Consider the following 71901-nt stretch of genomic DNA (forward strand, 5'->3'; position numbering starts at 1 on the left):
AGAAAAAAACGCAGGGTAGGATGAGAGAAGAGTAATAACACCCATCATATTAGTTTTTGATTGAATATTTTTTAAAAGACAATTGTTAAAATAGTAAACGCAAAGAAAGCCAGTTGTAGTCAAACTGATCCTGGTCTAGTAGAAATAATGGTTATATGACTCCATCTTTGAACAGTCTGTCCATTCAAAACAAGTACAAGAATGAAAGAATTAGTAAGTGTGGTTACTAGGACATACATTAAATACTGGATATCATTCCATAGCTGATTGTTTGTTCGCATGTTTTGTTTATTTATGTTTGGTTATTTTATTCATTGTTTCATGTTGCATGATTAGGACACCAACTTAAAATCTTATTTATTATTATTTAATCTTAATATTTGTATCTATCAAAAACTTATTATGTTCTATAAGATTTTACAAGGTCTATGTCCAAATTATTTTACCGGGTATTTTGAGTATGTTCGGGACTCTCATGGCCTGAATAGGAGGGCTAGTGTATCTAACCTGAAACAACCCAATCTAAAAAGCAAAAGCAGGGAGAAGTACATTTCTCTACAGGGGGGGGAGGAGTGGAATAAAATCCCAAACGAAATTAAATCTGCCCATTCTCTGAATAGTTTTAAAAAACAACTGACAAAATGGATGCTGAGTAAGTTAGTATAGTGAAACATCTTTTCTAGGACAGCTTGGACTGGTTTCTGAACTTGTGTTTTTTTTTTTAAATTATTTTCATGATTGTATAATAGTGATGTTTTTATTAGGTGTTTTAGTGTAAAAATAGGAAATTAGTAGCATATACATGTCACTCCCTTTTCCTGCCTGCCTCCTAGCCTAGACCTTAGGATTGCAATGGAAATAAGTCATGTGACTATATTGCGATATCCTGCTGAATTTTAGTACTGTGTGTACATTTGTATATTGACTTACTGACTGACTGATTGACTGACTTTATTCGATAAATTAAAATACAAATCAATCAATCAATCTATTGCATTTCCATTTATATTCCATCACTGCTGCAAAGACCCAGTTTCCCCTTAAGGATCAGGACAGACCACCTCACCTTCAGTACTATACAAATATCCACATTGGAAACCACCTACCACACTTTTCCTCATCCGACCCGTCGGCGCAGTCCCTCTCCCCGTCACACAGGAAGGTGTGTGGGATGCAGCGGCTGTTGTTGTCACAGCGGTGCTGGCAGCCTTCGCTCAGCCTGGAGCAGTCCGCCTCATCAGACCGGTCCTGGCAGTCGTCCCGCCCGTCACACACCTGCTCCGCCGGGATGCACCGCTTCCCGTGGGAACACTGGAACTCAGCTGGGGTGGGGGGGGGGAAGCCAAACCTTAAAGTGATCATCTGCAACATTTTCATATCAATAAATTTCTGTTTTTCTTCTGTCTTTAATTGATATAGCCCAACAGTGATTCAGCCTATATACAGTTCATAAAGCTTTTGCATCGTCTGTTCTAAACAGCTGGTGTCAGTTTCCGTTTCTGGTTCTGGTTTGTTTGGAATAAACAGAAGAACTGGGGCATGTTCAGTCGCCCCAAAACGTTGCAAACAGAACAAAAATAAGAAAGGTCTAAGGCACTCTTCTGGCAAAAAGTTTAAAAGCCTTTATTCAGATGGCTATTTCATGGTGAAATTCTTAAAAACATAGACAAAGCCTTCTTTTTTTATTTATTTACCTTTATTTATTCAGGGTGGTCAATTGAGAGCGGGTGCCCCCTTTTACAATGACGCCCTGATACAATACAATAACAATAAAGCAGGCTGAAGAAGGCTGTTTGTGCCGCTATGCCTGGGCTGTAACCCAGTTCTATTTTAACATGCACAAGCTTTGTCTATGTTTTAAGAATTTCACCATGAAATATCCATCTGAATAAAGGCTTTTAAACTTTTTGCTAGAAGAGTGCCTTGGACCTTTCTTCTTTTTTGAACTTTTGTGTTCCCTACCAAAGAGCACCTTCATCACACCTGTTTGAACTTTCGAGCACTCCGGACCTTTTCTTTCTGTAGCAAACAGGACGTTTAAAAGGAAACGGTAGTGCATTGAACGTCCTGTTGCAAAGCGTTTGTTACAGGTTGTTATTGGTTGAGAAGGTGATTCTGTGCGTCCTCCTCAAAGAATTCTCTGAGCCAATTGCGCATCCATGTGAAAAAAAACTAAAAGACGGACCTGCTTCGGGCACTTGGCACCATTATTGCTTTGCTGCTGTTCTTTCAGATGAAGCAACAGTTTCATCAGAACATACGACTCCAACAGTTATTAACCAGGAGAAGGCGAGCGTGGGATGAGCTTTACTAACCTGACTTGTCAGATGGTTTGTTACACAGAACCATCTGGGAAGTCGTCATTGGAAACTGTTTGGAAAAGGGCAGGCACTTTCAAAAATACTTGGCAGGTGATTGGATGAACCATCTGTCTATCACCGTCTATCACGGGCTAACTTCAACCAATCAGATCAACGAACCATATAAACAAACTCTTGGCGAAGCCGGTCAGGAGAAGAGCGAAAACATCTTTTCCATCCAGAAAAGCCTTCAGTGCCGTTCTTTGCTCTTCTTTCAATGAAGAAATACTCTCCAGGTCAGAAATAACTGATGTTATAGCAGCATCTACGCTAGCCTCTTTAGGAGCCACCATTGTTGTGAACGAACAGTCGCTTCTCGCTGTCGCCACACCTAAGCCACGCCCCCAGCTGCCCTCATAGGACGCTGATTGGTCCGCACTGCTGTGGTTCGGCCACAAACAGATAACTTGAAGCCTGGCAAGATGGATTCTCGCATGATCGTGATCTTGCGAATCCAGCTGCCTTGCAAGGTAAGAGCTTTACCACAGCTGCCACAAAATGTTTCTAACAAAACAAGACGTGTCAGCAACAGGCCGGGGTTCGTATTCAGAACGGGATTCTACCAAACTAAACACACTACATGTAGAGTTACACGTTGCATGTAGTGTGTACAGTGAGAGTCGTATCCACAGACTGTAATAGGTGTACAGGTCGCATCCCGTTCTGAATGCAGAGGAGTTTTGTTTGGCACCTGCTGTGATTCAGATTCTCCCAGAAACGAGTAAATGTCACTTACCTCAAATGGGGGAGAATTCATAGAAAGACTATAGAAATGACGATTTTGTTACCCATCAAACGGATTATAAAAGGTTTATACCACTCCTTTCGAACAGAATAAAGTTTCATTCAGAATGGGAGAGTTTATTCTGATTGAGGTGGTTATACCAGGCATTTTTATTCTGATTGGACTACTATTCAGATTATTAGTGGAATAAAAGGCTCCATGCAAACGCAGCTATTGAGTACCATGACTTCAGAGACTGTGGTTTTCAGCTAACTGATATGACAGATGGTGGCATTGCCTTAAAACTGCTATTTGACTTACTGTATGAAACTGACCTGCTTTGCACTGGACAACACATCCCTGCTCGTCTGACCCGTCCTGGCAGTCCCTCTCTCCGTCACACACGTGGGAGTAGAGAACACACTCCAGGCCGTCTTTACACGGCTTGGAGCCCTTGCGGCACTTCAGAGGAGCCGACCTGGAGCTGATCGGACTGACGGAGGCTTGGCAGGAGACACAATGATGCTGTTAATCAAGTCATGAATACACTTCCTGGGTTAGAGTATGAGAGCTGGGCAGGGAAGAAAGTCAAGACAGGGATCATTTTCTTTGAATGAGGAAAAATTAGGGAAATTGATTAAACAAAGTAGGAGATATCGTTTACTGGTTGACATTGCAACATTTTGTATTACATCGATCAGTGCTCAAATTCTGAATTGGTGGTTATAACTGGATTGAAGACACCAAGGCACTCTACATGAACAAACAATTAATTTATTGAGATTAGTGATCTACATGTAGGGTGGAAATGCCGGTCTGTATGGGATGCAACCTGTAGGTCGTTTCCCTCAATTGATTCATCTGCAATTCTAAAGCCTGGTTTCACAGACAGAGCTTAAGTCTTAGTTCTAGACTAAAAACTTTTACCCAAAGGGGATTTCCACTGAAAATGTTTAGTCAAGGACTAGGCTAAAGCCATGTCTATGAAACCCGGCCTTGCCTTGGTATCCTTCGGAAGTTAGGGTTCCTACACATTTTCAATTAAAAAATTCCACACTTTTTCCAGACCTTGATTTGTTTTGAAGATTTTGTCTGGTGTTCAATATGATTTACACAGACAGACATCTTGCCCCTGCTAACTAGGTCATATCACTGTATAGATGAAGACTGTTCTTCACAGCGACAAATATCAGAATATGTGAGATGATTGGCAGGGTTCCTACACGGTTTCCATTTTAAAACTCCATATTTTTCCCAGACCCTATGTTCTTGACCGGATTTGATTTTGGTGGGTATTTGATATAATGCATGCTGACAGCGGCTGGGTAATAAGAGCGTCCCTCTATCTGAACATTATTCTTCACATCAACAAAAACTCTGGACTCAAAGTGGGTCTACAACAACATAAAAGCTAGAATTATGTGTGTATCGGACCTGAACCGCAACATTTTCCATACTTTTTCCAGACATTTTTTTCAAATTCCCAAACTATTCAAGACCTGGAAATGATCAAATTCATTTTTAATACTTTTCCAGACCTGCGTAGGAACCCTGGGAAGTTAACATAATAAAATGTAATACCAGTGGAGTTTTCAAACCTTGAATTTAATTTCAACACACTCCAGATTTCGTTGACCTAATGACAGTTACCAAATCCAAAAGGAATGTCGCTGAGCTGAATCAGCAACCAATGGTTTGTGTGTGACTGGCCGGCTTACCGTAAGCAGCAAGATTGGTGGATTTACACCTCCTCTCGTCTGAGCCGTCGGGACAGTGGGCACGCCCGTCACACACCTGCACCCTGGGGACACACCTCCTCCTGTCGCTGCACAGGAAGTCAGCTGAGGTGGAGGAAGAAGGGAGTTGATAAGAGAACAGGAGGAAGGAGGAGTTAACGTACCAGGATAGTGACAGCAGTAGCGTAGGCGGAGGTAATTATCTAACCCCATTCAACATGTGGATTGAACCCACACTGAAAGTCAGCCCATTGAGTTCCACACATTTTGTCTCTTCCCCATCAGCTGGCCTTGGACCTACCTGGGTTTTTACACCGGACCATACAGCCGTCTTCATCAAATCCATCAGGACAGTCCGTCTGTCCGTCACACAGCTGATTTTGAGAGACGCACAGTGATGAACCTGGACAGAGAACTGAAGGAGTGACGCAGGCTGGCGGGGCAGAGGCGACCGGCGGGACAGGTGAGGCGACAGGTGGGACAGGTGAGGCGACAGGTGGGACAGGTGAGGTGACAGGTGAGGCGACAGGCGGGACAGGTGAGGTGACAGGTGAGGCGACAGGTGGGACGACAGGTGGGGCGACAGGAGGCTCGGTGGTGGCAGCAGTAACAGGGTCTGGAGAACAGAAAAACGAGTGTTAAATGGATCAAACCATTCCCGATATTCAGTGCTCACTGGCAGGATAGTTTGCCAAATAATGCTAAATTTAATCAAGTTTAAGCTGCAAAGTACAATGACAAATACATGTTACATTTTGCCCATGTGTGTAGGAAAGCAGATTATTTTGCGGTAGGCTACTGAAGAACTAACTGAGTTTTGGTTACTTCTATTACCAAAATTTCATAACTACAAGAGACCAGTCTAAATGCCTCAGCCTTCTCCTAGAAGAGAAAGTCTAATCTGCCCAACAACAAGCTAATCAGTTCATTCACTCCCTCTGATGGATATCTGGCTCATCTGTACAATATCACTTCTGAATTTTGACATTCAGGATATGATAAATACACAGCAATGGTAGATAGTAGAAGTACAACAAGACATTTTGGAGTAAATCTTCTGGGGCTTCTGAGGCATTTTACTCCAGGTATACTGTATATCAGCTAGCCAATCTTTGGGGAACAAAAAACATTAACACAAAGTAATAAAAAAAAGTTTAAATGATGTTTTTCCAAAACATTTCTAATCCTGGAAAACATTTTAAAATCCTGCAACTTTTCCAGGATTTTCATGACCATGGGAACCCTGGCTTTATGCGTGGATCTCTAACTTTTTATTTCACATTTTCTCTAACAGTGGTAGGGTTTTCATAGCTACGTTATGCTGTCCCTGCTGGTCGAAGTGTGTGTTAAACTGGATGTGAAGACGCACCACAGCCCCGTTCGTCCGCCCCGTCCCGACAGTCTCTCTGCCCGTCACACAGGAAGTTCTGTGGGACGCAGCGCTGGTCGTGGTCACAGCGGAGCCGGCAGCTCTTGCTCGGCTCCCAGCAGTCCAGCTCATCAGACCGGTCCGAGCACTGGGCCTTGCCATCGCACACCCGAGCCTGGGGGATGCACTTGTTTCCATGGGAACACTGGAACTCATCTGGGGGCGGAGTTATAATTAAAGCCATAACAACTGTATTCGGCCGCTATACTGCCGAGATGTTAAGTCTCCAAAATATTACTTCACTAGAGCATTTTAAGAGAAATACATGACAGCTTTATACTGCTGCTGTTGAATAAGTTGTTTTTGTTTGACCACACATATATTATATACAATATATTTATACCTTTATACTCTTTCTACACTAATTCTTGTGTCCCTTTGTTTTCTTTAATGACCCTGAAATATTCTAACCATGTTTGTTAAGCACTTTGGGCTCTTATTTTGTATGAAATGTGCTAGAAATTGGATTTTGAACAGTAGTCCTATAGTTTACATTGTAAATGTTCATCTTGACAAGTCATTTAATATATTCTTAAAATCTTATTTTCATTGAAACAAGTGAAACAATCTGACCATCGGGTGAGATAATTTCCTCGTTTCCTGAGAAAGTTATTTTGTTTCGATAATTTTCTTGAATTTCAATTTCCTTGATGCTTTTGAAGTAGAAGTTTGCCTTATTTCAATATATTGATATTTGTTCCTAGAAGATTCCTGAAAGACATTAAACAGCATTGGAAACATGGAATAATCTCATTGCCCTGGGGAAAAAAGTCACTTTTAAAGCGGGGGGTATCCTAGGATGTGGCAATTCAGTATTTATGGTGATTTTGGTTGTTGGAGGTGTGAAGTAATCACAGTAAAGAGTGAATAGCTAAAGTTATGACTAAACGATTTTTACTGAAAAAAACTTAGATGTATTTTATAGACACCAGGTAATTACATAAAATTGCTGAAAAAGCAACTGATACCCCTCCTTTAAGAAGAATATTTTAAGACTTCATATGCGATGTAATGACTTGTTAAGATGGACATTTTTTGCAGTGTGGAGCGTACGGCATAGGAGTAAAAAAACAAAACAACAACAATGCTTATATACTGGGTGGGAATGACACTAGATTGATTAGAATTCTTGGTTAAAAGCAAGTTTGTAGTTCATGAGGCTCAGCAATCAAATCGCCCATAAGAGGCTCAGGATTTTATAGGTGAAACAACCTTGTTTGCAGGTTTTCTGGCATCCCTGTTCGTCTGACCCGTCCTGGCAGTCCCTCTCCCCGTCACACACGTGAGAGTATAAAACACACTCCCGGCCGTCTTCACACGGCTTGGAGCCCTTGCGGCACCTCAGGGCGTCCGGCCGGGCCGCGGGAGGAGCTACGGTGGGACAGTCGAGCTCGTCCGACCCGTCCAGGCAGTGAGAGCGACCGTCACACACCAGACTCCTGGACACACAGCTCCGACGGTCCTTGCAGCGGAAGTCGGCTATGGAGGGAACAAAAAAATATGTAAAAAAGGCATGAGTGAAAGATTTGTTTTGTATGCTGTAAATCTCCAAATTTTGTTAAAGAGATGGTAGTGTTGGGGCTTGTTCACACACACAGCATACTGTATTTGGAGCGGTGTATTTGAACTCCGGAACTTTTCCTCCTTTAGTTCGGTTCAGGTGAGAACGATGACCTTTGAACTCTGGTGTCACCAAATAACAACACCAAGAGTGAGAACGAAATCTGAACAAACTACAGGAAACCAAACCAAAACACAAGGGATTATGGGTAGAAGGAGATGGATGCGGTTCGTCATGCTTGGAAAGCCTAGCAGAACAAAATGAAGTCTGGACTGATGCTCATATTCAGCTATTCCTTCATGTGTTCTTAACTGGTATGAACACCACAGAAGAAGAGACAGACAAGTCCATCATGCTGAGATAAAGTTACAGAAAGTGGGATCAGATTTATTTTGACTCTCTAACCTGCAGGATGACAGGTCACCAAAACTCTGTCCAATAAACCAGTGGTTCTCAACCTGGGGGTCGGGACCCCTCAGGGGGTCGCAGGATGATTTATGGAATAGGAAAAAAGCATATTTCTACTATAAAAATGTATTATCACATCTATTTTTTCAGATTTTTCTCTACTTTTTACTTCTTTTCTTGTGAAATACTGAATAGTTTTCAGCCTTGCAGCCTCCTCTGATAGTAAATCAAACGAAACAACCGGAAACAAAAGGGAAAATGGTTCTTTGGTTGAACTCATGGCTTCATTTTAAGGGGTCATGAGCCAAAAAGGTTGAGAACTGCTGCAATAAACGAGCTGCTTGTGAGTCATGTGACTTTTGTTTACAAGCCCTGGTTCTCTTGTAATTGGGACAGTGTGAACCTAAACAACCAAAATACAACAAAGTCAACTTTTCAGCTATGGTTCAGACCAAAGCAAACGAACCGTAGGGGTGATCACACCCTTAGACAACAGACTTTTTTCAGCATCTTCAGAACCCAAAACGTCAGACCACTTACTCCTGGAGGGGCATCTCTTCACACAGTTCTCATCAGAGCCATCAGGACAGTCTCTCTTTCCATCACATCGCTGTGTTTGGGAGATGCAGAGTGAAGAACCGGGACAGGGAACCAAAGGACTGGTGCAGGATGGCTCGGTGTGAGGCTGAGTGACGGGTCCCACAGGCAGAGGGCGGACATTTACTGCAGGAGTGGTTTCAGTGGAGGTTTCTGGGGCGTCTAGAAATGAAAACAGTCGATTAGGAACGTTTAAAGCTGCTGCATGCAGCATTTTTAAGCAATATACTGTTGTCAAATTAATTGTCATACATTGGTATAATTACCGTAAAACAAATGAAACTAGGGCTGCAACTAACGATTATTTTCATTGTCGATTAATCTGTTGATTATTTTCTCGATTAATCGATTAGTTGTTTGGTCTATAAAATGTGAAATGGTGAAAAATGTGGATCAGTGTTTCCCAAAGCCCAAGATGACGTCCTCAAATGTCTTGTTTTGTCCACAACCCAAAGATACTCAGTTTACTGTCATAGAGGAGGAAAGAAACCAGAAAATATTCACATTTAAGAAGCTGGAATCAGAGAATTTTGACTTATTTTTCTTAAAAAATTACTCAAACTGATTAATCGATTATCAAAATAGTTGGCGATTAATTTAATAGTTGACAACTAATCGATTAATATGTGCAGCTTTGAATGAAACCATAGTCAAGACGACTGGTAGCCTCTATCTCACATGAGTTGTATCGACAGTGTTTCTTAAAATTAAGATAACATAGCACTTTATTGATCCCCATGGAGAAATTCAGGAATTTTGACTACATTTCCCATAAACCCTGCTGCTTCCTGACACAAAGGGGATATTTCTTCTTGTCCCCTCCCTCGGCTCCCCAGCACTAGAACAGTGGCACTCGATTCCCGCTTTGTGCCATAAAGCAATCTCCCTTTGTGCAGTAAAGCAATGCAGCCAATTTTCCCACTAAATCGAACTTGGTGGCTCAATGTAAAATGCAGAAATTCAAATGGCTATTATTTTCTTGAAATCTCAACATATCAACATGCGGCTTGGCAGATATCTTTAAAACCAATCTGTAGAATTTTTATTTGATTGATCATTTTGTCATGACTTTACAGCCAGTTGAACGGTTTGTGCAAATCTTTAAAAATTCATAGGTTAATAACTTGGCCATTTTTAGACCGATCCCTTAGCTTTTTGCAAACTATGTAAAGGTTTAGGTTCATGAGAAGATTTTTCAAAACTTATTACCAAAAATCCAAAATGGTAGGCAAAAATTTATGCCATACATTACAGGCCCTAGAGGCAAAAATATTCAGCATGTCTGTACCAAGTTTCACATCTCTACAACTAACAGAAGTGGACTCTGAGGGCTTATATATGATAGCGCCCCCAATGGGCCAAACGGTACCATTCCAGGTTATGAGTCACCACAACTATCTATGTGCAAAATTAGATTAAAAAATTTTAAAGTTACCAATCTATGCCTGAGATATTGGACTGAACTATGAAGATAAAGAATGAGAAGATGAAGCCATAGAAACATAATAGGTTACCACCCTCTACGAACCAGTAATCCCTTAAAATACCCTTACATTTACATTAATTCACCACTTAATTCATGCAAAATACCCTTAAAATTAGTTAAGGGAGTTGATGGAGGAGACCCCATCAAAACCTCCTTAAACACCCCTTAATTTTTGACTCCTTACTTTCTAATTTAGTGTAAAATTCAGGGAGACAGGAACTTTCAATTTATAACTCATTAATAACCTGTAAACCTGCACAAAAGGCATAAAGAAATCCCTTAATTTCTAGTGTCTCTGTGAACCAACCCATGAATAATTCCCTTATAAACCCATGATACTAACCTTACTTTTCTAAAGATGTTATTTTTTAATGGATAATTAATGTTTATGCAATGAGAAATTAAGAACATTTCAGGGATAAAATTAAGAGGTTTGGTCGTGCTAACATAACGCAAAAATCAGGAAAACAGGAAAGGAAAAAAAATTAATCTGCCTAATGTTTAACAGCAACTTGTGCATCTCCACTGAGCCTCTCTACATTTATCCCCATTTGATGAAAACATATCCATGAAAACTCACCACATCCCCGTTCGTCTGACCCGTCCTGGCAGTCCCTCTCTCCGTCACACACGTGAGAGTATAAAACACACTCCCTGCCGTCTTCACACGGCTTGGAGCCCTTGCGGCACCTCAGGGCGTCCGGCCGGGCCGCAGGAGGAGCTACGGTGGGACAGTCGAGCTCGTCCGACCCGTCCAGGCAGTGAGAGCGACCGTCACACACCAGACTCCTGGACACACAGCTCCGGCGGTCCTTGCAGCGGAAGTCGGCTATGGAGGGAACGGTTTGGAAAATATGGAAAAAACTTTCAGGTGTGCAAAGAAGAGGTTTCTGGCTTTATTTTAGGGCCAGTTTCCAAGATTAGAATCAAGAATTGTCAAAGAATCTGCTGTGAATAACGAATAAAATCACTTTGAGACGGGGGAAACGTAACATGAGGATTTGGAAAGGACATGTTTCCAGACATAAGTAAAAGCAGCAATACCATAATGGAAAAATACATCATTAAAAGTAAAAGTTCTGCATTCAAAAGTTTACTTAAGTAAAAGTATAAAAGTATTAGCAGTAAAATGTACCTAAGTATCCAAAGTAAAAGTGGTAACACTTTACAATAAGGGTACATTAATTAAGGGATAGTTAATGCTTAATTAACAGTTAACTAATGTGTCTGGTAATCATTTACTAATGGTGTTCATGTTAACTAAGGTATTAATTTATACATTATTTAATAGTCATCTTTATAAACTATTAAATAATGTATAAATTAATACCAGTTACCAATTACCAGACACATTAGTTAACTGTTAATTAAGCATTAACTATCCCATAATTAATGTACCCTTATTGTAAAGTGTTAACGTAAAAGTCGTCATTCTTTCAGAGTTAAATTATTGAAGCATGAACCTGTCAGAAGTATTTTAATGTTGTCGGTCTAACACAGTCCAGATCTGTGACTTACTTCTGGAAGGACATTTTTTCACACAGTTGTCTTCATCAAAGCCATCAGGACAGTCTTTGCGCCCGTCGCAAAGCTGACTTGGGGAAATGCAGAGGTGAACAGAAGAATGAGGACACAGAACAGACGGGCTGCTGCAGGCCGGCTGGGTCGGGGCAGGGGGGGCAGGAGGACGGGCAGGGGGGGCAGGAGGAGGGGCAGGAGGACGGGCAGGGGGGGCAGGAGGACGGGCAGGGGGGGCAGGAGGACGGGCAGGCGGGGCAGGAGGTTTGGTCGGTGTTTGGTGTGATGAACGGACATCTGGTGCTGATGGAGAAATGTTTTGTTCTGGGGCGTCTAGAAATTAAAGATATGAATCAAACAAAAGAGTTTCAGTCAAAAATGAGATATGCGCCATTTGAAAACTAACACCCATTACAAATGTAATTTATGGTACTTTATAGCAGTGGTTCTCAACATGGGGTGCGGGGACCACCAGGGGTCCTTGGAGGGGTTCCAGGGGGTCCCCAGCAAATGAATTGTTAAACTTCACCGTTATTCCATTAACAAGAAGTTAACACAATTAGAGAATGTAGAAGAATGACCAGTTTGATCATATTTTCACTGATATCTCTCTACCTATAATACAGATAGTCGTGGAATTCTGGACAAAAATCATATCAAACAATACAATTATTCTCAGATGTGGGTCAGGAGAAAAAAAATCTCATCAAATGGGGGTCTGTGGCCCTAATGTGGACTAAATTAGGGGTCCTTGATACGAAAAAAATTGAGAATCACCACTTTATAGGATAGTAAGTGACTGAATTTTTGGTTGAAGAAATGATACTGGCGCTTATGAGCTTTAAAAATATTGAATAAGATTCAGGACGTAACTATATAGTGTCTTGGAGTCAGTTTCACGTTTTAGTTTTTATTTCAATTTAGTTGCAAACTGTATAAATAACCCAGCAATGCCAAATGTCTTCTGATGGAAATGTTGCTTTATTTGTCTCCAGTGGTGCGCTGATTCCAAAATGATTGAGATACTGAAGAAAATATGATCCGCACTCACATCTCATCACTTGTTTATTCTTCTATTCAAAAAAGAAAAAAAAATGTGGGCAAAACGTCAATTCTCAGTTTGCCAACCACATTTTTTATGTGTTTTTTTGAATAGAAAAATAAACAAGATAAGACACGAGTGCCGATCCCATTTAACTTCAGTAATTCCATGGTAACACCTTACAATAAGGGTACATTAATTAATTAATTAATTAAGGGTTAGTTAATGCTTATTAAGCATTAACTAACCCTTAATTATCAGTTAACTAAATTTACTAATGGTGTTCATGTTAACTAAGGTATTAATCTATACATTATTTAATAGTTTATAAAGATGACTATTAAATAATGTATAAATTAATACCTTAGATAACATGAACACCATTAGTAAATGATTACCAGACACATTAGTTAACTGTTAATTAAGGGTTAGTTAATGCTTATTAAGCATTAACTAACCCTTAATTAAGGTACCCTTACTGTAAAGTGTTACCAATTCCATTTTAGTTCAAATGTCTCTTTCCAATTCAGTTTTCAGTGTCTTTTAGTTTTTAAAAGTATTCCACTTTGCTGTGTTTTAGTTAAACTTCATGACCATTTCCATTTCAGTTAGCTTTGAAATCAGGCAAAAATAGTTTTACATTAGTACAACTCACTTCAGTTTAGGATAACCTTGCTTGTAATAAAACTAGCTACAATTAATTGACAATCTGAAATGATCAACAGGCCCCTTTAACCTCAGACAGTGTTTCATACCAGTGACAGCAGTGTGTCCAGTGTAACTCACCACATCCCTGTTCGTCTGAGCCGTCCTGGCAGTCCCTCTCTCCGTCACACACGTGAGAGTATAAAACACACTCCCTGCCGTCTTCACACGGCTTGGAGCCCTTGCGGCACCTCAGGGCGTCCGGCCGGGCCGCAGGAGGAGCTACGGTGGGACAGTCGAGCTCGTCCGACCCGTCCAGGCAGTGAGAGCGACCGTCACACACCAGACTCCTGGACACACAGCTGCGGCGGTCCTTACACCTGAAATCTCCTAAGATTGGAGTCAAGACAGGAAAAGAACCATAGCATATCACTCACAATGTGCATCTAAAAGTGGGAGTATTTGTTGTGTTCTTTTATCGTTCTATTTTACTATTTTTATCATCATTATAAACTATTAGATAAGCCCGTGGAGCCACAGCATGTGTTCAACCTTCATCATAACAAAGCTGATAAAATATAATATCTGTGGAAGGAAAATGGGAAACTAAACCACTCGCTTTTCATTTATAGTCAACCTGTTGCTGTCCTGACAGAATAAGCCAGTGTTTGTTTTTAATACTTGCCAATACAGAATTTGGTGATGTGGAAAGAAAAGAGAAATTTAAAAGGGGAGTATGTTGCCAGGAATTACATTTTCTTTTTCCCTGAAACAGACAGTTCACACTCAGTTGAAAAAAAAAAAGGGGATGAAGTTGTCATCCTCTCAATTTGTCTACTATATACTTTCCATTTGTCCCAATTAGCTTCACCTTTGTCTTTTTTTAGTCTTAAACATTCTTTATATGCAATCAACTACATTCATCCACTGGCCAAGAGTAGGAGGTTTATCTGTAAGCCAATGCCTAGTTATTGCCTTTTTGCTAGCAACTATAAAGAATAAGCCAGTGTTGATGTTGCTACATACTGTAGGTCAAACCGTCATGTTGACATTGTGCGTGCCTGAACGCAAAGAGGAAAAGCGTTTTCCAACAAGATAATGATTCTGTCATATAATTTCATAACCAGACCGACTAAATACAGGCTATTTTTGATCTAAACATCCCCACTAAACATCAATATTTGCTGGGTCAGAGGTCAGAAAACACAGTCAGGCCACTGGGCAAATGTCAGTGTCAAGCTCTGCCTCTATCATGACTGGATACAAAACCTACTGACCTAGTCTTCAGGGGAAAAACGACCCAGCCACTGTCTGAGAGTGATGCTCAAGCCGTTACCTTTGTAAGGACATGTGGTGACACAGCGGTCCTCATCAGCTCCGTCGGGACAGTCCTTCTTCCCGTCACACAGCTGGGCCTGGGAGACGCAGACCTGGGAGCCCGGGCACAGCATCGCCGGCTCCCTGCAGACTGGCTGGGCCACGCTCGGCACTATGGGAAGTCAGGGCACGCATGAACAAATTCAGACTGTCTGAAAGTAAAAATCTGTGATCTTTTCATGTAAATATGTACATTTTGCATTACATAATAACAAATGTGACCCAGGCTATATCCAGTTCATGAAAGCTTTTCCATTTGACAAACTTGATTAGTTATTTTATCTTGTATCCAGATTTATCACGCATTTTTTAGGATTTTTTAGTGAAATCATCTCACTGCACTGGCAGATAATTTTACCATTTCAACCAATTTCACTTTTTTTCCCCCAGAATAACATAGCATGTTTCAGGACATTTTCTTGGTAAAAGTGACATTGTCTTGGAGAAAGTTTCTTGTATCAAGATTGTAATTGTTTTATGATGATTTCTTAAAAGAAGTCATATTGGCATGAATCAAGTGAAATTTACTGAAACCAGCAAGATTATGAGATAATTTATAACAGATTATCTTGGCCAGACCTGGTTTGATATCCTTGAGCGCAGCCATCACACCGAACACATTACTTCCCACAGCCACGTGTTGGACGGGGCTCCCGTCACGCCGGTCCCACAGGGTCATGACGTCATCAGAAAGGGACAAGAGGAACGGCTCAAAGGCGGCTACGACCGATCCCGAAATGTTCCACCTTCTTCCAGCCAGGTGGCTTCTGTCCTGCAGCAAACTCATGGTTGTCAGGCCTGTAGAGGGGCGAGACACAAAACTCAGGTCTGTACAGGAGAAAGACTCGAGTCAATTTGAATAGCTTGAGACTTTATGCATGAAGAGAAGACTTGAGACTTCATTTAGGTTCTGGTGACTTGACTTTGACTTGTGCTTTGATGACTTGAAAAGGTTTCTAAAGTCCTGACTTGAGATCTTATGTTTGTGTAAATGAGTGAAAGTGATGAGATTTGTTCCAGCAGACAATTTAAATTCTGTTTCTGAATTTGTATGGAATAATTTAATTTATTGAAGTTGAAACTGATTATAGAAATCAAACTCATGATGCTCTTACCAAGTTTTTATCCTGTTAAAACCATATTTTATCCTGTTAAAACCACATTGAAAAGTCCTAGATATTTAGTTTTCTTTAAGATATTAAATTGATACTGGACTTGATACTGGGACTTGGGACTCTTCTTCTGTCTGCCACAAAGTCTGATGGTGTTATGTGAATTCATTCAAATGGTGTGAAAAGTTAATCAGTTCTTCCTTGAATTTAAGTAAAGTTTGGTCATGGGTCAACGCTCACAGCGACCCTTTACATTTGAGCATGACAAGGCGTAGAGAACTTTATTTCCCTGATCTGTGGGAGTGCTGAACTGCACTGACCTGCCCTCTCCGAGTTCCACAGCAGACTGCTGGCCCGGAGGTCGAGGGCGATGTTCCCCCTGACTCCGCCCCCCAGGTTCAGCACCTCCTTGGCTTCGCCTCCCGACAGGCTCATGGTGAGGATCCGCTCCTCCTCCAGCCAGAGGAGCTCGCCCCTCAGCCAATCCAGGTACACGTCTCGGATCTCCTTCCCCGTGCGGTAGAGCTGCCGTGGGTAACCGCGGTCGGCCGTGGTGACGCCGATGCAGGCTTGGTCACATGACACCCAGTAGAGGTTTCCACTCCTCTGGTCTACCTTTATCAAACAAACTAAAGAGAAAAACAAGAAGAAATAAGATTCGATACACAGGAGTGACTGTGTGCCAACAGCAGTGGTGGAAAGTAACTAAGTGCATTTACTCAAGTACGGTACTTAAGTACAATTTTGAGGTACTTGTACTTTACTTGAGTATTTCCATTTTATGCTACTTTGTACTTATACTCCACTACATTTTAGGGAGGGAAATATTGTACTTTTTACTCCATTACATTTATTTCACAGCTATAGTTACTAGTTACTTTTCAGATCAATATTTTATATTTAAAACATTTGATCATCTTTATAAAATAACTATAAAATTATTAAAATTAAAATAAAAAAATAAAAAAATTCAAAAATAAATAAAAAATAAAAATTCATTAAATTAAATCAGATCCATCTTCATCACAACACCTATTGGCTGCTAACAAAGTAAAGCTCTAATTTTACTGAAGTTATTGGTATTCTTGAGCCTTTTCCTTACAAAATATTGACATGTTATGGGACATTTTATCTATTTTGCAAGTTTTGACCAATGAAAAGGCAAGTAAAGCGAAATATACCATTTGGCATGAGACTTCCTATACTACAGTACCTACATATATTTGCGGTTCTAAAAAATAGTATCTGTAAAGTACATTTACCTGCCTGTTAAACTCTTAGATAAACCACCCAAGTAGTTTCACCATATACTAGAAAAAACCCCCAAAAAACTACCATTTCAAGTCAGACCAAGTCAATGCCACAGATTCCCATCCTTTCATAAACCTTCCAAATGAGTCTGAGGTGTTTTTCCTCTTGTTGCTTCTGACAGTTTGTTGCTAAAAGGCGTTGCCCATGTCTCTGCACTCCATGGAAAACTCTGAAAGTATTTACCTGGGAACAGTGTAGAGACCATTTCCGTCTTAACCTGGGTCAGACTGGTGCGTTGGACCTGGCCGGTTTGGTTAGCCCAGTACAGCCAGTCTCTGTACCAGTCCACGTCAAACGTCAGGATGCTGTCATCAGTGGTGAACACCGGGGTTTTGACGGTCTCTCTGCCGTTAAACTCCAGCAGGTTGATCTTTGTAATCGTAGCATATATAACCCTTGGATCTGTGGGTCCCCCAAAATTTTTTTTAAATTAAATCAGCAACTACAAATAAGCCTTTATCCCACTGACTTACGTAAACTGCAGAAAACATCCATGAAGTAAGGGTTAGCTAAAGAAAGTCAAGTGCAGTAGAGCAGTGGTTCTCAACCTTTTTCATATTGAGGACCCCTAATTTAGTCCACATTAGGGCCACAGACCCCCATTTGATGAGATTTTGTCTCTCTGACCCAAATCTGAGAATATTTTTATTGTCAGAAATGATTTTGTCCAGAATTCCATGACTGTCTGTATTGTAGGCAGAGAGATAACAGAGAAACTATGATCAGAACAGTCATTCTTCTACATTCTCTAACTGTGTTAACGTCTTGTAAATGAAATAATGTTGAAGTTTAACAATTCAACAATTTCCTAGGGACCCCCTGGAACCCCCTCAAGGACCCCTGGTGGTTCCCGGACCCCACGCTGAGAACCACTGCAGTAGAGGATGGAGTTGACGGGAGGTGTGCTGAGGTGTGAAGGGTATGTAAGCATTTCTTGAACTATGATTTGGAAAACAAAATGGGTTTCCTTTAGATGTGTAAAACAACAAAAATAGTGTTTCAATGAGCCTGATTAAATTTACATCAGTTGTATTCAACCACTAATTGTTTGGTTTATCACTGGGTTTATCTAGGAACTGGCTAGAATGCAGAAAAAAATGAAGTAGAGATGTATATAATTACTCTACATTAGTGGCATCTGTAAACCAATATTATGATGAACCTACATTCACATGTCCTATCAGGCATGAGCACTTTGGAGTTGGGACAGGCACAGGTGAAGCCAGCAGGGTTGCTTTTGGTCAGCAGGCAGAGGTGGCATGGAGTCTTCACACACGCAGAGGAGCCTGGTTTATAATGACAACACATTTTGATTCATCAGTAAGAAAACAGTCATGATGAAGAAAGATGTTTCCATTTAGGTCAAGAGATAATCCAGCGACAGTTTTAATTAGGGATGGAGCTCAAGGATTTTGAGCAGCAGATGGCTACCAAGGTCAGTTCTCAACAGTAGGTCTACCAAAAGGTCATTGTTGGGGGGAAAACTTTGAAACTCCAATTTTGATTAGTTTCATGGTTTAACTTCAACTGAAGGATCACATTGTCCTATATAGGATGAGAAAATTCTTGGGTTTGGGGCACTTTCAATAAAGTACATCCATCTATCAATCCATCCATCTAAACCAACTGGATAAACTAAAACATGCATAGAGGTCCAGCTAAAAACAAAGTTTTTTTTCTTTGTTCCTGAAAAGTTGATATTTTGGAGAGAAGATTTTCACCAGACAAGAGCAAAATGGTCCTTTGAATACCCAAGTGTTACCGGGGCCAGGTGCACAAGAGAAACCAGGTAGCCTACAAAACCAACTGCAAGGTGTCCTGCAACTGAGAAACTATAGTTTGGAAGTTCTGGAAAAAAGAGGATGATAAAATGTGTTTATGATATAGAGAGTTTTGCAACTCTATTTCAACCTATACCCAGTTCATGAAAGCTTTCCATTTGTATTACAATTTTTGCTGCACAGGAAGTGATCTGTTCTGTTTTTTTTTAGTTTTTTTTTAATAAACAGAAGAAGAACTGGGTAGTTAGCATGAGCAGTGATAGCCACCATGGCTGAACGAAAAGAGAAACTCAAACTGCATCGACAGAAAATCGAAGGAAAAAAGATGTTACACACTTGAAGTTTTCTAATTGTGGAAAGTCCCGGTACCTTGAGGCTGCTGCAGCTCATGGTAGACCGTCAGCAGAGGCAGAGCAGCTTTGCGCATCAGGTTCCTGTGGTTTGGTTGGTCCTGGGGGGCGCGCCACAGTCCCACGTCATCGACCCAGTAGAACCAGCTTTCAAACACAGCCAGGCCCAGAGCCGGTCTGCTGCTGAACAGGCCTGTGAAGGAGTAACGGCCGCTCCCATCCACCTTCACCGTCTCTACAGACTGAATAACATGGGTCCATGGTGATTGTGTGCAGGGCAACAAGAAATGGCATAATTCCAAAATTCAACCACTTTAACCATTTCTCTGGCCTGATGGGTTTTCGAATAAGGCATTCCACATGATGGCTGGTTACCTGCTAGTGTAGTAGACCGACAACCAAAATTTAACAGCATTTAGCTGGTGACATGGTGCGTTCAAGTCCTACCATAATGCTGCGTGAATGCAAATAGTAATAGAAGGCTGAGCGTGTAAACAGAGCTATATGTAGACAGATTGGAGTTTTAGTTATATAAACATTTCTCAGAGGCAGAGTCGCTTTAGAGGCAGAATAATCTCATTTGTTGAATTAAACCTCAGTGGGCGGAGCCAAAGAATAACCATTTTTGTTGGCGCAAGTAAGCTAACTTGGATCCTGGTCTCCTGACATTTTGTGAAATGAGCATGGTGTCTTAAAATGCGAATACGTGCTCTGGGTCCAAAAGTATTGGGGGGAGACACGGCTAGAAATAGCTGGTAGTCTGGCACTGAAATAGCGTGGTAGGAAGTAAGGGCAAGGAGGTGTGGCAGTTGATGGGCATAAACATCTGTCTTTTCCCCAACTCATACAGAGATTTCTACTATGAGTTAAGTTTTCACGTTTAGCTAAGTGTTTATTTAACCATGACCAAAGCCTTTCCCTAACCTTAACCAAGGTGTTTTACTCCCCCAAAGTTGTTTAGTTACCTTGCCTAAACCATTAGCTAACCTTTTCACGTGACGAACACGTGAATGTTGCATCCGATTCGTGCTGTGTCCAATTTGTGGTGGAGGAACCCAATTTTGATGTGTCCACAACATGTAGTCTGCACACACTTTGTGCTCATTTCACAAAATTTTATGAGACCAGGTTGCAAAGGAGGAACTCAAAATATAAATCAAATTATAAATAAAATTTAAATGCAACAACTTTCATGATTCATGATGTCATGATGTTGGAAGGTCAGTAGCTTACCTAGCTATAGGCTAGTTTAAAATTGGAAGGTCAGCTAGGCTAACTAGCTAACCTAGTATGGATAAATTGTGTTTTTTCAGTTAGTAACAGAGCGCTAGGCTTCATAATATTAGCTTTGTGGTCTCTTTACCTCTTGTCTTTTTCACTGGGCTTCAGTTAAACACTGGGCTTCAGTTAAACATATACTACCTATTTGGCTCCATCCATTAAAGTCAGAATATTTTTGTCTCCAAGCAGCTCTGCCTCTGCCAAATATTTGTAACTAAAACTTCATATTCATATTCAAGTCCAATGTCTATCGTTAGTCTTGCACCGTCTTCATGACATACGTCTATGTACTTGTATTATTACATTGGTTGTCAATGCCCCTGCACCAACATCACCAGGCCAAATTCCTGTACATTCATTGTGCTTGGCATAGCCAACTGGATTTTGATTGTGTAAACATACTGCCTTACCAAACAACAAACCTTACCAACAGCCATAATACAATCCAGCATCTCTATCTACAAGAACAACTGTTATCCAGTTTCCTTCCATTCTAATGCATTTAACTCTCATACTCCAAAGTGTTTGATATAGTCAACAGAGTATTTCTCCTCTCCTCATCTCACCTTCTTGAAGTCGCTGACCCAGTACAGCCGCCTGGCAGCCACATCGACAGTGAGGCCGTGTGGAGACTGAGCTGTGAGGACCAACAGAGAGCTTCTTTCTGACCCGTCCATCCAGGACTTCTCCAGAGTCGCCCTGTCACCTGGGCCCACATTGATCCAGAACATCAAGCTGGGAGAGAGGAGGCCAAAGAGTTAGGATGGGCCTTCCTGGTGTATCAGCAAAATCTCCTTTGGTAGATGGCTGCTATAGAATTGATAATGTGGTCAATGGGTATGTGCACAGTCTAAGAGGCTAAAGGGTTGGAATGTTGAGCACTACTACTACAGTAAGTCCATTTTGTAAGTCCCATAGAGAGCCTAAGTCCCTCCCCTTCCACTGTCCCCCATGGGACCTTATTTCGGAAAAAATATGTACGGTAGTCAACGGTGTGAGACAAATTATTGTTTGATCTCGTTTGAATTGTGCCATGAATTACACATATGATGTTTTCTCAATTTAAGAGATAATTTTGCAAGTCAAGAAAGTCACAGTTTGTCGTAAAACTGTTGAAAGACTACACACCCAAAGTGGCGTAAGTGACGTCATAACTTTCTCTCTCCACAAGCTGCCCAGAGCCGCTGAAGCTCAGTCCCTCTCAGATAGCAGTAGTATTATACACAACCTGGAAGGTAGACAGTAAGAACGGATTTAAACTGGTTTAGGATAGTTTTAGTACAGTGGGGGCTAACGTTAACGCCATGCCTGTGTGTTTCCTATGTTTCCTTCCATGTTGGTGTCGGTGACGTATATTGTGCGAGACGAGAGATGTAGTTCACTGAGCGCTTTCACACAAAACTAAACGTTACTTTACTGTTTTACCACAAACTGCCACTTTCTTGACTTGCAAAATTATCTTTTAAATTGACAAAACATCATATGTGTAATTCATGGCACAATTCAAACGGGATCAAACAATTACTTGTCTCTCGCCATTGACTACCGTCCTTTTTTTTTTCGAAATAAGGTCGCATGGGGGACAGAGGAAGGGGAGGGACTTAGGCTCTCTATACCATGTACTAATGCTCTTTTCTATTAAAACTTAAACACCATTTTAAAAGGATAATTCCAGTCATGGTACATTTTAAATCCATTTTAAATCCATTTTCCATTATTCCAGATTGCCCTCTCTCCCTTATGGAAGGTGACAGCTAGCAAAAATTTTGTAGAGGCACACATCTCCATGGATTACATTACACTTAGTTTAGCCATCTCAAAAATTTGGTTTGGATACCGTTTGGAGTTGAATGAAAGCGAATGGCGTCTAGAGGTTGGAAAGTCACATAACCGTTTGATAATAGCAGGCAAAAATCCCACAGGAATTTTTAGAACAGGAAAGAAGACACTCTGTAAAATGAGTTTAACATTCACTGTGACCAGACTTATCCTTTAAGCAAACCAATAAAACCCACTCAAGACCGCTTTAAATTGCTTAGATTGCTTTGTATTGAAGTTTTGTGTGGCCCTCCGTACCTCTCCAGTGGCAGAAGTACCAGCTCTAATGGTTGGATGTTTTTGCTCAGCAGAGTCGTATAGCCTCTCCCATCAGCCGACCCCATATAAATCGCCGCTGTCTTCTGGTTGGTCCAGTACAGGTGCCCATTCAGCCAATCACAAGCCAGGCCCTTGATCCCAGGCTCTCCTGTTGGTTGAAAATTAGTGGGGGAAAAAAAGTGTTTAGAGACTGCACTTTCTCCCAATCTTACAGTTTGATGCAGTTCATGCAAATCTTACAGTTTATGCAGCTACATAATATTTGGGCCCAGGTATCAGCATAACGTTCAAAACTATGAACTGCAATACCCAGAATTCCTGCACAGTGAGGTCAGTGAACGTCACACAGCAGCTCATGTTCACCAAGTGGCCGGTCTGTGATGCTCTATACCAAAGAAACCAAAGAGACGAGAGAGGAGAAGATCTAACGTTGGTGAGTCCAGCTTTCTCTGGACGGAGCGCTGCTCACTGCTGTTTAGGAGACAGTTTGGATTTCACTCTCAAGTCTGGATTCATCTCTTCCTGTGGAGGAGGAGAGACCAAACCTGACAGCAGAGGTTCGTTTGGGGAAATTGGGTGAATTTACGGTGTTTCAACTGGGAGAAGTGGGACATTCTTCTCTACTGCAGCCCCGCTTTGCGATTTACCTGTACCAGGAGGCATAAATAAAAATTTGAACCAATAAAACCATCAGATCAAATAAAACTGCCTCTCTCCTTGACTGATATTCCAGTGGTTTACACTTTTGAATGATCTTTTGCAAATCAAATCAAGTAAGTAAAGATGCCGTTTCAAGGGGTCTTCTTTGTTTTTATGTCCATTGTGTAAAAACAAGTTTGTTCGTTTAACAAATTTTCTGTTTGTATTTTCTGCATTTTTATAGGCTAGCCTCTGTAAAGTTTTAGCTTTGTTTTTATGTCCATTTAAAAAAAACCCAAAAAAATTAACTTGCTTTTACTGTTTGTGTCCTCTGCCACTTTTCTGCTATGTGAAGCACAGTGTGCATTTTAAAAAAAGAGCTATATAAATAAAGCTTTACTTACTAATTAATTCTTGCCAACACCATTGTATCCAGTAAAACAAAAAAAAAAAAGCCCAACATAAAAAATGTGTCAAGTTTTTATGTCAACCAACCAGCATAGAGCGTCCTGCTGTCCCGTCCATCAGTCTGGTAGATGTTGCCCTGGCTGTCAGCCCAGTAGTACCAGCCTCGGACGAGGTCAAAGGTCAAGGCCACAGGGTCAGAGCCAGGTGTCTGGATCACCTCAAACTGCTGAGACTTCACAGTCAACAGTCCAATAGAGCCTTTCCGCAGCGTCAGCAATTTGGTATCCTTACCTGGACACAGAGTTATGCATTCAGATAAATAGACGATTGATATACTGCAACATTCCCTCGCTTTGTCAGACTTGGCACATCCCTGAATTGAAGGTTATTCCAAGGTTATTATCGTTAACGAAAACTAACGAAATCTAGGTGTGAAAAAACATTTTCGTTAACTGAAATAAAAATAAAAACGAGGCTTTACAAAAAAACGATAACTGAAACTGTATTGTGTAAACTAACTAAAATAAACTAAAATTATAGAGAAACTGTCTTTAGTTTTCGTCTTTGTCAATTTATTTCATACATAAGCCTAGTATTTCGAATTTTTGAATCTCGCCCCTGACAAATACCCCATATTACAAAAAAAAAGACTAAAATGAACACTGAAACTAATAAAAACTTAACTAAAACTAAGCATTTTCAAAAAATAAAAACTAAACTAAAAAACTAGCAAACCCGCTTTAAAAACTAATTAAAACTAAACTGTCAAAACAAAATAAAAATAAAAACTAATGAAAAATGCAAAACTATAATAACCTTGATCCCTTCCTGTCCTGGTATATCAGGTCTATAAACAGATCTATTTTGCTCGTCACCTGTAGCGACACATGTGGTGCTTCCCTGCAGCGTGAAGCCGTCTCTGCAGTGGCAGTAGTAGGATCCAGCTGTGTTGGTGCAGTGGTGCGGACAGGGAGCAAAGGGCTGCGCACACTCATCCACATCTGAGGAGAAGAGAGGAGACTGGAGTTTAGCTCTGCAAGCATGAGCTGGGAGTCGAAATTATACAGAAGACTTCACGGCATGAGCTACCAGGAGGTGTAGGTGGCAGGAGGTACAGCTACTGGTAGCTCAGTCTGCTCATGTGTGCTGGTGTAAAAGGAGTAATATCTGGTTCAGATATTAAGATGAGATGTTCTCTCTCTCCCCCCCCCCCCCCCCATGTGATATTCAGATGGTCATTCAAAAAAGGTCAATGAACCAGCTAGGTGGAACATGAGCTTATAGTTTGGTTCTCTAATAGCTACAAAATCAGAAAATGGATGGGAGTCAAATACAACAATTTAAGAGGTTAAAAGAAAAAGATAACATATCAGAAAACAATCTTAAAATGCAGATCAAACACATCTGTCACTCTGAGAGGCTGTACAGTAACAGTGGGTCTTTCAAAGTGTTTTTAACCATGGGAAATGATTCTGCTGACCTAACGTTTTTGGGAAGCTTGTTCCACAGTCTAGGGTCTGCAGTAGTAAAAGCGATCACCTTTCACCCTTAAAAATCAATTTGAAAGACATATGATCCTTCTGTTCTGCTGCATTTTGGATCAGGGGCCAGTTGCATAAAGATAGACCCAGTCTTAGACTTAAATGTGACCTTAAGTCAAACTTGCCCTAAGACACTTATATTTACCTGTTCCTACTTCTTCTTGATTGTTGTAGATCTTGAATGGTTTGTTTCTGTCTCAAAAGACTCTCTCTCTTCTTCAGGTTCTTTCCAAAAACCTAAGATTTGCCATCTTTTATGAAATAGCTTCAGTATTTAAACTTCCCGCTCTGACAGTTAGGCCGACTCGTTGCCATAACAACAAAATTCTTAACTCAAGATGGCGGCTAACTTTCCTACCTCAAAATAAGTCAGTTGTAATATTTAAGTAACAGACAGTCTTAATTAGCCTAGTCCAACATGAGAATGTAATACCAGTCTAAGGCTTAGTCTAGTCTTAAACTAGCTTTATGCAACTGGCCCCAGTTGTCTATTTTAAGTTTATTTAACAACAGTTGTTATCGTCTTCCTGACCCACACACCTTCGCAGACGGCTCCGTTGGTAGAAAGCTTGTATCCGGCGGGACAGGCGCACAGGGCGCCCCAGGGCTCGTCGACACACACGTGGCTGCAGCCGCCGTTCGCCTCGGAGCAGCGGCGACCTGCAGGGGGCGCCGCAGCAAGCACACAGAGCAACCTTACTGAAATCTGTGTACAATTTGTTTTAACTGCATAAAATGACAGAGCAAATGTTTTGAGATTAATAACCACATGTTCAGTCACACATGTTGAGCGTACCAGTAATACGCACAACGAAATATGATTTAACTCTTTATTGCACGACGTTTTCTTTCTTTTCCTACCTTTCTTTTCTATCTTTCTTTTCTAGTGTTTTTTTCTTTTACTTCTGTGTATTTAAATGTTATCCTTTGTTGTCCTTTTTACTATTGTTTTTATTGTTTTACTCCTTTTATTTCTTTGTTTTTATGCCTTTTTATTCTGTGAAGCACTTTGTAAACAGTCTTGTTAAAAGGTGTTATACAAATAAAGTTACTATTATTATTATTTTCTTTCTTTTATTTATTTATTCAACTTTATTTCATTTAAATGTGGTTTTCTAGTTGTATCTGTGTATCTCTTGTATTACCTTTTATTTCTATTTTTATTTATTTATTCTTTTTTATTCAACTATTTGATTTAATTGTGGTACTTTTACATCACTGTCTGTTTCATTGTATGTAAAGCACTTTGTAAACATTGTTTTTAGAAAAGCGCTATACAAATAAAATTATTATTATTATCATCATATTGTCATTATCTTTAGTAGTAGTACTCATTTTTCCAGATGTATCTTCATCATCTATTTCCATCCAGTAACACACTGCATCTCTTTTGTAAACTGCTGCAGTTTAATCTCACCGGTAAAAAGTATTAGGTATAATCCCATTACAGGTGGCTCGTTTTAGCATTTCCCATCAGATCATTATAATATCGTTAATCGGTTTCTCCTGAACTGCGCCTACCGCAGGTCACAGGCTCGTCGCTGCCGTCCGAACAGTGAACCTTCCCATCACACCTCTCCTCAGCAGACAGACACGACCCTTCAGGACAGCGTACGCCGGCCTCATCACACCGACCTGCAGGAGGACACACAATCAGTTAATCATTCCTTTCATTTCCCTGTGTCATGGAAATCCTAACATATCATGCTTTAGCAAAAGTCCAGAGTCAGTATTTGACAACTTTGACTCCTTTACCTCGCGGCCAGCAAAGTTTCTCTGATCTACTGAGTTTGGCTTGGGGGACGATTCACCCTCCAAGATATCACTTTAAACACAGTGATGAAAACTTTTATTTTATTTTGGCCACAGGAGTCAAAGTCGGGTTATGAAAGAGCCTCCTGTTCTCTCCCATTTGTTATCTCATTTGTTATCAAGATAATGACATAAATAACTATGAATTAGGGCTGGGCGATAATTCAATATTATCGTTTATCATCTTTCAGTGGAATCATATCATGATGATATGAAGATATTTTGATATCGTGACACACATTTCTGCTGTCTGAATTGATGATGACAAGCAACTTTTACTTAAAAACTGATAAAATGAGGTATGGTAGGAATATTATTTGAATATTTCTGTTTTGTTTGACATCACACCTAACATCACCATTCGGTTCAACGAGATGAACATTAATTTGATTATTTAATGTGATTTTGCATACATGAACCATATCGTGATATATATTGATATCGAGAAAAATCCTTATGATAATCATGATATTGATTTCAACCATATCGCCCAGCCCTACTATGAATACATGTCCTCAATGGGCTTCCGTAGTATGTTTATTGTTACTTTTTCCCACAGCACAGCCGAGGACAACAGGAGGCAAATTCAGGTCAGTCAGTCAGTCAGTCACCTGTCGCTTCATGAGATGATGCGCTTCGTCAGATGGCCTCTAGAGGGCGGCTTTGACCGTGAGATGCACCGTGTCCCATACAGAGGCACAAAATCAAGTTGGTCAGTGTATAGAAATTGATCTAATTCGATCTCAGATGTCACATCATGTCATGTCTGTAATTTGGAGATGCACAGACAGCAGACCAGCAGCATTGAACTCAATCCAAAGAGTCTCCTGGTGTGAAAACAAAAGTGAAACTTAACATTTCACAATTTGCTCCAAACTCACCTTTGTTAGGATTTGTAGACAGTAACGCGTCTTCTGCTGCCCTACAAACTTTGCTGCCCTACTTGTGGTATTTAAGTAACATTAGTGGAATTAGGTAATTTAACCTTGTCACAGTGCTTCAGCGCATAGATTTGAACACATGCTCTGGGTCTGTACAGCAGCGGTTCTCAACGTGGGGTCCGGGGACCACCAGGGGTCCTTGAGGGGGTCCCAGGGGGTCCCAGGGGGTCCCCCGCAAATTGATGACTTGTTAAACTTCAGTATTATTTAATTTACAAGAAGTTAACACAATTAGAGAATGTAGAAGAATGACTGTTTTGATCATAGTTTCTCTGTTATCTCTCTACCTACAATACAGATAGTCATGGGCTTCTGGACAAAATCATATCTCACAATAAAAATATTCTCAGATTTGGGTCCGAGAGACAAAATCTCATCAAATGGGGTCCGTGGCTCTTATGTGGACTAAGTTAGGGGTCCTTGATATGAAAAAGGTTGAGAATCACTGCTGTACAGGATCTGTGCTTGTTGATCAATGTGTTACCCTGCACTACCATGTGGTCCCACAGTGTGACATGTTCAGTTTCCTGTGACCCAGGGTTCGACCTGCCGTCCCCCTGTCCCCTCTGTCCCCTCTGTCCCCTCTGTCCGGTCTCACCACAGCCCTGTTCGTCGGAGCCGTCCAGGCAGTCATTCTGTCCGTCGCAGCGCAGCACCCTGGGGATACAGATGCGGTTCAGGCAGGTCCAGTCGGAGTCCGGACAGCCCGAGGCGGCCGTGCAGTTCTCCTCGTCAGACCCGGTGGGACACTGGCGCTGCCCGTCGCAGCGGGCCGACTCGTTCACACAGCCGACAGAGTCCACACAGGGAAAATGGCCGGGGGGGCAGTCAAGAGAGACGTGGGGAGCTGGAGGGAACCAAGGAAAACAAAAAAAAAGGTAGAAAAATGGTAATAAGTAATAAAAAAAAACTCAGTAAATTGAAAAAATTAATCTGTCAAAAAGCAAGTCTCTTACAAAATTGTATATTGTCAAAATTGTCACATGAGAAAACACGTGAATTCAAAGCACATGTGCTTTTGGACACATGTTGGTTTTCATATGTGAAGGATTTTTACTTTAAATGTGAAATTTTGAATTCCACATGCAAGTATTTTTTTTTTGTTAGGCCTCTACTATAGTTTCATTGCGCTGGCACAATACTAGAAAAGCACCTTAACAAAGCTAAAGTGCTGTAAAATAAACTGAACCAAATGAATATAACAACGATGTCTTGATTGTGAAGCACTTTGTCAACTTCCATTATGACAGATAGCTTGTGAACTGTGGGTGTTAACCATACAGGGGGGCCCAGCAAGCAAAATAAAACTACAGCATAAAAAAATAATGCAAGATTAAAAATGCCATTTATTACTAAGTGTGACAAATGTTTTGTGCAGCAAAGCAGGGAAACTCACCAGGACAATCCATCTCATCAGATCCATCCAGGCAGTCTCCATCTCCGTCACATCTCCAGTCATCAGGGACACAGTTCCCATCGTCACACTGCCACTGGTCTCCCTGACATCCCACAATCTGGCCTATATACAGAGGGAGAGAGAGAGAGAGAGAGAGAGAGAGAGAGAGAGAGAGAGAGAGAGAGAGAGAGAGAGAGAGAGAGAGAGAGATTCATAGATTTACAGTAGTCAAAGATAGTTATATACATATTTAAACCATAAAACCACTGTGGTTGAGGCCATGTAGGGTCCCAACCTTGAGGTCAACAACAAATATTAGTTTTAACAAGACAAAAAAAAAGGCACAGAAAGAGAAATTTAAATTTTGCATGTCAATATTGGCAGGTACTCCTGTTAAGACATTAAGAAATACCAAATGGTTAAATTATCATAACCAGGAAAGTTTGTTAGTAGAATATTTACGTGTCCACATAAACAAAGTGTAAACTTAACCAGAGTAAAAACTGGTTGTTGCATTAACATTCCTATAATATTAGCAAACGCCAACAGCTGCTGGTGTGCAGATTTCTCAAACAACAACAACTGATGCAGAAACATCTTCAGCATTTAAAGAGAAAGATTAGTGATCATTTGTGATTGTAAACAAATACTAATGATTTACCTCTGGAGCAGCTCAGCGCGGTGAGAAAGATCAAACAAACGAACAGGCGTAAGTCCATGTCGGCCCGCGCAGCTCGTTTGGGACAAACGGAGTCAGCTGAGAGGAAAACCTTTTATCAGCTTCACCTGAACAGCTGCACCAACGACCGTGATTGGATAATTAGGAGCCTCTTCTTCTTCTTCTCCTTCTTCTTCTCCTTCTTCTTCTTCTTCTTCTTCTTCTTCTTCTTCTTCTTCTTCTACGGAGCCCCTAAAGTCCCGAAAGGTGATATTTTTTTTATCTTAATAATTATCTTGTGCGCACAAGATAAAAAAAAAAAATCACTTTTCGGGACTTTAGGGGCTCCGTATTCTTCTTCTTCTTCTTCTTCTTCTTCTTCTTCCTTGGAGGAAAACTGCCTCCCCATGCATGGAAACGCACATAGGTCCAGTCCCACCAGTCCCATGTCAACCTCCCACATTTTTTTTTGTTCAGTTGACACCAAGTCCCAACGACAAACGATCCACACGGATTTTGAAATATCAAAAATTGAGCCCACAGTGCATCAAAATGTTTTACTGTAAATACTATTCTACTGTAAACAGCTAGGCCTACTGCAAATTCTCGCTAAAAAAAAATCCCCATGTTCATGAAAATAAATTACAAAGATGGTAGATGAAGTAGGCTACATAAAATTTCAGAATTGTAGCCTATCTCAAAAAATTCAATTTTTGAATTTTTGACAGTAATTTGAATTCTATCCTCATGTGAGATATTGCAGTCAATGGAAATACAGCATCTTTAAACATCAGTTCTTCACTCACGGAGCATTCAATCTTTGTAAAAATAAATTACTTACATCTCTATGTTGTCTAGATGAAGTACACATATTCTCAGAATCTGTAAAACTGTAATATTGATATAGAGATTAAGATATATGTAAAGTAGGCTATGCTTGTTGTACTTGAAGGTTGAAGGTTTCGCTATAATATTCCTAAAATATTCCTACAAGGATTCACACAGTAGTAGTTAGTAGTTACCTAATTGTAGTTTATGGTATTTTTATCCTCTACGGTGTCACTAGAATATTCCTTTAATATTACTTTAGGGGTTTATGGGGATGTTGAATTTATTGTACTTCATGATGTTATCCCTATGGTATCACTATAATATTACTAGAATCAAAGTGTGTGGTACTGGATACTAATGGGTTTATAGTCATTTTAGGGTAGATTTTAATCTTCTGTGATCTCAGTGTAATTTTCCTATAGTTTCTGTGTTGTATGTAAACTATCCTTCTAAAATATATTATAGAATTACTATAGTTTCTTTTTCATGAGGGTCACTGGCTTTTTTCTGTTTTCAAAACCACTTTTCCTGGCATACAAAAAGGTGTAATACAAAACTGAGGTTGTTTGTGTGAACAAGAATACAAAACATAGTTTGCTTATATGATCTGAACTGAGACACATTACAGGTCATTAGTCTGCCGCCCTCTGTCAAGGATACCTGGATTAGATTTTGAAATACATGGATGTGCTGCTCTCTGCTGGCGTGTAATAATAACTACAGATGAGTAAAGAAATCCAGAGTTTGATCAATTAAACAGTCATACTGATATAGACTATAGTTTCTTTTCTTTCTTTTTTTTTTGTCATGACCATAGAGTGAAAAACGACTTCATCAAAGAATAATAAAGAAACAAGTAAATTCAACAACAACTACAGTCCTATTGCCTGATATATTTCAGACAGACCATACAGTATAAAACTATACCATAAAGAAAATACCATAAAGTGCAATAAACTCACTATAGAGTAACATAGAAACACTATAACTTCCTATAAGAATATTATAGGAATATTATAGCGATACCATAGGAGATAAAAAAAATATCATAAAGAGAGTGAGTGAGTGAGTGAGTGAATGAGTGAGAGAGGTTCATAGATTTACAGTAGTCAATAGTATATAGATAGTTGTATACATATTTAAACCATAAAACCACTGTGGTTCAGGCCATGTAGGGTCCCAACCTTGGGGTCAGCAGCAAATATTGGTTTTAACAAGACAAAAAAAAAAGGGCAAATCTATAAACTATACAATTATGGGAATATTATAGGAATATTCTAGTGATGAGGAGATAAAAAAAATACCATAAAGTGCAATAAACTCACTATAGAGTAACATAGAAACACTATAACTTCCTATAAGAATATTATAGAAATATTATAGCGATACCATAGGAGATAAAAATATAAAGTACAATAAGGTCACTATAAACTCATTATAGACTACCAAATGCACACTGTAAGTCTCTATAGGAATATTATAGAATTATTCTAGCTTTACCATCGAGAATAAAAATAACATGAAGTACAATCAGATCACTATAAGACAAACACAATGAGCCTGTGGTCTTTTATTATGAAGTCTTCATTATAAGGGCTTCATAACATTGCAGAGCCCCATGAGGCTTAACATGACCCACTGCTGTGTTGGGAGTCACTTCATCTCCATCATTTAGCCCCGCCCCCCTGGCTCTTATAATCAGTCACCTACAGTAACAACTAGCCACACACACTACAGCTATCGACAGAGAGCAGAGAGCACAGAGCTGCAGGACTGTAGCGTCTACAGCTTGGGGGAATATACAGCACAGGCACGCAATGATGAGAGTCGGCCAGCAAACTCTACTGACATGTAAGTAACCATCCATCCTCTGGAGTCCATCTGAACATGTTGGTTCATCTGGTTCTGAGCCTTGGAATCTGATTTGTTCTTCAAATACAGTGAAAAATCTTACAATGGAGTGAGATGATTCCACTTGTTTACAGCAGTGATTCTCAACTTTTTTCAGATCAAGGACCCTTAATTTAGTCCACATTAGAGCTATGGACCCCCATTTGATGAGATTTTGTCTACTGGACCCAGATCTAAGATCATTTTATTGCCAGATATGATTTTGTCCAGAATTCCATGACTATATGCATTGTAGATAGAGAGATAACAGTGAAACTATGATCAAAACAGTCATTCTTCTACATTATCTAATGAAATAATGGTGAAGTTTAATTCACCAATTTGCTGGGGACCCCCTGCCCTCAAGGACCCCTGGTGGTCCCCGGACCCCACATTGAGAACCACTGGTTTACAGTGTAGTCTGATTTTAAGGACATTTTGCTGATTCAAGTGGCAATATTTTGAGAAAAAGTCAGAATAAGGCAGGTCACTCCACTGGTATCAAGATGATGTTACTTGACTGATTGTGAAAAGTGAAAATCATATGTAAGCCCTCCTTGACGAGTGTTAATGTTACACAGCAAAATCCTCCTTTAATGTTTGATCTAGTACTGAGCCCCATAATCTTCTTTGTCTTATAATCAGTGAAAAATTCTTACAACTGGGCAAGGTAATTTCAGTTTTTTTACAATATAGTCTGACTTGTTTCAGGACATTTTTTAAAATGTAGAAATGACAGTGTCTTGTAACAAGGCAGAATAAGGTAGAGCCACTGCACTACTCCACCAGTATCAAGATAGTGTCACTTGATTTAAGAAAACTGTTGAGACAAGTTAATTTTCAATTGAATAAAAGATTAAACTGGGGGGAAACAGGCACACAATGTTCAGGTTACACTGCAAAATAAATGCTGGATGGAAGGATGAGATGATTTCACTTGTCTGAAGTGTAGACAAGTGACAGTGTCTTATAATAGGGGAGATGCCTCAGGATCAAGATGTCCCTTAAAACAAAAAAATTAAACATTTCTCACCCTATTGAAAGATTTTTCACTTGTTTTTTCAGATTAAATGATTAAATGACTTGTGTACTTGTCCGTGCACCTTTATAGTCACCAAATTACTCCACAACAGGATGCAGGCCAACACTTTCAGTTAGTGGTGTTTCAGTTGCAGTTGTGGTATGATGAAATAGAAACCTAGCCTATCTCAGTGTCACATACTGTGCAACAGTTTTCAAAGTAGGGTTGGGGGACTTCCATTGATCCTTGAAAGGGGCCCAAGGGGTCCCCAAGGGAAATGAGGAAAATACCTGGCTAAATTGTACTGTTATATCACTCACTAGATGTTAACACAGTGACAATATATATAAAGGCAGAGGTTTCACTCTACCAACTGTTGTTCCCTCAATAAGGATGCAGCTTAATGTTTATATATTTGAGGGTTGTTGACATGCAAACGTTTTGGCAAAACCTGTTGTTGACTGTCATTTAAGACAGATAAGAGGAAGTTTTTTTTATAAACATTATTATTTCTAGTACTGTAACATAATTCTGAACACCCGCCTTAATCTCATACTGCCAGATGGGGCTTTCAGTATGAAGAGTTTCATTCCAAAACCAGATGTCCACCGTTTGAAAAAGTGACACCAACTCTTACAAAACAATTCAAATTAAATATGGTACTTAGCATCTTAGAAATATGGTATTAGTACTTACATAACTTACATAACATTACAGACTGGATCCTCTATATTTTGGAGATATTGAATGATGAACTTTATGCAATTCATTTTTTTCACACCATTTATTTTGTTAATTTGTTATTTTGTATATTCCTAAATAATTGCTCACTTTGTCAAATGGCTACAAAGCCATTTATATTATCTTTTTTTAAAATATAGATTAGGAATTGAGTCTTTATATCTTGAGTTAAGGCGTATTGTTTTAAAAATGAAGGGTTTCAGCCATCCTGTGATCGAAGCAGAAAGCACCTTAAAGTCAGATCTGGCTTGAATTGGGAGCCAATGAAGAGATGTCAGAATTTGTGTAATGGTCAAATATTCTAGTTCTGGTTAATATTCTGGTAGCAGCATTTTGTACAAGTTGCAGGTGGAAATCCTTGCTGTGGGAGTCGATGAGAGAGCTCTGTCGAATGTAACACCAAAACTTTTAACTGTGGTACTCTGGGTAATTAGGCAATCCCAGAAATTTGAAGTGAGCATCTCAGATTTGTTGGCATTTTTTTTAAGGAAGTTAGATGACATCCACCATTTGACAGCAGATAGGCACTTGCAATTTGCATGTTGTGAGCGTTCAATAGGCTTGGTAGGTAGATTTGGGTATCATCGGCATAGCAATGAAATGTAACATCATGGCATGGATAATTTTGTCAAGATGTAGCATGTAAATAGAGAATAGCAACAGGTCTAGCACTGAACCTGACATTCTCACTGTACTAGAAGTTTAATATTGTAACTTACAGACATCTCTTTCTTGAATTGCAGGGATGCTGTTCTGCTCTGCCGTCACAGCACAGACTACAGATCCAAACATCGTTACTACTGCGCCTCCACAAATTCTACCTTCCGACAACACCACTCTCCTTCCCACAGCTCTTCTTTCCACTTTAACTCCACTGACAACTGGGATCGACACCAGCACCGGCTCCCAGACCACGACCGTCTCCACAGCCCCATCAACGCCCTCTACGTCTGTCCCAACGACTGAAACCACAACAGTCCAGCCTTCATCATCTACGTCTGTCCCAACGATTGAAACCACAACAGTCCAGCCTTCATCGTCTACGTCTGTCCCAACGATTGAAACCACAACAGTCCAGTCTTCATTGTCTACGTCTGTCCCAACGACTGAAATCACAACAATCCAGTCCTCAGCTACCCAGCCAGCCCAGTCAACTTCTGATGTGACCATTACAAATTCAACTCAGTCCACCAATGATACTGATGCCACCACCCCTGTTGGAACTACAGTTTCTCCTCCGCCCACCGCCACAACGTCAGCCAGCACTGGAGAAACCGCCAATACGGGCACTCCAGAGAAATCCACAGCTTCATCGCCAACGGACACCCCCAACTTTTCCTCATCTTCGTCATCCCCATCTACGACAACCCAGCCAGAGGCGTCTGACCCAACATCTCTAAGCCAGTCCACGCCCACCACCACCACAGCCGCCACCTCCACCACCACAGCCACCACCACCACCACAGCCACCACCACCACCACCACAGCCACCACCACCACCACCACAGCGATAGAGGAGTCACACAAGTCCAAGCCTCTGAGCTCAGGTATGGTGCAAACAAGTGAACTCTATCTTCATGCTAGTTTCAAGCTCGGCAATATAGGTTTCAATAGCCAACGCAGCTACAAGTACAGCTAGTGTGTGTGTGTGTGTGTGTGTGTGTTTGTGTGTGTGTGTACCATAGACCATGAATTCAATATGGAACATCCACACACATCAATGCAGGTTTCACTGATGGTCGTATAGCTCAAAAGCTTAGCCATCTTCATGAAAGACCGAAAAGTTAATCAATAAATGTGAAAGCTGCATTGATTTAAGTGTGCTGATGTTCCTTTAGGAATTCATTGGTTTTTAACTCCAGCACCTTAACAAAGCTTGGGTGAGGTGGGCAGCAGATTAACTTCCATATACCATAAACCCTAAAAAAAAATTTGCATACGTACCAATTTTCCAAATCCCAAAACAGATAACGGGTGTTGCTGAAAATAAAGAAAAGGTAGGGAATGGCAAAAAATAGTTGAATCTACTATGAGATCAATTTGACTTTGCTTTTTACTTTAGTTTTACTTAGTTTACCAACAAAACGTGGGACAAAACCCCAGTTAGTTCCTCTAACCTAGCATCTAGAGCAGAGCTGGGCATATGATTGGTGGATTTTCTTGATGATTTGCACACAAAGATGTGTTGATTGGTGGTGATTGGTGTGTCTGGTAGGGCGTCCAATCTGAAAATCACAGCATGAGTCGGGAAAAATTCATGATGTTTGAAATCACCCCTCCAGTTAAATCTCTTGATTTTATAACATAATCTAAACTCAGTAGCGTCACTCCGTACGTCTCCTCATGGAGTGAACCAGGTTCCAGATGTCGTCCTGGATGTCCTGGTGGAGACCACAGGACGTCTGATCTTGGCCGGTCATTGTCACTCCCTGTACGCCGTTGTATGCAGTTGTCCTTTCAGACGGTGAACAGTGCATCTCTACTTGTCCGGCTGTAACTCCAGCTCCAGAAGCCAAAAGCTCTCTGGCCTTCATCTCTTGACAGTCTTGGCATAATGAGCTGACCAAGCCACATTTCATGGCCTTGTATGGGGAACACTTCAGACGTTGTTTTGGCTAACACAAATGAGTCATTACTCATCGTGAGGGTTCAACTCGGATTTGAAAATCTGCTGATCCCACATGACCCCAGCATTGGCTAGAGAGGAATTAGTCTCAGCAGTGAAACTGCAGTGGGCATGATTATTGTTTACTAATGAAGTAAACAAATTCCAATATAATCATGTTATGCTACATTCACCCAGTTATATGGCCCTTGAAAATGTGTTGCATTTCTTTTGGCAGTGGGTATATTATAATAAATTTAATGGAACAGATTAAATCATTTGAATTCAATTGATTTAAATTCAGTTGTTATTGAATATTTATCTATTCTATTATCATAACACTGATATTTATTATAATATTACCTGACTTGATACGCTATATTCTTTTGGTAACATAGATTTCTGTCCTGTCATGCCAGTTTGGCGGATTTGAACTTGGACTGGCTCACTGCTGGCTGTTTACTTCTTTTAAACCAATAAAACACAAGATTTGTATTTGATGTACCTTTGAGCCAAAGTTGAATTTATTGATTTTCAATATCAGAAATCAGGACAAATAGGTGAAGCATGGAAGGAACAATCAGCCAACCTCTCCACATAGCCTGAGCTGCTGAAGTTAAATTAAGAGGATGACATTAAGATGAGGAAATAAACTTGTTTTGAAAGTAGGCTCAGTCTGTGGCTATGTGAACATTCGTCTCCTTTTACCCATAAACCTTTGCATTTTGGGTTGGTTCCCTGTAGTTGGTTCAGATTTTGTTGTCACTCCTAATGAACCGCAAGGACTGAGACTCACATTTTCAGGCGTCTCGATCTCGAGTTCAAATGGCATCGTTCTCACCTGGACAAATGATCCAAACTAAAGAAGGAAACACTCCAGAGTTCAAAGAAAACGCTCACAACATGCAAAATGAATCTCATTCTCCTTCCATGGTTTCATATGGTTCCTATGTTCTCATAACACTTGAGTCCAAGTTTAGCTCTTTGTCACTCACTGCATCTGTGACAATAGTTGATTGTCAGTTATTCATTAACATTTTTTGTAAAAGCACAGTTAAAATGGATTGCCAGTAAACTGCAGTGTGATTTCAGGAACACAAACACACAGGACACAGACTCCTGCACTACCAGGAACTAACAGAGTTCCTGTCGTCAGACTTCCGTGATTAAAGAGATCATATCTGGGTTCAAGTCCACATATGATTCTTCAGTGGGACGGTCTTTGGTCACATCCCCTCCCTGCCCCTCCTCCTCTGTGACCTCCTGAAGCACCAGCCTATGGTTAATATGGAACGAAATCGTCACCTCTCACGCTTCCTTGTTTACTTTGCAGTTAAACCTCCTGTGGGTGAATGGCTGAAAATGATTGGCAGCTTTTTTAGTAGAAAGGAGTGTCCACCAACTATTTCCCTGCTCATTCTATCATTCACAAAGCTGTCGACCTTCAACCTTTGTCAGATAACATCCAGTCGTATTGGCCATGTCCATTGCTGTTTGCTATATTATACTCAGTTTACATTGGGTGTCAGGATGGCCTGGTGGTTATAGACCCGTTTCTTGTTTGTAAACGCTAGGAAATGTGTTATAACTACCAGCTCCAGGACTGCTGCTTTGTAGCTGACCTCTGACCTCTTTGTGGAGGAAGTTGAAACAGAATTTCCTTCCAGGAATCGATAAAGTAACACATTATCACATTTTCCATGTCACATATGACTCCGAACTTTAATGACTCTGTCTCTTCAGGGCAGTGGGTTAAAAAAATTCTTTTTTTAAAGGGGAATTTTTTACACAGCTGTAAACTTGCCACCACACACAAAATCCATTATCTGATCTTATTGCTTAACCTGGCCCAAAAAATAATAGCAACCCTGGCTCTCAGAACCAAAATCACCACCACATCCACAGGAGACACTGGATACAAGTTCTCTAAGCTCCACCAGAGTATGTGTGGGTTCAGTGGATTGGTCAAGAGCACTTTGACAGTAGATGTTGAGGGAGGGGAGAATGCCTTTCATTCAACCCTAACCCTAACCCTAACCCTAAACTTAAACCCTTACCCAGTCGGTGCAGGGATCCTAACCATTAACTTTCAAGTCACAAATGCACTTCTCTAACCTTTGCCCCCCCTGCTGCACTCCATTTACTAAGAAAAACAGACCATTTTGGTGAAAATTCCCCACCCCATTTCAATCCAATACCCCTGTCCAGTGATACACAGTCTTAACACAGGTTAAGCTCTGAGATCAAAGGGCTTTGTTACATGACAAGTTAGAGATGGGTAGGCTTCAGTAAATAGCCAAATCGTGAACAGCTCATTTGTTTGTTTGTTTGCTTGTTTGTTTTATACAACTGATCATCTGATTGTCTCGCTCAAACAGGGAAGGAAGTAGCGTCTCTCTCTCTCTCTCTCTCTCTCTCTCTCTCTCAGTCGTGACTCGGTGTCTGTCAGCTTGAACCTTGAATGGAGGAGTTGCTTATCAGTCATGAGATGGTGTCAACCTCTTGGTTTGTCATGGCAGCGTTTAATCTATGAACTCTGTCCCCCTGATTAGAGCAGTGATTAGGAGTGTGACTCTGACTCTCCTCTGACTGATTTCCTGGACCTTAACACCTTCTACGTCTTCCTGTAGAGATAAAACTCAGTTCAACACTCACCCTCACCAGTGCTTATACTGAGTCTACTGGTCCAGGTTCCCACAAGGATGTTTCTGCAGCTCAAAGATCAGTTTGGTCTGCTGGTCAAATGATGGAAGGGAAATTATCTTGAGGCCATGGTACATTGTGAGGCAGTGTAGCCATTTATAGCAGCGTTACCTGCAACAGAGATAGGGATTTACAACAGGGGCAAGATTAAAGTCAATAGCTTAGAGTGGCATAAGGAGTGTATGACATAAGGTATAAACTATAAAGTATTAGGTATAAGGTATAAGGTGAAAGGGAGAAGCCTCCAGGAGTTAGAATATAAGAGAGATTGCCTGAGAGTGATTGAAAGCATCTCCATGTAAGGGACTGGCCTATGTAACCTTTGAATAATGATTTGACTTGTATGCTGACTTGTGCTCGACACCTGTCATCACCTCGCTGAAGCTGAAGGAACATCAAGGGCCACAACTGAAACAAGTCCAGGACGTTTTCCTGTTATCCTTATGGCAATTATCTCTTCCCATGCATGTATATGTGTTTTTAAATTTGTCAAAGAAAGAAGAAAGACCGTCAAACCCAGTTCTGGTCGACCGTTGAAGAGATAACTGGGTGGACTCAGTAATCAGTAACTACAACAGAACAGAAACAGAAACCTACTGAGCGTTGTCAGTAATGTTTGGCTACTGTCTCTACTGACTCTCTCTCTCTAACTCTCTCTCTCTCTATCTCTCTCCAGGAAGTGTTGTAGCTATTGTTTGTGTGTTCATCGTTATTGTCATCTTCATCTTTGGAGGGGCCTACTACTTCAAGATCAGGTGAATTTAGAGCTGACTACGACTACTACTAATACTACTATGACTACTACTACTACTACTACCAGTGCTACTAGTGCTACTACAACTACTACTATTACTACTACTACTGTAATAATAATACTGCAATCTGAGTCCAAACACAACCTACGAGAAACCTTGGAGGAAATCTTGACCGCCGGTAAGAAACGGTTTCTGATATAATGCCTTCCTCCTTGAGTTTATGCAAAAATAATATAATGTGAAAATTTGAAACTCAACATCCAAATTCATCATTTGCCCCTGTGCAAGTGCCATTTTCCGTTCTGTCTCTAGCATGTGCACACCAAATACTGAAATAAGCCCAAACAATCCCAACCGACCCAAAACGTTTTCTTGCTAGTACAGCACTGTGGCCTTATACATTGAGATTTGCATGCTTGTTCCATGTATCCGTGTCTTATTTGAAGGAGGAAGGCATCGTTTCTGAACCTGTTTTTTACCATGCTGCTTCTTGTTGCATGGTATGTTCGCAGATTGGAGTTTAAGTTATAAAAACATTTCATAGTCTCATTGGTTGTGTTAAACCTTAGTGGGCGGAGCCAAAGAACCACAGTTTTTCCGTAACATTAGACTAAAGCCCAGTGAAAAAGGCAAGAAGTAAGAGAGGAGGAAGCTAATATTATGAAGCCTAGCGCTCTGCTGCTAACTGAAAAAACTACAATCTATCCATACTAAGTTATCTAGGTTAGCTAGTTAGCTAGCTGACCTTCAAGTTCAAACTAGCCATACTAGTCTATAGCTATCTATAGTAGGCTAGGTAAGCTAGTTAGCTAGCTGCTGACCTTCAACATCATGATGCCATAGACATCATGGCAAGTCATTTCTTAATATTTTTATTTATCTATATTTAGCTACATTGACAAGATGTCACTGCTTAAACACAAAGTATGTAATTTCTGCCGCTAGGGGTCTCTCAATCAAAACAATAACAAAAGATGTAGTTTGATGACGTCGTGAAGTAGCGTGGGATCATGGGAGTTTTTTTTACGGGGACAGCTTCGGCGACAGAATACACAGCAAACGGGAATGATCCGTCACGAGTGAGCGATAAAAACAATAGAATGAAAAAAACAACAGAGCGGCTAGAGCGGCGGAGCTAGCTTGAGATGTGTTTGTTTTTCTGTTCTCTGCTTCGCTGTGCTGCTACAGAGGCTAAGTTTAACCACAGCTAACGCTGGATTGGACAACATGCTGCAATGGTACAGTATGTTGCTGGAGACCGTTTTATTATATTTTGTATGTGACTAGTATCTAAGATATCCACCTAGCTAGGTAGCTATTTATAGCTAGCCTAAAGCTAGCTGATATTTGCTAGCTAAGCTTGTAAATTGCTGTTGACATCTTAAAACATTTCTCTATTTAACCTTAGCTTTGTTAAGCTCTATAACATTAGCGCTTTGCTAATAGCTAAATAGTAGTTTGCCAAATGAAGCCTCTCCTGAGTCTGTACCTAGTTTAATACATCCATGGTCTGTACATTAATGCTACAGTGGCTAGTGTCAGTAGCATAATACATAGGCTACTGTTAGAACTTCAGTGTTTCAGCTTCTGCTGTAATAGTTGTCATGTATGCGCCTTTGCAGATTCAAGAAGAAGTGGAATCATAACTAACTCTGGTGTGTGTATGTGTGTGTGTGAGTTGTGTGAGTGAGTCTGAGTTTGTGTGTCCATCACGTGTCCGCCCTCAGCCACAGACCTCGACAGCATCTTGATGCTTCACCAGGAGGAAACATCAACCCGACAAGATGCTTCAGTCGGCCCTGTAACTCCCTATATTTCAACCACTGGCCCATTCTTACAGCGCAAAGATTTTACATAGTAGCCACAAATAAAACTGTATTGACTGTGCACAACTTCTCTGATGCCCTCACTGCCCTTGCTTTCCCATACTTCATTTTATGGTAGCAGTATCCCAAAATGTATACAGATACAACTACTGAACAATCCTAACCCTAACAGATAATATATGGATACTATGGATCAGTCCCTGTCCGTCCATCACACACAACATTTTGGATGCCACTGAACCAATGTTTATTCATTATTGTGTAATTGTCTACACAGTATACAATATAATTGTCACACAATATCTTTGACTTTACTTATGAATTTTTACATAACTTAGGGACATATGATGTATCTCACTGCTTCATGTGGGCATGGATGGCCTTACAATAGAATCTCTTGAATGATATATATATTTTATAGTTTAACAGAGTTGTTATTACATGTATAATTACACTAAACCTGTTATTTTAGTTTGTATACCTGACAGTTTCCTTCTACTTCCTTCCACTGACAATTCTGCTGTCATATGGGCTACAGTATGTACAGTAACCCCCCCCCCCCCCCCCGCACCCCTCCTTCTCCTAGCCCCGATAAACTTGGGAGAGGTGGGTGTCATTTTTCCTCCCGTATTATATCACAGTCCATCTTATAGTTTTTTATCATTCATTTTTAGATTTTTGTTAGCCCCACCTTCATAAAGTCTGGATGCACCCGTTAGTTTATAGATTTCCACGTATCGGCCCTTGTATAAATTTGTATTTAACGAACAAAATCTGCTAGCTAACAACTATATGAGTTAAGCTAACATTCCCCGTTTTTCCTTAATTTAATTTGTGCAGGAGCTGGAGTGCCGTATTAAGTTGGAGGATTTGTTGTGTTTTTCTTGTTTCATGTCAGCATAAACGGACGTCAGGTCCAAAGACATCCTGGTTTTGGGTCCTTCCACACAACGCAGAATTTCACCGGTTACATAAATAGCTGATTGTTTATTGATAAAACTAAGATTTGTTTGTAACTGCATGAATCATAAATGAAGCATAAATAAAAATGCCTGAAAAAGTTATCCTTTTCTGTCCTCATTTGTAGTAAAGATATTTTAACTCATTGAACAATATTTGACAAATAGGTAAAATAGTTGGTTGATACACCATATGAGGGGGTATTGATATGAAACCACATGAAACAACGTAAAGTTACTGTCAAGGATAAACACTATAGTGGTGTTTGGAGTAAAAGGGATTAAATATACCATGGTTCAAAACACCATAGTGGTATTTGGATTCCTTGACAGTCAGCTATTGAAACACCATAGTGTTTTTTTCAGTCCATGAAAGTAAGGCATCAAAACACCTAAGTGGTGTTTAGAGCTCTCAAAACACCTTACTAGGTTTTAGAGTTCCAGGTTTCACAGACCTCTAAACACCGTGAAGTCTTTTGAATCTCTCTAATCAGGGGTGTCTTCAATCCTAGAAAAAAGAAGAGTTTGAATCTCTGAAATGTGTTTCAAACCACTTATCTCATTGGTGTGTCCATGCTCCATATGAAGTTTGAAAACTCTGCAACCTGAGTGCCTCAAAACACCATTTTCTGATCTCAAAACAGTCACAAGAGGCTGTTTTGTAACACTCAGTGTTGCCTTGAAACGCCAGTGTAAACAGGGTTTTAACTCCACTATAATGGTGGCAGCAGAGTTGCCACCACTTTTTGGGTTTCAAAACACTTTCTTCTAACAGTGTACAACACGTCAGTAACATGAAAGACTGTGGTTCTTTGGCTCCGCCCACTGAGGTTTAACTCAACCCAATCAGATTATTTTATTTACTTCCTCCAGAGCAGCTCGGCCTCTGAGAAATGTTTGTAGCACTAAAACTACAATCTGTTGCCAAGATTTCCTCCAGGGTTTTGCATTTGCATTCAGACTGAAGATAGAAGTAAATGCAAATTTACAACAGCGACCTCTTCAGGCTGTGTAGAAGATTAGTCTCATCATTATGCATCTATATTATCTAACCTTGTTTCTCTTTTTTTGCACTCTACTCCCATGCCTTTCATCACTCCCTATCCGTTCACTCTACTTATCTCTGTCTCCCTCTATTTCTTTCTCTCTCTTTTTTTTTGACACCCTAGGCGTTCGTCCTATGGCCGTCTATCGGATGACAACGATTACGGCACATTAGGAAACTTCAACAACCCCATGTATGACCCTTGATTCTTAACACTTGACTTTTGACCTCGGACTCCGGATGGGACCCTTCCCAACCCCCCCAACCAAAACCTCCACAAGTCCTACACAAGGAGCCATAATGCTGAAACTTTGAAAAGAAGTTTTGAGTGACAATCAGAGTGTTTAATGTGTTTAATGAGACCAGGTAGTCCGCTTTTATGAGCTTTCTTATTTATAAGTGGCTGTATAGTTTGGTGCACTGCTGACTCAAATCTGATGTTTCTCTTGACCTTTGCGTACGGAGCGGGCATTGTTTTGTGTTTTATTTTTATTTTTTTCAGGTACCTGATCTATATGATCTATCCATATGCAGACTGTGAAATGATCAGATCTCTATCACAAAAGTTAGAAAATTTTCAGGTTTCAGCTAGCAGTGTAAATGCAGCCTGTGGTGTTTGCAAGACAAAAGCACTCTCTAAAACACTCTAGCTAGAGAATACTCCTTTTAGCTGTTAATCACAATTTATTAGCAATATATTAACAGGAGACAAGGGTTTAATCGTTTTTAATTGGAGTAAATGGAAATTCTTAAAAAAGGCTATTAGTGACACATAGTGAATATACTGTGTCGTCGCCGTAGCTCATTCCCTGTGGTTTAAAACGACAGCGAGTGCAGCTGTGAGAGAGCGAAAGTGAGAAAAAAGACGAGGGAAAGAGAGAGAGGCAGGAAGGAGGGGGCAGTGATAAAGGGAGAGAGAGAAAGACAGAAGGAGAGAGAGATAGCAGAGAATATGACATGTTAGCACATAACGTGTTCCTTAATCTAAAGTGTTACGGGGCTCTTTTACATTGTGTTTCTTTGTGTGTGTGTGTGTTTTTTTTTAAGAATTTGTAATAATAATGACAGTGGGCGATTTGTTTGGATTTATTAAGGGGAACAGTGGAGAATTAAAGGCTCGCTTCCCCACAGCTTTCCTCCATATCTTTACAAGGCAAAAAGCGTTTGATAATTTGCTCTGAAGGCTGTGAAGCACGGCCATTTTGAAGTGATGCAGATGGGCAATATTACCATTAGCAGGGATGAGGACACATAAAGGAGAGGAGATTAAAGGAAATGTCATACAATAAATGAAGAATTAATCACTATCTGAAGTTCCTCATACAATAACTCTAAAATATATACAAATATAACGTAACCAGTCTGTAAAAGTGTTTGTGTTGGACTTAAGGCGGCGGCCACACAGACAGAAAAACAGAATTACTGAAGGATAGATTTCTGTCTGTTGGTTTGTTTTGAGCGTCAACATGGTGGAGAGGCAGAAGAACAGGAAGGAGAAAACATACAAATAAGGAACAAAAATACTTTACATTATCAATTAAATAAGTACAGAGCCCGGGAGTGGCCATTGGGAGAGAAAAAAAGTTATATTGAGTCCACGATTTACTGTAACGTGCGTCACGGTTTAGTCCATTCGTGCGCACGAGATACAACTCGTTCCCTCAATTTTGTTAAACTGTGCAGTTTAGGAAAAAATGCAACTTAAAAGGAACCTTTTAGGTATTGCAGATAGGCCTAGTAAGGATTTGGTATGTTAATATCCATTGTCTGTTTACACTGAATAGGCAAATCCCCCAAATATTGCAACATATTTAGCCACTTAACCTTCAGGCCATGTAAACACAATCAGGTGCTGCAACACACCCAGGACAGGCCACATTTAAACATAATCACCAATATGTGCACTGACTCTTTATAAGCTCCTGAAGAGCGCATGTATTATATATCGAGAGTATGATGTCACTATTTCGAGGGCACGTTTTGGCAATTTGTGCACGTAAAGAGAAAATCGAGGGAACGAATTGTATCTCGAGAAAACGAAAGCTCGTGCGCACGTTACAGTAAATAGTGCCCACGACATAAATCATTTTTCTCCCGATGGCCACTCCCGGGCTCCATAAATAAGAAACTGAGCTGGAAAACCTCCAGTCATCCCAACGCTCCACCAGGCTTTCTCTGTTTTATCTTTGTTTCGGTCGTCTCTGTGTTCACCGCTAGTTTCTACCAAACAAACGTAGGAACGCCTCTGATTGGCTAAACGAATGGTTACAAATCCGTCCGTCTGTTAACACAGATGGAAATTCATCAGTCATCAGTCCTGTCTGGACAACAGACAGCTGTCAGTGAAAATGAGCAGAAGTTGAACAGAGACAGACAGACAGAACGGATCAGTGAGGCCGCCGCCTAAGTCCTCTGCTGTCCTTTAAAAAGTAGCATAATTTGCATAATTTGATATGATATAATGTGTGGTGCAGGGCGGCAGGGTGGAGAGACTGTCCTTCAGTCCTCGCACCGGCAAGCATCCATCCTGCTGAAGTGTCCATGAGCAAGACACTGAATCCCAACCAGCTCCAGACCCTGACCTCTGACCTCCCTGTGGAGGAAACAAAAAAAAAAAAAAATGTCCTCACAGCGATCCATAAAGTATCACATACTTCACACGTCACATATGACTCAGAGATTTTATAACGTCTTTCTAGGGCGGCTGGTCTTCAAACTTGTGTTAAGGAGACTTTTTTTAGGATGGCAAAGTGGCCTAGTGAGGTTGCAGGTTCAATTCCCACAGCGGCCAGCGTGTCCTGTCAAAGTACTTCTAGTAGGTATTGTTGGGAAAAGCTGCTGATCTCCATTGCTTCAAATGTGGCCTTAATATGATCAAATTGAACTACTATTTATGAGTGATTTTGTTGTTGAATGTTATTGGTGCGAAGTTTGTTTATGTTCCTACTTACTGCAGGATCCTGCAGCTCAGTAAAGCTGCGACTGAAGTGCATTTCCATTTGTGATTTTTACTCCTGCAGTATTTGATACACTGGTTGATAGACCTTTGTTATAGAAATCCAGGCATTCAGGTTGTGTTAGTTTTGATTCTATGAACTAGATTTTATTGTATGATATGATTGTATTAAATTCTATTTGTGCAATAAAAGTGCTACCAGGAAACTTGGGTGTAAAAGTCAAATGACGAGATGACCTCAATACTTTACAATCTTGACCTAGATCAGACCCACACATACACACACGAGCACACCCTGGTGCATGTACACACACACACACACACACACACACTGGAGTTAGACAAACAGGTTCTACACACACACACATACACACACACTGGAGTTAGACAAACAGGTTCCACACACACACACACACACACACGAACATTGTGCTATGTTGGTATCTAGAATAGCTAGCTCTCCCGATGCAACAGCATAATAACTGTAATTACTCTTTAAAAATGCGTTGAAACAAATAAAACAAACAGAAATGTTGAGTATTCACTTGACAGCGACACAGCATGCCCGCAAAACGTATGTTGAGGTTCAACACAATCGATTCATTTCTCCCTCTGCTCCTCAATGGCCTGCAGTGTTTGTAATTGTGGAGGCTTTAATAACAGTCCTGTCATCGGTGCAACACTGTCCTCCCACCACACTCCCTTTGTAACTCCGCTTCCTTTCTCTCTCTTTCTCAAGCTGATTTTCACTCTATTTCGCTTAAATGCCCTTGTTGTCTCTCTCTCCCTCTTTCTCTCTCTCTCTCTCTCTCTCATAAGATTATTTTGGGGGGTCGCAAGATGATTGATGGAATAGGGAAAAAAACATATTTGTATAGGACGATACTATACAATTTTTTCCAATTTTTGCTTTTTTCTTGTGAAATACTGAATAGTTTTCAGCCTCTAGGCCTCCTCTGATTCAGGGTTCCTATACATTTTCAATTAAAAAAATTCCATACTTTTCCCAGACCTTGATTTGTTTTGAAGATTTTGTCTGGTGTTCAATATGATTTACGCAGATAGACATCTTGCCCCTGCTAACTAGGTCATATCACTGTATAGATGAAGATTGTTCTTCACAGAGACAAATATCACAATATGTGAGATGATTGGCAGGGTTCCTACATGGTTTCCATTTTAAAATTCCAGATTTTTCCCAGACCCTATGTTCTTGACCGGATTTGATTTTGGTGGGTATTTGATATAATGCATGCTGACAGCGGCTGGGTAATAAGAGCGTCCCTCTATCTGAACATTATTCTTCACATCAACAAAAACTGTGGACTCAAAGTGGCTCTACAACAACATAAAAGCTAGAATTATGTGTGTATTGGACCTGAACCACAACATTTTCCATACTTTTTCCAGATATTTTTTTCAAATTCCCAAACTATTCAAGACCTGGAAATGATCAAATTCATTTTTAATACTTTTCCAGACTTTCCAGACCTGCATAGGAACCCTGTCTGATTATTAATGAAACAAGCTGAAAAAAGAAAGTTATTCTTCGGTTGAACTGTTCACCGCTCTGCACATCGAGAGGAGGCATCGCTTCATTTTAAGGGGTCACAAGCCAAAATTGTTGAGAACCACTGATCTACCTCATCCCCGTGCCATTTTCCACTCCTTGTGCTGCATTTACAAGTCTTCCTCTCCTTCTACTCACCCACCGCCTCTCCCTCTCTGCCTCGTGATTCTGAAAGTTGCCGAAACACATCAGTTCTTCAGCTGATATCTTAAATTCATCATCACTCTATCTAAACCCAGTTTTGGTTGGAAGTCGTTGAGATAGCCGGGCTGACTCGGTAATCAGTGACTGCCTAACCCTAAACACAAAGAACCTATTTAGTGTTGCTGGTTACGTTTGTCTGTTTTCTAACCTCAGTCCAGTTATCTTATTAATCTCTCTCTCTCTCCCACCTCCCTCACTCTCTCATGATTCAAATAAAATCCCTCTACTGGCATCAACTTCAACTATATTAGACTTTGAGAGATGCTAGTTAGTGCATGTTTGGCTAATTTCTAACCTGTGTTACAGTCTAAATGAATCTCCCTCTCTCTCTCTCTCTCTCTCTCTCTCTCTCTCTCTCTCTCTCTCTCTCTCTGGCTCTCTCTCTGGCCTGAACCAGTAATGATAGGGAACCGGTAGCTACAAGGAGGGGACAGTTCCTCACCCTACACTGTTATTATCAGGCCCTAAATACACTAAGCGGTGTGTTTGTGTTTGTGTGCACATGCATTCGTGCGTGTGTGCACGTGCGTATGCTTCTTTATAATTATAATGAGGGAAGCCAAAGGGCCGGGCCATCCAGCTCTTTACATTAGAAACATCTGGACAGCAGAGCTTCAATAATCAAGGCCTCTTCCTTTTAGAATTGACCACTGAAAATATAAGAATTGCAATTTTTTGCTTGTTTTTGTCTGTTCTCACTGCTCAAATGAAACACCGGATACTGTGACAAACTGAGAGGTGTTTAAAAGAAAAGAAAAGGGGAACACAATTAAAACAAATTGAGCATGAAATGTCCCACAGCTGGATAAAGACGTCTTGTTTCCTGCGATAATAATAATCAGACTTTCCAACTGCGCTGATAATCAGTTTGTCGTGCTTTAGTGGTTGCTATGCCGGCATGTGGTACCTAACTAGGCAGTGATATTTATCTTATTTTTATACCTATGTAGGTGTACAACTTTGGACACAGTACACATGCATGATTGCCGGTATGCCAGTGGTGATGAAAGTACGCCGTCTGCCTGTTGCCTTGTCATCATACCCATAATCACAGTAAAGAACGCCACTCGGGTATTACTGCCATGACGTGACACTGAGACGTGAGGCAGGGAATAAGCGAGGCACCAATCAGAAGATATGAGGTAATCAATAAGCATGGTAACACTGCAGTCAGAAGTAGCTGCCTGTGCAAGGCCACAGAGACGACAGTTTGGTACAGAAAGAGAGTCTGGCTTCTTACTGAAGTCAACAAATCAACACAGCAGATGAATGTATCTTGGCTTAATAGAGAAGAAAGAATAAACTGAATGCTTTAATTACCAAATAAAGGCTGTATGAAAAGGATTTGCCAGCAGGCCGAGGAGATACACACAGATTTAGCCATCGTAGAAGAAGTGCCACATCTTACTGTGTGTTCACTGCACTACTGCTGCACGAGGAACTGTTCAGACAAGTCACACGTTGTTCCCCTTCCAGTCAACAGGAGGTGCAAGGAATGGCCTAAAAAGAATAGAAGTACATGCTGCATATATGGATATGCAGCTCTGTCAACAATATCTGAGAAAAAATAGGCTGCAGTGGTTGTTGCAGTTCGAGTGAAGGATAGTTGCAGGAAATACAGGATGAAGACTTTTTGTGGTGTAGCAACTATGGATGTCAGGACAACATTTGTTGCAACTTGCTTACCATGCTAACCTAGACACCAGGCCTGGGACGAAGGTTGGTCAAGTTGTTCAAGTCAGATCCCATTTACACCCGGTATTAAATTGTAATCTGTATCTGGATATCATGTCTGGAAAAGGAAAAACGCATGTTAATGCAAGGAATAAATGTAAACAGCATGCATTGCGATCGGACTGTGATGGGATCTGTCAGAGTGAACTAGGTGGAAATGCAATCTGTGGATAGAAATGTTATCATCGCTGGTAGAAACATCATCACCACAGGTAGAAATGTCATCGACACGCGTACAAATGTCATCACTATGCTTAGAAACATCATCAGCGTGGGATGAAATGTCATTGCCATGGGTTGAAACATCATTTCCTCAGGTAGAAACGTCATCGCAGTGTAGAAACGTCTTCACCACTGGTAGAAAACGTCTTCACAATTGGTAAACATCATCTCCATGAGTAAGAACGTCATGGCTGCTGGTAGAAACGTCATCGGCGCTAGTATAAACATCATCGCCGTCTATAAAAACATCGCCGCTGGTAGAAAAACTTCTTCACCACTGGTAGAAACATCATCTCCGTGAGTAGAAACGTCTTCACCGCTGGTAGATATGTCATCTCCATGAGTAGAAACGTCTTCACCACTGGTAGAAACATAATCTCCGTGAGTAGAAATGTCTTCACCGCTGGTAGAAACATCATCTCCATAAGTAGAAATGTCTTCACCGCTGGTAGAAACATCATCTCCGTGAGTAGAAACGTCTTCACCACTGGTAGAAACATCATCTCCGTGAGTAGAAACGTCTTCACCACTGGTAGAAACATCATCTCCGTGAGTAGAAACGTCTTCACCACTGGTAGAAACATCATCTCCGTGAGTAGAAATGTCTTCACCACTGGTAGAAACATCATCTCCGTGAGTAGAAATGTCTTCACCACTGGTAGAAACATCTTCACCATTGGTAAACATCATCGCCATGAGTAGAAACGTCATGGCTGCTGTATAAACATCAGCGGCATCTATAGAAGCATTATCTCCGCTGGTAGAAACATCATTTCAACAGATAGAAACGGTCATTGCTGTGGGTAGAAACAGCACTGCTGGTAGAAACTTAGGAAATGTAACAGGGGTACAGGACTTTATTTTTTGGAACAACCTTGATCAATGAATGTAATTTACTGTATTTACTTGTAATGAGTCACTAAGTTAGGGGCCAATAGGGTTCAAAGAAAAACAGAGACAGCGTTATATGAAGGAGTTGAGGAGAACAATAGATGCAGAGAAGAGGGAGAGTGAATACTTCACTCTAATTCACTCAGACATTATCTGTGAATTCATTTCTACCTGTCAGACATATTTTTTCTCCTGTTAGTGTAACAGCACAAGTAGGAGAAAATAAGATAATAGGAGAAAAAAATATCTTACAGGCCAGAAACGATGCAGAGAGGAGGTATGAGTGAATTAGGCCGAATTAATCAGGTACTTTTCCTCCTATTATCGGTGGAGAATTGAACAGGAAAGAGTGCAGAGAGAAGAAAATTGAACTTCAGCATGATTAGGTCAGAATGACCTGACCCAAGGTTGTGACATTAAAGTGCTATTCTGAGTTAATGAAAAAAATCACTTCTCTATTTCCTAGATATGATCATATATGTATGCATTGCAAACTGCCCAGGCAATATTGTTAATCATTTGCCAGTCATGCCAATAAAATGTCTCCGATTTTGAGAAACAGGAAGAAGCTGTTTCCTCTCTCTCGCTCTTCACTCTCTCAAGGCTGCACTGGATGTTTGTTTTTAACCACAGCCTGCGATAATGACGTATAGATATGCACATAAAATGGATGGATTCCTCTGTTCGAAAAAATGACACCTACTCTTAAAACAAATTATTCTACTGGTAACACTTTACAAAAAGAGTACATTAATTAAGGGTTAGTTAATGCTTAATAAGCATTAACTAACCCTTAATTAACAGTTAACTAATGTGTCTGGTAATCATTTACTAATGGTGTTCATGTTAACTAAGGTATTAATTTATACATAATTTAATAGTCATCTTTATAAACTATTAAATAATGTATAAATTAATACCTTAGTTAACATGAACACCATTAGTAAATGATTACCAGACACATTAGTTAACTGTTAATTAGTTAATGCTTATTAAACATTAACTAACCCTTAATTAATGTACCCTTATTGTAAAGTGTTACCATTGTACTTTTAAAGGATAAGGAATAGGAAACTTAAAATTATAACATTTTTATTTTTGGATAATAAATAAACTCTGGTCAAAGCTATGATCAGATCAGTCTGATGAGGGTGGATATATAGTGCTTCAGTGCAACTTGTCAGTTGCACTGAAAACTGAACCACGTTAACATCAATTCACATCCCACAGCAGGAGCAATAACTCCTCAGAACTGAAAAACCACAGACAAACACACACACACACACACACACACACACACACACACACACACACACACACACACACACATACACATGTATAGACGCCCACACTCACGTACCAGGTCTGCAAACTGAACGGAAATGGTTGTCTAAACTGCACTTTCATCTACATGAAAAAACAGGCTGTTAGTTTCACTTTCAACCTCAGTGTCTGGTCCTGACCTGTCTGGTTTTGATGTATACCATTTAACACATCAATGTCGTCATGTGAAAACTTTGTAACTTCACGTCTTGGTGGTTTTCATGTTTTAACTTAGTTTTCTTAACCTTTAATGGTTAACTGCTCAATGGGTTGAGAAAATTCTACAACCCTTGGGTTTATGAAACCTTTTCAAAACCAATTAGAAACCTCAAGCTAAAAACAAGGCTGCTTCTTAGTTCCTGAAACTAACATTTTGGAAATACTTTGGAGAAACTTTCCACTAGACAACAATGATATGCAGTTTTGGTGGATGCTCCCCAAGCCGCCATGTTTTTCCAGTTTAAAAAACCAGGGACAGAAACCAAGGCCCAACGAGTGGTGCGTTCGACCAATCAGACGCAGCCTTGAGTCCGTGGCATCCTGTGCTATGCTGCATTCCACTGTACTCGGAACTCGGAGGTCGGAAATTCGCATGAACACACCTGACGTCAGAGCAGTACGGCGGCGCACACGGTGAAAAGTAAACCGAATTCACTTTGCATCAATTTGTATTTTAATAAAACTTGATTTTACTTGATATGTAGTTTTTGTGATATGAAAACATGTGGTAACAACTTTGTAGGTTCCATTTGTAATGTAATTCAGTTGACTTGCGCTTCGTTACTCGATAGAAGTCTTTGCTAGTATGAACTAGCCTGTTAACGCTACTACAGCATTTCCCGATAGGGAGTCATTCCTATGTTCCCAGGGTCCTATGTTCCCCAGATTTATATGGCACATAATGGGAACATGACAAAGGGTCCTATGTTCCCAGGGTCCTATGTTCCCAGGGTCCTATGTTCTCCAGATCTATATAGCACATAATGGGAACCTGAAAAAGATGTTCCCTAGCTCTGTATTCACTTAATATAGTTAGTTAGGGTTAGGGTTTAGGGTTATAGTTAGGGTTAAACATAGGACCCTGGGAGAGCACATATGTAGAACTGGGGGACCCTGGGAACATAGGACCCTTTGTCATGTTCCCATTATGTGCCATATAAATCTGGGGAACATAGGACCCTGGGAACATAGATACGTCAGATAGCTAACGTTAACGTTAGTGGGCAAAGGCTGTTTGCCCACTAATGCCTACGCCCATCAGGTGTCCAACACTGGAAAGCCGCACGATCTGTCCAATGAGGCCCCGGTGAAAACATATCATTAGTGCCTCATATTGAGCTAGGTAATGTCTCTTTTGCTTCCCATAATGGATATAAAACATTCTGGAAATTAAGTGTTTATCTGCACATCCATCTGTCATTTGGAAGTGACTGACAGGCTCTGTGATGTGTCAACGAATATTTATGATTTGCTCCATCTGCTTGATGCATATGATCAGTATGTTCTGGTGACTAATTTAACATGGGAACCGGGCAGAGTCTCCGCTGCCTGTCATGAATATTTAGAGGCCTGTTCCTGAGCGAGGCCGGGTCTAGAAGTGGGCAGAGGTGGGCATTGCTCACCCAAATTTTTAGCTCTGCCCACAATCACGTGTACTTCGTTTACATGACGCCCCTGTAGTGTCTTGTTGTGTTGGTTCGTGCTGTAGGGGCATCAATAATTCAAATTGTCCTGATTTCTGATTGGTTGGTTGGACAGGATGGCATGTGTTCTTCCTTAGCCAAATACTTATATTTCATATCGTATGCTACCAATAAAGTGATAGGGGAGCAGAAATCTTGTTTTGTTTGTTCTATTTTGTTTGTCCCACCCACCAGACACTGAACGGGCCAACCAGGCACAGGCCCAGGGGCCCGAGAGCTCAGGGGGGCCCCTAAGCCAGAGCCTGATACATGATAATGCTGTCACTAACTTTACATTTACTGCCCTTCAGTTGAAGGGCTTTGTCATTTATATCAACGCCAAAGCCCCAAAATTCCCCCTATAATAACCTAAACATTTGTTTTGAAGGTGTCAACACTGTCACAGTGAGTGTTCCCCTCAGTTTATCTATAGCGCTTTAGCAGTAAAGCTCTGCATTATTGTCCAAAGGCTTCGTAATGTAAAGTCATGGTTTACGAAGACCCTAAAATGTTGTTTTCTTTGATTTCTATTCTCATTAGATTAACAGGTGTGTCGGGGCCTGTCGATAGAGGGCGCTGTTAAAGTTTGTGGACTGTAACTGTGGGGGAGAGTGGTTACTCTCACTTACGTCCAGGATAAAAAATAAACTGAGAATTAAGATGACTCAAAAATGCCTCAATGCACTTTCATTATGACTGAATGAATGGCTATTGAAAGTGATCTGACTGAAGATTTGGACTTTGATGACATTGTGGAGATATCTGTGCCCAGAGGCCCTTTGTCTCATAATCCTCCTATGGTCTGAGCACCTGGTTGAATATGTGGATGTGCATACTTTGCCTTTTTATAACAAACAAAAAAAACAAAACACCAAACTCTGTTTACTTTAACATTTTTAATACATGTAGCACCACTTCCTCATAACCTACAGAGGTCTAAAATTATTGCGTCCTCTGTGTTATCGGCCATGCCAAGAATGATACAATTTTTTACCAATGTTTGCCAAAAACAATTCAAGGTTCAACATGGACAACGATGATTTTAAGGATTCATCACACTAATTCAGCTCTACATGTAAGTTTTAGCATGGTGTACTGTAACGTAACTCGTTTTGTATGGTAATTCCTCTACGCAGTGGTTTTTCTTTTTGTTCCCACCACCAGCCTGCTCAGTTGTTGACTTTGGGCAGGCTAATGACGATGGGCGGCAGGGTGTAGGCGGAGAGCAGCGGGTTGGTCATGCCGTAAGATCCGTACCCGGGGTACACGCCGTACCCGGGGTACCTGGGGTACCCGCTGTACCCGCTGTACCCGCTGTACCCGTACGCACCGGTGTACGGGTTGTAGCCGGGGAAGAAGCCGGGGTAGGTGTAGAAGGGGTTGTTGACGCTCGGGACGGTCTCCGGGAGTGGGACGGGGTAGTAGATGGTCCTGGTGCCCGTTCCTCCGGTGGTCTGATCCAGTGGCGGTCCGCTGGGAGGAGGGTTCTGGAGGAAGGAGAGAGAGGGAGGTGATGGAGCAACGTGATCTCATAAAAAGTTGTGAAATGAGCACAAACTCTGAAATGCAGATTTACGTGCCGTGGACAGGAATTTTGCAAAAATTACGTTCCTCCAGCACAGAATGGATTCTGTGACAAAAACATGAATTGGACATGATATTTTCAGCTTAAAGTTGGGTAACGGTGAGGTTTAGGCAGCTTTGGTTAAGGTTAGGGCTTTGGCCAGCATGAAAAACTTTTGTCACGGTGGAGATGTTAAATGTTGGCGTAGGAAGCACGGGGGACTGGGGGGACATGTCCCCTCCGATATTAAAAGATGCTTAAAATGTCCCCGTCAAAAAATAAACCACGACATTGTGTTATTTTGCCTCCGTATTGAAAAATTAACTGTGGGACTTTTATTTTGAAAATCTTCGTGCAATGTGGAATGAAGTTGAATGAAGAGAGTATCTCCATATGAAAAAAGTGCGCCACAATAAACAGACTTCATATCGGTGAGGAGCAGACAGCAGCCAATGCGGCACTCCAAACTGCAGCCAAAAACAAAGCTGCATAGATCATGTGAAGAGGTGTCACTCTGGCCCTAAATTAAATATCTTTTAATTACGTGTTCTGTTCTGCAATATTAAAATCATTCCACTGACGTTTTGGCCCGCAAAGGCAGACTGTAGAGAATATAAAGGCTTACATTCTGATGCAGGCCTTTGTGGGCAAAACGACAACGGAATTATATTAACTGTGTGGAAAAAATGAATACATTTATATTGTGAGCAGAGTGATGCCTCTTCACTTGATCTGATGGAGCAGAGCAGTCGGTGGAGCACAGGGCCGTTAAAGTGTCAATCATGATGAAGAAATTCATGGTAATCCAACGGCAAGATGTCCAATCAACACTACTGGTCAGATGCCGATAGAGGGAGAAAAGAAAAAAGAGGTTGTGCAGCAAATGAAAGGTATGATATTGTGCCGAGGAGGAATAAATGTGTAAAAAGTTATATAAAGCTAGTTTTCATGACTGTCAACAACAAAGGGTCAGTAGCTTTGTTGCCACTGCTTCCAAAAAGCACAGACATCTGTCCGTCAGTTATGTAAAGACAATACTTTGTCTATTTGCCTCAGTGTCCTGTATGCTTGTAAGTATGTAATCTTTCTCTGATATTATTACAGCATTATATTTTCGTGCTGATTTTTAAAATGGCAAGGTAGGTTAGGCCTAGTTGTTTTGCAGCTAAACTTAAACTTAATTCTTTACCATATTGGATGGCTTGCATCTTGTCTGAAACGTTTCTTTGCATGGCTCATTATCCTACCGTAATGGAACAGGTACTGTGCTGGCTTTTTGTATGTACTTTATAATTAACATATTTTCAAGCAACCAAGAACAGTAAAGGAGACAGAGAGTTTCCTTGTTTAGTTGACCTGGAAAGATGAAAGAAAGGCAACATCATTCCATTAGTTTGGACAGCTGCCTTTGGAGCATCGTATAATACTTTAATCCAACTCATAAAACCATTTTATTTGCAACTGAACAGCGGCCTGGTCTGTTAGAGAGAGAAATGGCTCCAATACTCCAATACTTGACTGTTTCCGTAAGTCTATTAGATATTAGAAAGAAATCAATTCTGGAAATCTCAAACAATGACAATGAGAAAAAAAAGTATAATCTTGTGTGGATTCAACAGACGTCAAACATCTACAAGACCAAGATATTTTATCAATATTTGAATGGCTACCTGATCCTTTGATATTTTCTTTTACGTTGTTCTGTCGATTATCCAATACTTGATTGAAATTCCCTCCCAATAACATGTTCATCTTAATGCCATTAATAATGACTTCAATACATATTAACAACTTGGGTTTAAACTTATATTGCTGTAACAGGATTATATTCAATAGTTTGTTAAATAATACATAAGCTTCCCCATGCTTTTTACTAGAAAAAGATAGTGTTGTGATAGATGGTTTAGTTCCTCTTTCACCCAATCCATTTTCCATTTCATCACTTGTTGATGGAATGGGTTTCTTGTAAGAGAGCAACGTCTGCTTTTTTAAACAGGTTTTTAAACATCAAATTAGTCTGCTATCAGGTGGTGATAGTATATGGAAAACAAGACATATTATCTTTTCTTGTTCCTATCATTTTTTCCAAAAGACACAAACCATGACAATATATACACAAACAAATGTAAATTATTATGTAAAAGAATACCAATGCCTTTTCTTACCTCCACTGCCTCGGCCTTGCCTGGCTCTTCCACCTGTAAGAAAGGATAAAGAGATCCAATGAAGGTTTGACTGTAAAAGCATCAGTCAGGTGTTGTACTACTCAGAAGCCAATAGTATTACAGTGATGGATGTAACTGAGACTTGTGGAGGAGGAGATAAGTTCTACTGATGCTGGTGCAATCCCCCGGTCGCCAGCAGAGGTCATACAAGTAATAAAATTACTTAATGCCTCTTTAAAAAACAAAACAAAAACTAACTGGAACACCCACTCTTTAATTACAGGTTCCTCGTGTTGTTCATGTTCACATCTTCTCTATTAAACTGTTTGAGAACAATCAAATTGTTTTTTATAAGTGTTGTTTTCATACTAATTGACTGGCACAAGATGGAAGAAGGTAGAGCAGCTGATCAAAGCTAAAAAACTAAAGTAAGTTACAACAAGCACAACCTGATGTGTGTTATTCATGATACTGTTATTCCTGTTGTAAAGTGTAATCTCTTCATGTATTACTTGAACATATCACTGTTTATTGTGCATTTAATATGAACTCATCTTTGTTCATGTCACTGTTCATGCTTAATTCATGTTAGTAAACACATTAGTTAACATTATTAACAAACATGCATAACAACATTAATTGATGCAGTTGTTCCGGTGCATTTAACATCAACTCGTCTTTGTTAATGTTGTTATTCATGTTTAATTCATGTTAGTAAATGCATTAGTTAACATTAGTTAATGAACACTTACAGGAGCAGCCAGAGAGGCAGCGAGCAGCCCCAGCAGCAGCACCACAGCTTCTGTCTTCATGACTCACGTTGGATCTCTGCAGAGACGACGGGAAACAAACACATAAATATCATCATAAATGCTGATCTGACAAAAACAACCATGGCCTTGGAGACCTTGGAGTCACAACTCCCTTTAACTCCCGAAAGAATATGCATGTCTCACTCTGCCACATGCATATTTTGCAACAATAGTCCCTCTTTAATGTTTACTGTGTGTAACTGTGCCAAATGACCCCAAAGGCATCTTTCAACAACACAATAAAGTTCTCTTCTATTCTTTTCTAAGTGCTATCATTAAGAACGTGGACCTCTGCATTAGATGAATGAATCTTGATAAAAAACAGAGATGTCATCTTACCTTAAATGAATGATGTATGAATTGAGTGTCAGATCTGCAGGACAGCTCTCTGTCTGTCTGCTCCTGGCCGGGCCGTATAAAAGCCTCTGGTGATTGGCTTTCATGACGTTTTGGGGGCCAATCAGATTCATCCTCCGCCACATCAAGGACGTAACCACAACACAGTGTGATGAAATGTAATCAGACGGCCTTATCACAAGTATCACAAAGCTTGATGTCAACAGATCAAATCAGTAAAGAAAAACCTGTCGTCGGCAGTGGAATGGGTGTAATTTGAGGTTGAAGTGTTTTTGAGATGGTATCTGTGTGCTAGACTGCTGTTTCTTAATCTATAGATTTGGCCCACTTGGAGGGTCTATGCATTTTCTCTAATGTAGGTTCTGGACTACAAAAGTTGAAGTAAACCCTGTGCTAAAGTTTTAAATCATAATGAAAAGTGTTTGTTCTCCATTTGAGACCAATGGAATGAGCCAGTAACGTTTTCTTCAAATTTAAACATAGGCTTAATCTCTGGTGCATCATTAGAAACTGATGATAATTTTGTCCTCTATCACAGCAAATTGTTGATTTTGCACAATTTCCTAAAAATTTTATTAGGGTTAGGGTCCTTTATCTCAATCAGTGAGTGAATGTCGTCATCCAATCTGCCATATTGCACTTAGAAAAGTGCATAATACAAATAACCAAACCCAAAGTAAAAAAATATATCTACGACATAACCTAAAGCAGACATAAACACAATCAGACCACCAGTCAGACATTATGAAAGACATTCCATTAAGCCACATTTCACATGCACTTTCCCCATTTTGGCTTTTATCTGCAAGTCCTGACACTCTGACGGTGGAGTTGCTTCATTCTGTGGATGAGAAGCTCACAGGAAAACACTTCAGTTCCTAAAGCAAAGTTCCACCAAAATAGAGGAATTTTAGGGCTCATTATTTGGCAAAGGTAGGCTTTAAGATTTCTTAAAATAATTTATGACTTTAATGGTAAGCCATAAAAGTGCTTTTACTTTATTTCAGCAGTGATTTTGTAGAAATACATCTATTTCTTTTTCCAAATGGTGGATATCACACTTTGGAATGAAACTCTTCATTTTTACTTAAACTCAGTTGGAGGGTTTGGATTCTTTATCTATCACTGTTTGAATGGAAACAAAAAATATGTGGTCAGTTCAATGAATTAAATAGGATATGATGAGGAAATAGAACTAGTTAATACAGTATCTTCTCATACTGTATGTCTTATATTTCTCAAGCAAAGTTGAGTTTTGTTCAAAAACTTTATAAATTCATATTGGAAAAATCATTACCTAGGCTATGGTTAGTGGATATCTATAAAACATCTATAGATCATTTCTCATTTCTCAACTTGGCTCATGGAAAATCAAACCATATCTCGTACTGTATTTATTTTAGATGCTTCAAATACAGCGGTTATCATTCTGCATGTGGGCAGTAAATTCCACATGTAGGCAAATAAATATACTCCAAATATGCAGCCGTGCATCTGCATACTAGAAAATCAAACCGCGTCTCTTACGGTGAATTTTAAAATTACAGACGGTGCAATTTAGTGGTAACTAAAACAGCTGTGGGTTGCAGGTGAGGCGAGCTAACTCAAGTTAAAACACATTCTCTTCCAATGGTGTAGCAACAATGGTGTGAGAATACACAAAACATTTTAATTATGTAAAAGCAGAAATACTCTGGTAGTGGTCATGGGAGCGAGGTAAGACATTGTTGAGATATTTAACCCTTGGTGCATTAAGCCCTCGTGTGTTATATAAGGACTTGGTGGCTCTGATTTTTCCTCCTGCACCTGAGTGTGAAAACAAAAACAGACCCAAAGACTGTAAAACTGGGTAAGAGGATCGTCGGCACAGATACAACACATGCAGAACCCACAGTGTTAGAGACTGAAAAACTCAGACTCAAATCAAACAGACAGGATTTGACTCCTTCAAATTCCTCAAATGCAGCAAATTTGTTTAACTGTAACAGAAACAGGCTATCAGATAGACTCAGATGGATATATTTGAAAAAAGATGGGCTAAAGTGGTTAATAGCAAAGTAATTAATATATACACCTAGTTAACACTATTAATAATCACCTGTACCAGATAATGAACTTAAGTAATATTCTCTCTCCTTTAAGACCTGTCGCACATGGCCGTAACATAAAAGATAACAAGCCACGGTTTATTTATTTATTTTTCTGTTTTTTACTTCCTTTTCTTTTTTCTTTTCCCCACAAAGTATAGCCTCTTTTCAATTGTATAATTTGTTGTAAAACAAAAAAAAGACAAAGATGTTTTTGAATGAAATGTATCATACATGACGTAAAAGAAATTCTTTGACAATAAAGTATAAAAAAAGATATAGACTCTCTTCACCTCATTCCCATCACTCTCCTGGTCGTTCAACCTACTCTTTCCTCTCTCTTTGTTTTGTTTGAGTCACATCAGTTTCTGTCTTTGTCTCTTTGTTTATTGTGATTACATATTGTATTTTATGCTTTGCTGTAATCCAGTTTCCCATTAGCAACAATAAAGTCTTGAACTTGAACTCCTGTTGCGGTTGTTTGCAAGTGCCGCCTTATGAAACTCATATTTTGCATGCAAAATGTTTTTCTTCAAGTAATAGTTTAAGTTTATGTATTTATATAGTACCATCCATACATAGACTGCAATGCAAAGTGCTTTACATAAAATAGGTTGATTAAACAATAAATGGGTTAAAACCATTATATAAAGGTACATAAAAAAAAATTGCATTACATTTCAAAAACAAAAATAGCCCACCACAGGAATGACCTGCTATGCCAACAGCATAAAAAAAAAAAAAATCCTCCTAAGCCAACTTGCTCAGGGCCACAAAAATCATAGATGTAGCTATGAGAGAAACGCGGTTCACTAAAAACCAGGACATTTATTAATGTGTGTGGGATGGGATGGGTGTGTAAAATCCCACAGAATAGAAAGATTTAAGAATAAGTATTTAGAGTCCATTAACGCAGAGAGGGCCAACAGGTATTTGTTAGTGATCTGCTGTGGTTTCACATTGTTTTGAACCGCTGAGTAGGTGTCTTCCCCTGTTCTGATTGGTTGATTCTGAGCAGATGAAAATGTTTATAAGAAGCAAATCAATAACATGTCAGACCACTTTGACTCAATTCCACTGGACTTGGGCTTTTATGACAAAGGAATTTAAAGGTAAGATTATTTTTGTACGCATTATTGTCTAAATGCGCAGTTAAATGTATGTGTTTACGTTACAATTAAATTTATATTTACACTCCTTTAATGTAATAACTTGACTTATTTCAGTTAATATTTTTTTCTCATTTATGTATCACCTTCTGGATGCACTTTTGTAAGAGCTGATGGACTCACAATATTTGGAAAACCTTTTTTATTATTAGACAAAAATAACAATACAAATACTGGTTATGAACAAAAAAATAAAGGTATAGAAAGTCTGATATACAAATACAGGTATAATCTCATATATGCATATAAATATATAAACATACATATAGTTACATAAAATAATGGTAATATATAATATAATATAATATAATATAATATTTGGTTTTATTTTTAATTATATTTTAGTGCATAATTATTTTGGGTATGTATTATAATATGATAGTAGAGAGGTAGTAGAGTGTTTTTAGGGTCTTCATCTGTTTCAAATAACAGCCGTCAGCCAGCAGAGGACTCCACACTACACAAAATAATTAGACTGTTCACTGGCTGGGTGAATATTAACAGAGTATACATTATGATTATATTGCAAATAATAACTAAGAACACACATTAAACAAACCATTGCTGTCGGGTAGAAACCTCATAACTCCAGTTTTGGTGATTACATGTTCCTCTATGGGTTGAGCAAATTCTACAGCCCTTGGGTTTATGAAACCTTTTCCAAACCAATTAGGTAAACTCAGAAAAGCATGGTGGTCAAGCTGAAAACAAGGCTGTTTTTCTTAGTTCCTGAAAAGTTTGACATTTTGGAGATACAAGGTTTTTTACCCGACGACGGCGTAATGCGCCATGAACACAAAGTATGCACAAATAATGCAAAAAACAACTCGTTTGATTTCATCCTCATCCGTGTGTTTGAATAGTGATTGTACTTTTTATGCAGGTCCAGCGTCAAAATGAGGATTGCAACAGTGTTGTTCTGCCTGCTGAGCTCTGGTGTTGCCTCTGTAAGTATTTTTTGTTAGTATTTTTACCATATGAGTTAAATAAAAAAAAACATTTTAGAGAAATTAAACAATAATATTAATGCGGAAAATCAATAAGATGATACAGGATTTATTCAGTAAAATGATTCATTTATTCCGAAGCATTAAGGATGCACTCTGGTATCCCCTCTCTTTATATACAACATAATTCAAAAATTTTACAAATATATTCCATTACTGAGCCTAGAGAGTACACACAAATCAGGTATGCCCAATGGAAAAGTCTTTAAGTCATGGTGAACTGTGGTCAATGTAAAAACACTAACAATGTAAAAAAAAAAAAAAAAGAAGACAAAAAATTTGGTATCCACAGTTTGAACACAGTGACACAAAATAATACAAAAAAATAATTACAACACAATAGAACAAAATTACAAAATACTGGAGTAGAATTTAAAAGATAGCAGGTAACTTAAGTCCTTGGTTAACAAAATTATAACACTTTTACTGGATATATAGTTTGTTTTATAATTTAGTTTTTGGATATACAATGCTTTAGACTAGAGCTCTTCAAATGTCACCATCACAGAAGATTCACTTTTTCCATGCAAAAGTAAAGATAAAAAAAAATATTTGCAAAATTCAAACTAAACTGTCTTTTCCGCTGTTAGACGGTGCAAGGAATTATTTTCCTGCTAATCGTTTAAGAGACACACAATAATGATAAAAAAAATTACAACAGTTAGAAAGCGCTGTAAAAAATTATTTAAAAGTTATACGGAAATCTTACACCATTCCTTTTGATTTATGTTTGCTACTAGATGAGTCTGGAGTCAGCGGCAGAGGAAGACTATATGAGTATTGAGGTGAGTTAAGCATGCATGAAAAAAAAACCCATTGGATTTCTGATTAGGTAATAAATAATGTGTTTATATTTTAGTATATATACACAGATTCTTCAAGCACAGGACTTACGGATAAACAAAAATAATCACTGAATCTTCTGAAGTCACAACTAGAGAAGAACTAGAGAACTAGTTTTAAAAATGAAGCTTCACAGTTACAACTTATGAGTGTGTGAACAAGTGAGTGACTGACTGAGTTAGTGAGTTGGTATACAAATGAGTGAGTGACTGAATGAGTGAGCAAGTGAGCGAGTGAGTGACTGAGTATACAAATGAGTGACTGAGTGCGTTCACATACAAATGAGTGAGTGAGTGAGTGAGTGAGTGAGTGAGGGAGTGGGTTAATATACAAGTGAGTGAGTGACTTAATATACAAATGAGTGAGTGAGTGAGTGAGTGACTTAATATACAAATGTGTGTGTATTTGAGTGAAAGGGTGAGTGAGTATGTGAGTGAGTTAGTATGTGAGTGAGTGAATGAGTGAGTGAAAGTGAGTTAGTATGTAAATTAGTGAGTTGGTATGTAAATGAATGAGTGAATGAGTATGTAAGTGAGTTAGTATGAGTGAGTGAGTGCGTGAATCAGTATGTAAATGAACGAGCGCATGAGTGAGTTAGTTTGTCAGTGAGTGAGCGAATGTGTAGGTGACTGACCGAGTAGCCGAATTGAGCGAGTGAACATGCGTGAGTGAGTGAGTGAGTGAGTGAGTGAATGAATTAGAATGTGAGTGACTAAGTATGAGAATGAGTGAGTGAGCAAGTGTGTTAGTATGGAATTGACTTGAGTGACTTTCCCCTTTGCACTGTGTGTGAGGTCCTTGTTGTCCTTGAACCACATTGTAACAATATGGACTTATCTTCTTACTGTTGTTGTCAATGAACCAAAACAAATCACTGAGCATTTCTGCATTTGTGACACTCCAGTGAGTAAACCGATCCTGACGAGTACCATCTGTTTCCAGGGGCGTGTGTTGGCGATGCAGGATAGCACCAGTGTCGTCTCTGGCACCTATTACTACCCTTCACCGCGACTGGAGTACTTCAACCCCTTATCTCCGACTGACCCCCTCTCTCCTCTCAACCCCTACTACTCCCTCGTCAGTCTTAACCGCTACTATGCCAACTCCAACCCCTATTACTCCCGCGGTTACACCAGCCCGCAAATGTACTACAACCCCGCGACCGCTGCCGGGCAACAGGTGTACACACACTACCCCTACATCAGTGGCAACCAAATCCCTCCTGTTTACGTCAACCTCAGGAGGTTTTACTACTGAGGAGCGGTTTCGGATGAGCAGATACCTTGATATCGATTGAATTTCAGTCTGTTATTTTTACTCGTCAGGCACTTGTACGTTACTTTATGCTAGTGGTTCTCAACGTGGGGTCTGGTGACCGCCAGGGGTCCTTGAGGGGGTTCCAGGGGGTCCCCAGACAAATTGATGAATTGTTAAACTTCACCATTATTTCATTTACAAGAAGGTAACACAATTAGACAATTAGAGAATGTAGAAGAATGACTGTTTTGATCATAGTTTCACTGTTATCTCTCTCTACAGATAATCATGGAATTATGAACAAAATCGTATCTAACAATAAAAATACTCTCAGATTTGGGTTCGAGAGACAAAAGATAGAGACTAAATTAGGGGTCCTTGATATGAAAAAGGTTGAGAATCACTGCTTTAGGCCATGTGTCCTGTCAAAGTATCTAGACACTGAGCCCCTACCAGCTCACTCACTGTAAGCTGCTATGCGTGAGAGTGTCAGCAAGTTGCCTAAAATATAATGTTATTGTTAGCATTCCTCACTGAAACCAGAGGTTATTGCTACCTGCAAGCTAGCTTGTTAGATTCTACCTGATTGTTTTTCACTGAGGAATGTTAACGATGCTAGCCAGGTAATTACAGGGCAGCTGGTGGACAAAATATGGAAACTTTTTTCGCATAATGTGACCAGATCCTAACAAAGAAAACTGACAGACTAACATTTAAATAACCAAGGTATCTCTTTACAGGAGAATGATCTTTTATAATCACAAAATTTAAGTTTATAAGACATCATATAAAGCCTACTAGCATATCAAGCTCATTACAAATTGCCATATACTGCATTGTCTTTTAATATCTATGCCATGCTAAAATTTTGTGTTATTTTATGCTTCATTCATGATATTCAAGCTCATAAAATAAGATTAACTTCAAGTTCAAGTGTGTTTTTTTGTCATATTCACAGCATACACATGTAAACAGTGCAATGAAATGCTTGTATGCTGGGTCCTCTCAGTATAAAAAGAATAAGGAACATATAATTCGACATAATAAAGACATAATAAATAAAGACATAATAAAGATTTAGAAAATAGGAAAATAAAAGATGATATTATAGTAGAAGTTATGGTTAGTGCAGTAAAAAATAGATGTAAACAATATTAAAACAAAAAAGTAAAAAATAAATAAATAAAATAAAAACAAATAAATAACTTCTATGTTGATTATGTTGTCTGCAGTACACAGATTTAAATTTACAGATGTCATCAATTTGGTCTTGTACAAATGCATATATGCAGAAAGTGCAAACTTTTGTCATAGACTATTCACACATGAATAGATTTTCAGATGGCTACTGCTTGACAGAGTATACCCAGCAGGCTAATTTCCATTCACCGCATTGTCTTTTACCGTCTATGTAACACCACAATTTCACTCAGTGTCTCCATGTCTTGTTTTTGTGATGTTCTCCAAATAAAGTGATGTAACCAACACAACAACTTAGAGAACACTCACAGGAACATTGGTAATTATCTTGGGTTTACCACAGTGAAAATACAGCAGGCAGGCAGGGCAAGATCCAGCTTGTAGAAGAACATCTACTTGATCTACAGACTGGCATTAGTATTGTCTGGTCGCTTACAGGTCATGTACCTATTGCTCAGTACATTATTGGGTGAGATGTTGTGGACTGGGGTGGCTTGGCGGTTAGCACTGTTGCTAACAACAACAAAGTCCTGGGTTCAATTCCCGACACAACTGTTATCTACTTAGCAGCTACAGTATCTTGGAGCTGAGTTAGCTTAGCATCATGCTTGCAAAGCATAAATAAAAATGCTGAACTTGTTTGCGTGTATGATTTCGTGTGTCAGGTGATGAATGAGAGGTCCGTCACAATACTCTTTTACCTTTATAAAAGAAGTGATCAACTGTGACACTGGCACCTGCCTCGCCAGTATTTTCATGGCTAGTAGCTAATGCTGACCTTACACTAGACGATATTTGAAGTGATTTCACAGTTTTAGACAAATTTCAGAGTTGGAGAAATTTTTCTCGTCTTGACCGTTACGACAAACATCATAGCCTATTATCAGTGTTTTGAGCCTGTATAATCCTTCACATGCACTGAAAACCTGCACTGATGCAAGCAAGGCACTACCAGAAAAATCTTGTTGAGTCTTTTAGTGTGTGATGCTGCAGGATTCTCAGTCTGAACAGAATCTTAAAATGTGAGCAGCTCCAGGACTAAAAACTCATGACTTGAGACAAATTGTTGTTAAGTGTGAGAGTGTGTCAGAATAAATATCTTCTAAAGTGTGGTAGGCATAACTTGCTACTCAACTGTGACACGCAATACTGAGTGGTAGCTAGTTAGCTATTAGCTACTAGCATGCTAATTAGCTAGTATCACTAGCTTATCACTTAACTATCACTTAACTTAAAACATCTATCACAGTGGTTCTCAACGTGGGGTCCACCAGGGGTCCTTGAGGGGGTTCCAGGGGGTCCCCAGCAAATTGATGAATTGTTAAATTTCACCAGTATTTAATTTACAAGAAGTTAACACAATGAGATAATGTAGAATAATAACTGTTTTGATCATAGTTTCACTGTTATCTACAGATAGTCATGGAATTCTGGACAAAATCATTATCTAACAAAAAAATATTTTCAGATTTGGGTCTGAGAGACAAAATCATCAAATGGGGGTCTGTGGCCCTAATGTGGACTAAATTAAGGGTCTGTGATATGAAAAAGGTTGGGAATCACTGATCTATCAAATAGTTTTGCACTTAAATGTCATCTAGTCACCACTGCAAACCGCAGCATCTCTTTTTGCTTGTTTGTGTACTCTGCTAAAGCAGTGCTGTCTAAAACTGGATGTGACGCTGCCATGATTAGAGACTCCGTCATGTTGGATTGTCTTTCAGAGGTCAACACGCCCAAAGCAGCATTCCTATTGGCCGGCCGTGTGAATTAAGGTCGTTCACCACACGTGAACTCCAGTTCACTTCACTTCTTCACCACCGGATGATGTTTTCTATTCGCCGTTTGGGTTTTCAATGGAAGTGAATGAGGGGTGAAGCAAATATTCACGCACTTTGGTGCATAGTTTGATCGTCTGTAGCCTAATGCATGCTGGGATAGACAGTATGACCCTGAACAGGAATAAGAAAAAGAGAAAGAAAATGTAAAGAAGGTAAGGTAAAGGTAAAGAAAATGAGTGAATGTTGTGGACTAAGTGTAAGCCTAAAGGTACAAGTGTAGTGTCAGGGTGGTGTAGATTCAGTTTAGGTAAGTGTTGAGTGTGTGTGTGTGTGTGTGTGTGTGTGTGTGTGTGTGTGTGTGTGTGTGTGTGTGTGTGAGAGAGAGAGAGAGAGAGAGAGAGAGAGACAGAGAGAGATAGAGACAGATACAGAAACGCCCCTTTTCTCTCATATGTTTAGGGACAGTTACATGAGATCCTGTGGATTGGTAAATACAACATGACATTTGGGGATTGCATTTCTTTTTACCACATTATTAGTACTGTTGCTGCCTGACACAGAAAACTATTGAAAACTACCTGATATTAGCTAAACATAATAACACCAAGCAGTTGTCTACAATGTCTTTAAGGTTGTAGCTGCTGCTGTCAAATGAAAATACATACTGTACTGTACTGTATCTTTGCATAAATCTGCTCTGTATGTATGTGATTGCACTACTTCTTAGTTACTTTCCATTGATGTTACTAGTAGTCAAATAGTGGAAAGTTGAGACTGTTGCAACTGTCTGCCAGGACCATGACTGTACTCTGCTAATTTTACATGACTCATTCATTTGGTCACAGTTTCAATCACACTATCATCATTACCAAACATGACAAGAATGCAGACAGGTTGTGTCTTTCAAAGTTGTAGCAGTTGCCTCGAAGTTAATGAGTAATCTTCAAATCCTGGATCAGCTGATAAAATTTGGGCAGTGATTGAAAATGAACAGCAGACACTTAACAGTCAGCCTGCTCTCCTGAAATTTTGTGAGATGACCATAATGATACATAATGCAAATAATTATATGGAGGAAACCAGACGACTGAATTTAAATTCTGTTTTCTGAATTTGTATGGAATGATTGAATTTATTGAAGTTGAAACTGATTATAGAAATCAAACTCATGATGCTCTTACCAAGTTTTTATCCTATTAAAACCATATTGCATTGAAAAGTCCTAGATATTTAGTTTTCTTTAAGATATTAAATTGATACTGGACTCTTGATTTGTTCTGACTTGACTTGGTCTACATTCTACATTTAGACTTGAGACAGAAAAACGATAAAATAGAATATATACAGTTGAATGGATAATGTAAATTATGGCAGCAATTTCAATACTTCGGCAGAGTGAGAATATGCAGAAATATGACCAGAGGGAAAAAAACAGATTAACAGATTAAAAACATTTCTCCAGTAAATATAGCATCAGTAAATATAAGCAGATATAAGTAAATATAAGTATAGGCATGTACAAACACATTTGCTACATTTGTGTGAAATATATGTTTATGTATATGTGTGAAAACTGAAGCCAAGGTATGTGAATTTACAGCAATATACATGATGTGCAAATGTGCATCATATTCACATTAAACTACAGAAGGCCATAAACATGTACAGCAGATCCATACTGTCTTGAATATATCACTGTTACCAAAATGATAATGTAAGAGAAAAGTGTAAGGAAAAGAAATTCAAATAAAAGCTAGGGAGAGAGGTATATGAGATATTTTTTTCCCAGTGTACCATGTCCGTGCATCCACAGGTTGAATCACGCTCTGAATGAATATTCTATTCTAACACTATGACAAAAAGATGAACAAATTGCATTTACAGTATGTGACTCCACCTTCACAGTGATATCGACCTACATGAATTCCTACGTGCCAGTTCCTGAAAAGAGCTGTGGTTGGAGGATGCCAATAATTTACCAGACACGGGAATTTCCATGTAATTCCGTTGGCTTTTAATTCATGTGGTTGAAACCAATTATTGACCAGAGCTATTTCAGACACTGACTAAGGACAAAATTACTAAATAAAGTGCACAGTGTACAGTGTGGAGAATTTTACCAGAAGTGATACATGGATATGGGTGTGTTCGCTGAAGGATGTGGGTTTCTGTCTCATGCTGTTACTCAGCTAATTAGGGATATATGATGTGACGATGATTGATTATTGAGTCTTCTTCGTGTGTGTGTGTGTCTGTGTTTGTCTGAGTGTTTTAACTGAAAACGGCAAAAGTAACAATAGCCATTATGTGTGTGCAGATTTAAAAGTGTTGGTAACACTTTACAATAAGGGTCACTAAGTTAACGGTTAGTTAATGCTTAATAAGTTAATGCTTAATAAGCATTAACTAATTAATTGACCGTTTTCCAGCAAAATGACATGGTACACTGGGAAAAAAATCTCTTATACCTCCTCTCTATCAATTTGGTAAC

General features: G+C 39.7%; 2 protein-coding genes across 2 annotated transcripts; one reads left to right on the forward strand and one right to left on the reverse strand.

Moving 5' to 3' along the window:
• Nucleotides 1-32775: 32775 nt before the first annotated feature.
• Nucleotides 32776-47739, forward strand: parm1 (prostate androgen-regulated mucin-like protein 1). Its single transcript, XM_071512971.1, has 4 exons — nucleotides 32776-32892; nucleotides 35437-36240; nucleotides 40678-40756; nucleotides 44711-47739. The coding sequence occupies exons 1-4, from the start codon at nucleotides 32859-32861 to the stop codon at nucleotides 44790-44792; spliced, it is 999 nt and encodes a 332-aa protein (XP_071369072.1). The 5' UTR covers nucleotides 32776-32858; the 3' UTR covers nucleotides 44793-47739.
• Nucleotides 47740-56125: 8386 nt separating this feature from the next.
• On the reverse strand, nucleotides 56126-60091 carry LOC139638938 (uncharacterized). The gene is made up of 4 exons (XM_071512972.1): nucleotides 60049-60091; nucleotides 59650-59725; nucleotides 58898-58930; nucleotides 56126-56655 (listed from the first exon to the last, which is right to left on the reverse strand). Exons 2-4 carry the CDS (start codon nucleotides 59707-59709, stop codon nucleotides 56338-56340), a joined length of 411 nt encoding a protein of 136 aa, XP_071369073.1. The 5' UTR covers nucleotides 59710-59725; nucleotides 60049-60091; the 3' UTR covers nucleotides 56126-56337.
• Between the last annotated feature and the right edge of the window lie 11810 nt (nucleotides 60092-71901).

Source organism: Centroberyx affinis, unplaced genomic scaffold, assembly GCF_046629955.1.
Source record: "Centroberyx affinis isolate AG114_WGS23_722 - 3 ecotype Tasmania unplaced genomic scaffold, CSIRO-AGI_Caff_v1 ptg006679l_1, whole genome shotgun sequence".
Lineage (NCBI taxonomy): Eukaryota > Metazoa > Chordata > Actinopteri > Beryciformes > Berycidae > Centroberyx > Centroberyx affinis.

What these genes read in the sequence shown, in the direction of transcription:
- parm1 (XM_071512971.1), top strand. Translation starts at nt 32,859, where the DNA reads ATGATGAGAGTCGGCCAGCAAACTCTACTGACAT. An exon ending in GTCCAAGCCTCTGAGCTCAG is followed by an intron (nt 36,241 to 40,677) that starts GTATGGTGCAAA and finishes ATCTCTCTCCAG; the next exon opens with GAAGTGTTGTAGCTATTGTT. An exon ending in GCCTACTACTTCAAGATCAG is followed by an intron (nt 40,757 to 44,710) that starts GTGAATTTAGAG and finishes TTGACACCCTAG; the next exon opens with GCGTTCGTCCTATGGCCGTC.
- LOC139638938 (XM_071512972.1), bottom strand. Translation starts at nt 59,709, where the DNA reads ATGAAGACAGAAGCTGTGGTGCTGCTGCTGGGGCTGCTCGCTGCCTCT. An exon ending in CTGCCTCTCTGGCTGCTCCT is followed by an intron (nt 58,931 to 59,649) that starts GTAAGTGTTCAT and finishes CCTTTCTTACAG; the next exon opens with GTGGAAGAGCCAGGCAAGGC. An exon ending in GCAAGGCCGAGGCAGTGGAG is followed by an intron (nt 56,656 to 58,897) that starts GTAAGAAAAGGC and finishes TCCTTCCTCCAG; the next exon opens with AACCCTCCTCCCAGCGGACC.